Genomic DNA, 69,205 nt, shown 5'->3' with positions numbered 1-69,205 from the left:
GGGAGGCTGAGCCCTGGGCTCAGGGATGTCCGCACAGCCCTGGACTTGGCTCAAAGGGAGGCGTTTGGGTTCTGCTGGACCCCCGGAGTGGGACATTTGGGGCCAGGGAAGGGGGTGCTTTGCACTCTTCCCTGAGTGTGACTTGGTCTAATGACTTGCTTCTAGCCCATAGAATAAGACAGAGGTGATGGCTGTCACTTTCGCGATGGGCTACAAAGGATGGTGACTTCCGGTTTGCTAGTGGACTCTCTTTATTGCCTCTGGCTTGCACACTTTGAAGGAGTCAGCTGCCGGGTGGGGGCGGCCCACACGGCAAGGAACAGCCTGCCAGGAGCAGAGCGCTGCCCTCAGCCACGGTGCGCCCAGCAGCCAGCTCCTCCTGAGGCGAGCCTCCAGATGAGACTGTGGACCCTGGGCAGCCAGCCGTGGACCACCACTTCCTGAGACCGCAGCAGAGAACCTGGCCAGGCAGGTCCCGGCCTCCTGCCCCTCGACTCCGCAGTTAGGTAGTGTGTGTTGCTTTAAGCTGCTAAGTGTTGGGGTAACTTCTTATACACCAATGGGTAACCAGTACACAGAGACTATTAAATTACATGTGCTCTGCCCTTTGACCTTGACAAAGTATATTTTAAAAAACTACTTGGAATGTCATGTCAGGCTCAAATCTAGCATCTTTGGACTCCGTGGAGTTCCACAACAGAGCATGGTGGGAGGGGGTGAGCAGGGACTTGCGTGAGACCACTGCCCCCGCTTTTCTCTTCTGACTCGGACTCCATGCCATGCACCCAGGTCTTGTGCATGCCCACGGGTGAGATGCCATACGTATCCTCCCCCTTGCGAGCAGCCACCCCGGGGCCCAGCCACACACACACCGTCAGCGTGGTCTGCCCTTGTGGGGTTGGGGCTGCGGAAAGGTCCGTGCAGGCCCTGGAATTGGGCTTGGAGCATCATTCGGTCCAGGAAGACCAGGGGCCCAAGTGGGGTTTAGGAGGTACGGGTGGGCCCCTGTTGGGAACACCCTCCTGGCCCTGTGGACTCCAACACTGTGAGGGACAGCTATAGGACCAGGGCAGGACTTTCCAAGGCCGGGAGCCACAGCGGGGGCCCCTGGCCTGGGTCTGAGGGTGGTCCTGGGAGAGGTCCTTGTTCCAACCTTCTCAGGGGGGTAAGACCCACCTCCCAGGGTTATGCATGAGCAAAAGCCACCCGGCAGAGACAAAAAGGCTTATAGGAGATTAAATAATACCAGTCCGGGGTTCGCTGGGCCCACGCTGGGCCAAGCGCTGGCCAGGCCCTGGCAACCAAGAGTTTGGAAGACACAGCCCCTACCCCCCCCCCCCAGTCAGTGAGGGAAGACGCATCTCCAGGCAGGCACAGTCCTTCTCTCCCAGCAGATGGGTTCCTGAAACCCTGCACACAGCGGAGTTTCTGGTTCGACAGGCCCTCAATTCAGTTAGAATTCACTGAGTACCTATTACGACGTGCCAGGAGCTTGGTATTAAGCAGGAAGGGATATATTAGCTCAGAGGTTATTAGAGAGAAAGCTAACAGATTCGTGGCAGCACTGTGTGGTCAGCACCTGTGGCTGCATCCGCCCACCAGGCCGGTGCACAGCTGCCTGAGACAACCCAGTGCTTCTTAAATCAAAGGTGAGCCCTGGCCAGATGGTTCGGTGGTTAGAGCACTGTTGACGGGGCAGTTCTCCTCCCACGTCTGCCCCTGGGGCGGGGCGAGGAGGCTAGGGAACGGGGATGTCTGCCCTTCCCCTGGGGCAGGAGGGATGCAAACAGAGGAAGCCTGAAGAAGAGAGAGCGCAATCGGGGAGCCGTGACTGACAGCTGTCCGCCATGCCACTAAGCCCGGGACAGCGAGGTTAGCAGGCCCGACGCCCGCAGTCGGCTCAGCCGTGTGCAGGAGCCAAGTCCGTTTCTTCTAACGACATGTCGCTTTTGTTGTCGGAGACCACTGGTTTGAGGAAGAAGGATGGATCCGAGCTTGCCAAAGGAAGGCTCTTCAGTCCCTTCCACGTTTGTTTTGTTTTTTTTTTTGCAAGTCACAGTCTATTTAAATTTGGGGAAAATATTTAAACAGCCCCACAAATGCCCGTGCTCTGGGAGCCGTTTCAGTGATGACTCCCAGCTCCAGACTTCCTCCGCTTCCCGTCCCTCCCCCCCCCCCCCCCCGCCCGCCCGTCTAGGTTTTGCCTGCATTTTACAACAACAACAACAAAGTTGATTCCAGGATATAAAAATAAGACTTCAAAATCAACACCAATCACTGTGTGTATTTAATCGTATTCTGCAAGTGGTGACATGACGCCGCTGGAAGCCCGGCTCCCATGGCGCGCCACACTAATACAGTCACGGGAGGCGGCATCTGAGACGTGCATCGGCTGGGGCGCCGTGGGGTGCGTCCTCCCAGGCTGGGGGGTCTGTACAGGAAGGGCAATTTTTTAAAAAAAAACATGGAAACCTTAACTATCTTTTCTTTTTCTTTTTCTTTTTGTGACATGTAAGAGAGTTACTGACTTTTTTGTTGTTGTTGTTTTTTTCTGAAGCTGGAAACGGGGAGAGACAGTCAGACAGACTCCCGCATGCGCCCGACCGGGATCCACCCGGCACACCCACCAGGGGCGACGTTCTGCCCACCAGGAGGCGATGCTCTGCCCCTCCGGGGCGTCGCTCTGCCGCGACCAGAGCCACTCTAGCGCCTGGGGCAGAGGCCAAGGAGCCATCCCCAGCGCCCGGGCCATCTTTGCTCCAATGGAGCCTTGGCTGCGGGAGGGGAAGAGAGAGACAGAGAGGAAGGGGGGGAGGGGTGGAGAAGCAAATGGGCGCTTCTCCTATGTGCCCTGGCCGGGTATCGAACCCGGGTCCTCTGCACGCCAGGCCGATGCTCTACCGCTGGAGAGTTACTGACTTTAAGTGGGCCTTAAGGCAAGAATTGACCAGGTGCCGGACACTTCGTTTGCAAGTATCTCATTTTGTCCTGACTTGGTTGGTCCTGACCCGAATGGCCAGGCCCATTTTACAGACGGGGAAACCAAGGTACAGATGAACAAGCAACAGGCCCCACGTTTCCTATAGAACTTGAAGTAGAGCCGGAATTCCAATCTGAGGGTTTTGAGTCTGAGAGAGGAATGAGGGTCTTTCTTGGTAAAAACCTTGAGACTTACAGTGTATGTATTTTCTTTCTTCTCTTATCTCGGGGTCGGAATAGAACCTGGCTTTGTGTGCGGCGACATGGTGGGCCTGACCACAGTTTCCGAGAAGGGAGGTCAGGAGCCCTGATCCCCACCCCGTGCCGGGAAGGGGGATTTTGGTCTGGTTCACAGTTTCTGGTGCTTGAAACAGGTGGTGCTCTCATGCTTCACTTGCCGTCTATGCTGGACCACAGCTGGGATTTCTAGATTATTTGGATCTTTTTAAAAATGATTTGTCGCCAGCTTGAAGCCCAAGCTCTCTGGCTTGAGCCCAAGGTCGCTGGCTTGAGCAAAGGGTCACTGGCTCTGCTGGAGCCCCCCCCCACCCCCCCCATCAAGGCACATATGAGAAAGCAATCACTGAACAACTAAGGAGCTGCAGCGAAGAATTGATGCTTCTCATCTCTCTCCCTTTCTGTCTGTCCCTGTCTTTTTTTTTCTCCTATGTGAAATAAACAAATAAATAATTTGTAACCTTGTCAACAACATGGAGATGTGAAATCTCCAGTGAACCTCTTCTTTGCCCTGAGGGGTTGCCATGGATACCAGCCAGTGAATGATTACCTGGAAGATGCTCAAAACCAGGGTATTCTTAGTATTTCTTAGTGCCGGGTCCTTACAGCCTGCAGTAAGGATTCGATGAAGCCAAACCGGTTGGATGACTGTTGTCACCGAGGGGTAGAAGGAGACTCTTACTGGTACATTTCCCATGAAGTATGATGGAGTGGACAAAAGGTGAGAGGTGGTCTCTGGTTGCTCAGGTGGGCAGCTCACTTGACCCGGAAGCGTGGCCAGGGACCACAGAGAGGTGGAGCCGTGTGGTGGTGAGGTGGGAAGTCGGGGCAGGAGGCCGTGGGCTGTGCCTGTCCCCTCCCGCCACAGCCTAGGGGCACAGCCAGGCGCACTTGGCAGGTGGACCTGAGTCTCTGAACCTACAACCAGTCTCCTCTCAGAAACTGGGTAGGTGGGACCACTGCCCCTCCAAGAGCATGTCCCCAGCAACTGTTTCCATCTCCCTCTGACATTCAGTGAAACCGACACACAGAGTGGTCCTTCTTCTGTCCTGAGGAATTCCCACCATCAGTTGTGACCTGAGACTATCCCATATTAAAAAGGACTTTAAAGTAATCATGAGCTGAGTTGTGGTTGACAGGTTATACTTTATAGACACTTAAAACATATTATATTATGTAGATGTTTACCTAAACAGTTACTTATTTTTTTTTCTTCTCATTTTTCCAAAGCTGGAAACGGGGAGGCAGTCAGACAGACTCCCACATGCGCCCGACCGGGATCCACCTGGCATGCCCACCAGGGGGCGATGCTCTGCCCCTCTGGGGCGTCGCTCTGTTGCATCCAGAGCCACTCTAGCACCTGAGGCAGACGCCACAGAGCCATCCCCAGCGCCCGGGCCATCTTTGCTCCAATGGAGCCTCACTGCGGGAGGGGAAGAGAGAGACAGAGAGGAAGGAGAGGGGGAGGGGTGGAGCAGCAGATGGATGCTTCTCCTGTGTGCCCTGGCCGGGAATCGAACCCGGGACTCCTGCACACCAGGCCGACGCTCTACCGCTGAGCCAACCGGCCAGGGCCTTACTTATTTTTTTAATTTATATTTTTCATTCTATATTTTGGAGGCTCAGAATTTTTTTTTTAAGATTTCAAATAGCTTTGCAGGTGTTGGAAAAAGCTTGTGTTTATAGTGTCCAATGGATAGAGTGACCCTGCCAGCAGGGGGCATTATTGCTCACGAGCTGTGGTTAGAAACTCAAGATTTTGTCAAAGCATACTTTTCAAGAGATTAAAAACATGATTCATACCCATGTATGTATGGTCAAGATGTGAACGACATTCACATCACCCATTCACGAGAGGACAAGCAGGATGGTGGCAGGTCTGAGAGACAGCCACAGAGCTGGAGAAAGGAATCTTGAATACAGTAAGGTTGCTAAGTGTCCTGCAGAGCACTACACCGCCACCTTTGGTGTTAAATTTCCTACTGAACAGAAATCATTTGCATTTCTGCTTGGCCAAGAGACAGTCCTGTGCAGCTAATCGGTCTTCTACAACTGGAGGTGTAACTTTGCGGAGTCCGGTTCCTAATCAATTGTAAATATGTAGTGCATCGGAGAAGGGGATGTTCCCCTAGAGATCAGACGGTCCTGACCAGGACACACCCCCAGATGACACCCAGATGACATGCTGTCACCCTTCAGCCTTATTCCCAAGTTTAGGGTCCATCAGCCATAGAAAAGGGCTGTTCTGAGCAGGCCCCTGCTGGGGTCAGGGCTGGACCTTGGTGCGTGGGCGCCCAGGCAGGTGAATAGTTTAGCCCCTTTCAGATTTATGTCTTTTGGCCTCTGTTCAACATGTACCCAGTAGGGTGAGGGGGAAATGGACTTTTCTATTAATAAAAACTACACACAGGAAGAAATTCACTTACTCCTGCCTGTCCCTGGTCCCAATAAATCAGTGTTCTGAAAACACCCAGCCAAACATTTCCCCTTCGGTGCCCATTATTGTTTCTCGCTCAGGTTGCCTTTGGGGCATCTCCAAATCAAACGGCTCAGTGGGAGGTGTCGTTGGCAGCTTTAATTTTAGGTAATTCATATTTTATGGGTAAGCAGCAGGAACGACTGGGTTTCTGGATTTCAGGAAATGTCCCTGTGGACTCCAAGCTTGCTCTGACAGCATGTATATGCAGCCAAATGTCCAGAACAGGCGAAGGCAGGGGACAGAAAGAGGGTCAGTGGTTGTCAGGGGTTGGGGGGAGTGACTGCCAGTGGGTGTGAGAGCTTTCTCTTTGGGATGATAAAAATGTCCTGGAATTAGACAGTGGTGATGCTTGCACAGTTCTTGTGAGTATAATAAAAAGTACGTAAGTGTATATACTTTAAAAGAGCAGGTTTTATGGTGTATGAATTATATCTCAAACAAAAAACTGTAGGGTCGGCACAAGAGGGTGCTATCTACTTTGTTGCAAGCGTGGTATTCAGTGCACGTAGTGGCAGAAGACTGGTTCTGGGGACCTAAGTTAGCATATCTGTGGTTTATCTCTGTCATGTTTCAGGGGTCAGCCTGGGCTGGGTGGGCCTTTATTTAGTGACATGTTTCAGTGGAGATATTTTTTGAGGAGGTAACCATCAAAAAATTCCTCCTTAAATAATTATGTCTCTATGTATCAATCAGATGCTTTTTTAAAAAAAATACTTATTCAGAAATTGAATGGGGTGACATTGACCAGTAAGAGTCCATAGGTCTCAGGTGATCATCTCTATGGCATTTGAACTGAGTGCATTGTGTGCCCATCACCCAAAGTCAAGTCATTTCCCGTCACCATATATTTGTCCCTCTTTACTCCCCTCCCCCTAACCCCTTTTCCTTGGTGACCACTTCACTCTTGTCTATGTCCACGAGTCTCAGTTTTTTATCTCACCTATGTGTGAAATCATACAGTTCTTAGCTTTTTCCGATTTACTTATTTCATAGTATAGGTTCTCAAGGTCCATCCCTGTTGTCGTAAATGGCACTGTGTCATCATTTCTCATGGCCGAGCAGAGTTCCGTTGTATGGATGTATCACATCTTCTTTATCCAGTGCTCTATCAAGGGACACTTGGGTTGTTTCCATGTCTTGGCCACTGTGAGTAATGCCTCCTCTAGGGCACTTTGCATTGTGTTCCATGTGGATCCAGATGTGAAACTCCACCCTGTTCCCAGATTCTCCCCAAAAGCTACTCGTACAAAATAGCCCTGAGTGCAGGGGCTCCCTGCCCGGGAGGTGTTCACAGGGGAGCCGTGGAGAGGGCTTGCACCACATCGGGGCACCCTGCTAGGAAACGAACCCCAGGTGTCCCCCTTTCCTCAGAGGGTCATCCGGAGCGTGTGTGGTCCCCGTCTCGGTGGCTCTTGTCTCTTTCCTCCTTTCCTACCCCTCCTTCTCACCATCTGCCACCTGAGACTGTGCCTCAGGAACTCAGCTTGCTCTGCCACTCTGCAGATGGGCGCCCTTCCGGATTCCTCCAGATGCTGCACACAGAGGGGACCGGCTCACAATCCAGGGCCTCTTCTGGGAAAGGCCGTGTGGGCTGTAAGCGGCATGAAGAAGAACGTGCCCAGCGCCACTGGGTCTGTCCCTCACGTGGTCCTGTCCAGCACAGCCCCGGGGGCAGACACACCGTGGGTCCTGGGAGAGGAGAATGGAGTCAACTCGGGATGAGTGCCCGTCCCTAAAGCTCGACGGGTCGCCCAGGGTCCAGAGCAGCCCTGGTTTGGTCTCGCTTCCTGGACCAAGCTGGGGATGGGAGAGCGTTCCCCAGCCTCGGGATAGGGCTAGCCCACCAGAGCCTGGCGTTTGGGAGGCTCAGAGCTGACAGAACACGGATGTGTCACCATTCGCAGTGGGGGGTGTATCTCCACCTGGGAGCAAGGGGCGATAACACGGCTGAGATCAGGGGGGCTGGGATGTGAAGCCAGGGAGCCTGGGCTGTCTGTGCAGGTGGGGGAGCCACGCAGGTGTTTCAGCCAGAGAGTAGTTAGACCTGCATTTCAGCAGTAACTGCCGGGCGTTTATTGAGCGTGACTATTGTCCCAGCTCTTCACTGCGTGGCTCTAAGCACCTGGCAGGCATGATCTCACTGAGTCCCCCCGCCACCCTGTGAGACATTGTCACTACCCATCTTATGGAGGAGGGAGCCGCGTGCGAGGAGGGGGAGGAGGGGGAGGAGGGGGAGGAGGGAGAGGAGGGGGAGGAGGGAGAGGAGGGAGAGGAGGGGGAGGAGGGGGAGGAGGGGGAGGAGGGAGCCGCGTGCGAGGAGGGGGAGGAGGGGGAGGAGGGGAGGAGGGAGCCGAGTGCGAGGAGGGGGAGGAGGGGGAGGAGGGAGAGGAGGGAGAGGAGGGAGAGGAGGGAGCCGCGTGCGAGGAGGGGGAGGAGGGGGAGGAGGGGAGGAGGGAGCCGAGTGCGAGGAGGGGGAGGAGGGGGAGGAGGGGAGGAGGGAGCCGAGTGCGAGGAGGGGGAGGAGGGGGAGGAGGGGGAGGAGGGAGCCGAGTGCGAGGAGGGGGAGGAGGGGGAGGAGGGGAGGAGGGAGCCGAGTGCGAGGAGGGGGAGGAGGGGGAGGAGGGGGAGGAGGGAGCCGAGTGCGAGGAGGGGGAGGAGGGGGAGGAGGGGAGGAGGGAGCCGAGTCGAGGAGGGGGAGGAGGGGGAGGAGGGAGCGCGTGCGAGGAGGGGGAGGAGGGGGAGGAGGGGAGGAGGGAGCCGAGTGCGAGGAGGGGGAGGAGGGGGAGGAGGGGGAGGAGGGAGCCGAGTGCGAGGAGGGGGAGGAGGGGAGGAGGGGAGGAGGGGAGGAGGGAGCCGAGTGCGAGGAGGGAGAGGAGGGGGAGGAGGGGGAGGAGGGGAGGAGGGAGCCGAGTGCGAGGAGGGGGAGGAGGGGAGGAGGGAGCCGAGTGCGAGGAGGGGGAGGAGGGGGAGGAGGGAGCCGCGTGCGAGGAGGGGGAGGAGGGGGAGGAGGGGAGGAGGGAGCCGAGTGCGAGGAGGGGGAGGAGGGGGAGGAGGGGGAGGAGGGAGAGGAGGGAGCCGAGTGCGAGGAGGGGGAGGAGGGGGAGGAGGGAGCCGCGTGCGAGGAGGGGGAGGAGGGGGAGGAGGGGAGGAGGGAGCCGAGTGCGAGGAGGGGGAGGAGGGGAGGAGGGAGCCGAGTGCGAGGAGGGGGAGGAGGGGGAGGAGGGGAGGAGGGAGCCGAGTGCGAGGAGGGGGAGGAGGGGGAGGAGGGGGAGGAGGGGAGGAGGGAGCCGAGTGCGAGGAGGGGGAGGAGGGGAGGAGGGAGCCGAGTGCGAGGAGGGGGAGGAGGGGGAGGAGGGAGCCGCGTGCGAGGAGGGGGAGGAGGGGGAGGAGGGGAGGAGGGAGCCGAGTGCGAGGAGGGGGAGGAGGGGGAGGAGGGGAGGAGGGAGAGGAGGGAGCCGAGTGCGAGGAGGGGGAGGAGGGGGAGGAGGGGGAGGAGGGAGCCGCGTGCGAGGAGGGGGAGGAGGGGGGAGGAGGGGAGGAGGGAGCCGCGTGCGAGGAGGGGGAGGAGGGGGAGGAGGGGAGGAGGGAGCCGAGTGCGAGGAGGGGGAGGAGGGGGAGGAGGGGAGGAGGGGGAGGAGGGAGCCGAGTGCGAGGAGGGGGAGGAGGGGGAGGAGGGGGAGGAGGGAGCCGCGTGCGAGGAGGGGGAGGAGGGGGAGGAGGGGAGGAGGGAGCCGAGTGCGAGGAGGGGGAGGAGGGGAGGAGGGAGCCGAGTGCGAGGAGGGGGAGGAGGGGGAGGAGGGGAGGAGGGAGCCGAGTGCGAGGAGGGGGAGGAGGGGGAGGAGGGGGAGGAGGGGAGGAGGGAGCCGAGTGCGAGGAGGGGGAGGAGGGGAGGAGGGAGCCGAGTGCGAGGAGGGGGAGGAGGGGGAGGAGGGAGCCGCGTGCGAGGAGGGGGAGGAGGGGGAGGAGGGGAGGAGGGAGCCGAGTGCGAGGAGGGGGAGGAGGGGGAGGAGGGGAGGAGGGAGAGGAGGGAGCCGAGTGCGAGGAGGGGGAGGAGGGGGAGGAGGGGGAGGAGGGAGCCGCGTGCGAGGAGGGGGAGGAGGGGGAGGAGGGGAGGAGGGAGCCGCGTGCGAGGAGGGGGAGGAGGGGGAGGAGGGGAGGAGGGAGCCGAGTGCGAGGAGGGGGAGGAGGGGGAGGAGGGGAGGAGGGGGAGGAGGGAGCCGCGTGCGAGGAGGGGGAGGAGGGGGAGGAGGGGGAGGAGGGAGCCGCGTGCGAGGAGGGGGAGGAGGGGGAGGAGGGGAGGAGGGAGCCGAGTGCGAGGAGGGGGAGGAGGGGGAGGAGGGAGCCGAGTGCGAGGAGGGGGAGGAGGGGGAGGAGGGGGAGGAGGGGGAGGAGGGAGCCGAGTGCCATGAGGGGGAGGAGGGAACTGGCGTGCCAGAAGGGAAGGTCACTTGTTGACGCCACTGGGTTTCAACGTCCGGCAGGTGCCATGATCCACTTACACCAGCACCTTTGGGGGCTCAGGGAGGTGGCCAGACATATTTGGGGAGGAGAAATGGGGATTAGAGAGCTAGTTAGGGGCTCAAGAAAGCCATAGCCATGCCTGACCCAGGGTGCTGCCAGAAGGTGGGGGAGGGGCACACTGAGACCCTCCCTGCACCAGGGAGACTCCTTGACTCTCTTGGTACCGCCAGGCAGCCTGGTGAGGGCACATTCTCCTGTGCCTCTTCCCCTAGGCCCTCTGCCTACCCGGAGGGCCCGGGGTATGGGGGTGTGGGAGTGTGAGGGCATCCTCAGGGGCGTCTGCTCTGGGCCAGGGGCCACATATGCATCCCCACTCTCCCGTCCAAGGGCTCTCCTAGGTAACAGGGCACTTCTCCAGGATCTGAGGCCAAGAACCAGGAGCTTTCTGGTCACATGTGGCCTGTGGGAAAGCTTGGTTTTTGTCTGTACTGTGATTTTTAAGTAAAAGTGCCAACTTTTCAAAGATTGATCTATCTACCTACCTACCTACCTACCTACTGACCTACCTACTGACCTACATATCCAACCACCCATCTCTTCACTCGTATATTCTAACCCTTCTGCAGCATCAACAAAGCGCCAGCACCTTTCTGAGAGCTTCACAAACACCGGTTCCTCCAGTATGGCCGATGGAAATCCAGACTTACGGCTTCTCCCAAGAAAGGGTGGTCTGCCCTCCGCCCCATGAAGCAAAACCCCAGCGCCTCGGGGTTGCTGCAGCCCTTTCTGTGGGGGTGCCGCTCGCAGGGTCGGTCACTGCGTGGCAGGGGCGTAGACCAGCAGCGGGGATAAACCGCTGTGTGCCCTGTTCTGTTGTATCAGGGCACAGAGAACCTTCTGTGGTCCCTGAAGGTGTCTGAGCCTGGGCTTGGTGAGACATGTCCTGGGACAGAGGACACACCCAGGGGGGAGGCGAGGAGCTGCTCTAGGAAGCAGGGAAGGGCTAGATGTTGACTGTCATACGCTGAGAGTTTGTAGACATTTGTCACACTGCAACACACCATGGTTCGTTGACATAGCCTCTCCCTAGCCGTGTGACGTGGGCAGGGCCGGCTTCCTGCACAGAGACCCCCCCCCCCACCGACCCCAGGAGGACGGCAGGACTTGGTGGAGCTCATGGAATGCCTGGGGTGAGCCCAAGGAAGGCTCAGAGAACGTCTCCTACCTCAGCGTCCTGTCCTGCACTCACTGCAGGTAGGGCATCTCTAGGAGGAATATTCTACCCTCTAGGGGCTGAGAGAAACCACAGGCATGGGAGAAAAGACACAGGTGGGGTCGGGGGTGGGGGTGAGGAACCAGCCTCCAAGCCCCGGGGCTGTCGGTGGGAGCTTGAACCAGCCAGGCCTCTCAGGAGGGCCGCTCAGTAGCACACGTCCAGAATTGCACTTGTAGGCACACTATGCCCGCCTGCCCGCATACCCGCATACCCCCCCCCCCCACACACACAACAAGAAAGCCCAGTGGCATGTGTACACAAGGAAACCTTGTCATATGATCAGCCCATTAGTGTTTAAATAGCTACAAATTAGAAATGACTCATATGTTCGTGGTACGCAGATAAGTGAACTGAGGGAGGGGTGCTGGGACCATGGAACCCCGTCTGGGGCTTTACCGCTAACGCAGGAGGCCTGTCTGTGCTAATGTGCTGGGCCTTGAAGAGAAATTACTGAGCTTCTGAAATGAAGCCTAACTTTCACGTTGACGACCAGAGAAAATGGAACCGAGTACATCTAGCATCGGGGGCAGCGCGGTTGGCTCTAGGGAAATGGCTGGGGGAAGGGTTGGGGACGATGGCCAAGGAACTCTGGGTTTCTCTATCCTGTTGCAGTTTTGAAGAGGCTGTATCTCTATGTCACTTAATCCTTGAAAATTAATTCACCTTAGCAATGGTAAACAAGAGACAGGACACCAGAGGCAAGAGGCGCTGCGTTGGAACCCTGGCTGTGTGCGTCACTTGGGTTTTTATTATTTTTTTAATGATTTTTTTTTTTTCTTTTTACAGACAGAGAGAGTCAGAGAGAGGGACAGATAGAGATAGACAGACAGGAACGGGTAGAGATGAGATGCATCAATCATTAGTGTTTTTGCTGCGACACCTTAGTTGTTCATTGATTGCTTTCTCATATGTGCCTTGACTGCGGGCCTTCAGCAGACCGAGTAACCCCTTGCTCGAGCCAGGGACCTTGGGTCCAAGCTGGTGAGTTTTGCTCAAACCAGAGGAGCCCGCGCTCAAGCTGGCGACCTCAGGGTCTCGAACCTGGGTCCTCTGCATCCCAGTCCGATGCTCCAATCACTGTGCCACTGCCTGGTCAGGTGTCACTTGGGTTTTTAACTGTGGGCACTTTGTGCCCCTGTTCAGGCTCCTGCTGCTGTGGGCAGGGGTGCCCAGAGGAGGAGACTGCACTCACTCTGCCCCTGCACCCTGAGGAGGGGCGGCCATAACGTCCGGGTGCAGGAAGGGGCCCCTAAACGTCACTCTCAGTGGAAAGTGAGGGATGGGTTTGTCTCAGAGTCACACAGCCCAGACTCACATCCCTCTGGGGCCCTGTTTCCTTGGGACTCCTGCCAGGCCCACCGGGCACACGAGAGCCTGGGCAGTGCCCCAGGGAGTGAGGGACATGGTTCAGCCAGGCCCGCGCTCTGGCTCACACGGTGGCATCTCGGGACGTGAGAGCATGCTGTGCTGCACTGGGTGACCCTGAGCGGGTCGACCGGGGCTGTGACGCCAACATCTGCAACGACCTCGAAAACAGGGAATGATGAGCCCCACGGGGCTGCTGGTGGCGGCAGGGGGCTCCCCGCCCCCCCCCCCCCCCCAGCCACTCTGCCGCTCCTCGTGACTGCTGGGAGTTCCTGAATCTTCTGAAATGATCGGAATCCTGGTGGGATTTGGGAATTCTGGTGGGAGGTGTGTATGCTCGCTGTCATTTCCTGCTTGAACGACTTGGGTAGAGCTCCCTCAGAAAGACAACAAAGATGACAAACCTTCCCCCAAAGCTAGCCCCTGGGACCAGATGGTGTTGGCTAAGCAAACACGAGCTGCGGCCACTTAGCTGAGATGGGACTCCAGACGGACCCCCTGGGTCCGGGCTCCCGAGCACCCTGCCCGCCACCACTCTTCTGCCCCGAGTTTAAACACGGCCCGGCCCCGTGCGCACTGGGAGTGTCTCCCTTCGGGAGCTCATGGCTGCTGCGGCCACACCCTCCCCCACTCCACACCTTGCTCCCCACCTCGGTGACTCAGTCCCGGCCCCCCCGTGGCCCAGTTCTCCCGATTCCTTGGTAATGTTTAGGCCAGGGGTCCCCAAACTACGGCCCGCAGGCCACATGCGGCCCCCTGAGGCCATTTATCCGGCTCCCGCTGCACTTCCGGAAGGGGCACCTCTTTCATTGGTGGTCAATGAAAGAAGCACATTGACCATCTCATTAGCCAAAAGCAGGCCCATAGTTCCCATTGAAATACTGGTCAGTTTCTTGATTTAAATTTACTTGTTTTTTATTTTAAATATTGTATTTGTTCCCGTTTTGTTTTTTTACTTTAAAATAAGATATGTGCAGTGGGCATAGGGATTTGTTCATAGTTTTTTTTATAGTCTGGCTCTCCAACGGTCTGAGGGACAGTGAACTGGCCCCCTGTGTAAAAAGTTTGGGGACCCCTGGTTTAGGCAGAAGCCCGGCTCCCTGGAGGGCAGCGAGGGTCAGCTTCCTTGGGTTCCTGGCACCGAGACGGAGTCTGCAGCAGAGTCTGGAGTTGGTCCTCAGGAGATGCTGCCTCGACCCTGCGGTGGGGCCGCTCACACTCACCCTGCCCCTGCCGCTGCCGCTGCCCCGTGCTCCCCGGATCCACTTTCCAGACCGGCGTCTGAACGGTCTTCACCCCCCGGAACCCGTGGTGGAGCTGGAGGCCTCCCTGAGCTTGCCGGTCGTGCCTCACGGGCTGGGCCTGCTTGCCTGACGCAGCTCCCGGCGGCCCCGCCACTGCCCTGTCCCCATTGGTCTGCTCAGCGATCACGCTTCTGCTTTTCTCTCATTGCCCGCTGGGACTCCCGCCAGGCCCACTGGGCACGCGAGAGCCTGGTGCAAGCCAAACCTGTCGGAACGGGATTCTGAGAATTGTGGTTCTGTTTGCCGAAAAGGTGATCCAGATTCACTGCACCCGGGGTTCGAGTCCGGGGCCAGACAGAGCGGCTTCCCGTCGCCTGTAGACTCGGTGGGTCTGCCGCCCCCTCTCCCCCAGTCTCCCCACCTGCCTCGCTCTCTTCTCCCTGAAATGCAGGAGCACTGGGGCGCTCAGTCCCTGTAGACTCGGTGGTTCTGCCCCCCCTCTCTCCCAGTCTCCCCACCTGCCTCGCTCTCTTCTCCCTGAAATGCAGGAGCACTGGGGCGCTCAGTCCCTGTAGACTCGGTGGTTCTGCCCCCCCTCTCTCCCAGTCTCCCCACCTGCCTCGCTCTCTTCTCCCCTGAAATGCACGAGCACTGGGGCGCTCAGTCCCTGTAGACTCGGTGGGTCTGCCGCCCCCTCTCTCCCAGTCTCCCCACGGCCTCGCTCTCTTCTCCCCTGAAATGCACGAGCACTGGGGCGGCTCAGTCCCTGTTCACTCGGTGGGTCTGCCGCCCTCTCTCCCAGTCTCCCCACCTGCCTCGCTCTCTTCTCCCCTGAAATGCAGGAGCACTGGGGTGCTCAGTCCCTGTAGACTCGGTGGGTCTGCCGCCCCCTCTCTCCCAGTCTCCCCCACCTGCCTCGCACTGGGGTGCTCAGTCCCTGCAGACTCTGCCGGCGGGGCACCGTCTCCTCTCCACCTCCTGCTGGCGTTCATCGCTGGGGTCTTTATGCGTCTAGCTCAAGACCACCTTCAGCTGCCCCTCCCCCCGTCCCGGGGGACCCTGCTTGCTGCCGACACTGTGGATTTCGGACGTGACCTCGACCTGGTTCGCCCCCTCCTGCGTTGTCCAGCCTCCCACTGCCACCCTCAGGGTTAGTCCCTGCACAGCATCCGTGAATTTCCTTCCCTGGACCCGATTTCTCCCCTGCACTTCACCCACCTGCTCTTTTTTTTTTTGTTTTTGTGGGGTTTTTTTGTATTTTTCCAAAGCCAGAAACGGGGAGGCAGACAGACAGACTCCCGCATGCGCCCGACTGGGATCCACCTGGCATGCCCACCAGGGGCCGATGCTGTGCCCACCAGGTGGCGTCACTCTGTTGCAACCAGAGCCACTCTAGTGCCTGAGGCAGAGGCCACAGAGCCATCCTCAGAGCCCGGGCCATCTTTGCTCCAATGGAGCCTCGGCTGCGGGAGGGGAAGAGAGAGACAGAGAGGAAGGAGAGGGGGAGGGGTGGAGAAGCAGATGGGCGCTTCTCCTGTGTGCCCTGGCTGGGAATCGAACCCGGGGACTCCTGCATGCCAGGCCGATGCTCTACCACTGAGCCAACCCGCCAGGGCCCACCCACCTGCTCTTGACCGCGGACTTCTCCGATGGACAGGTTTTCCATTGGAGGGATGTCTTTCTCCCCCACTTAACAGAGGCATCTGAAGCTGACAACATAAGAGATACTCCCTTTCCCAGACCCGTACTGAGCGCCTGCCGTGTACCGGGCCACCAGGTGAAGCAACACAGAGGCCTCAGACTTCTGACCGGCCCGGCACGGCCCTCACTTCCGATGTGGTGTTTTTAGATGAAACCTAGTTCCCCGAGAACACCTGTGCTTTTTAGGGCAGTTTCCGAGATGGCCGTTACCCCAGCACTTTATCACCCTTCTTTTTCTGAATCGCAGCGCACCGTGTGATGAAGCCTGGAAGTGTCTCCACACCAGGGAGTGAAACAATACGACGGCAACAGCATCAGTTTTAGCAGCTTTATTGGAACATGATAGTGATGTAGGTGTGGGTCTCGGGGCCACCACGGGCGTTCCCCCTGCAGGCAGCCTGCGCCCCACTCCTGCAGCCAGCGGAGGCACCAGGGGCTCCGGAAGGGTGGGGGCAGCGCAGAGACAGGCCTGCAGGAGGCTCCCGGGGGCTGCAGGTGGCGCCTGGGCTCCTTGGCCTCAGCCCAGACCTGCTGAGTCTACAATCAGCCAGACCGGCCTTAGGCCTCTAACTACTTGGCCGGGACTTAGAGACCCACCTGCTGTGGATTCTCGGGAAAACGTCCAAGGAGGGGATTCTGGGGCTTCCAGAAGGAATCCTCCTTCTCTGTGCCAAACGGTCTGCTCGGGGCTAGACAGACAGTGGTCAACAGACACAGGCCGGACCCACGCCCTCCTGCGTGGACGGGGCCGGGAAATCACGGACAGCGATACATTACAGCCATGCCTGCGGCTTCCGAGGGCATCTGTGGGGCAGGGCACTGGGCCCGGCCCCGTCGGGAGGGTCCGGGAAGACTTCCCCAGGAAGTGCTCTTTCAGCGGAGGTCCGGCGGCCGCCAGGGCGGGAAGAGTACGTCCGGCGGTGGAAACGGCTCCACACGTGGCCCGGCAGGTGGAGGAGGCAATGGGCCGTGCGGTAGACGGTTTCCCCGCGTGTGGCAGACGGTTCCCCCGCGTGCGGTATGCGGTTCCCCCGTGTGTGGCATGGCCAGGCTCGCAGTTGCACTGTGGCCGGGGGTGGGTGGGGTGGGGGGGTGGAGGGAGGCGCGTGGGGAATGCCGAGGGCTGTCCGGAAGCCGGTTCAGTGGTCCTGACGCAGGGGTGGACGTGGGAGGGAGCAATGGCAGGACAGTGGAGGGAATGCCCACTGGCCCCCCGGCCTCTGAAGCCGCGAAGGGGAAGCCTGGGACCGGATCAGGTGCCGGGAGAAGGTCAGGGGCAGCCGTGGAAGTGCTGGCGGGGAGGCGTCCTCAGAGCCAGGCGGGGTCTCGTGCAGGCACAGAGGGGGCGAGCTCAGTGGGTCTGGGTTCTGGGTACGGATCTGTGAATGCCCTGCTCAGAGATGAGACCCCGGGTAACTCCATCCAGTTTTGAGGGTGTCTATGAGGCCGCAGAGGAGAGAGGAGGCTCAGGGAGCAGCCACATTGAGGGCCGAGAGGACAGGGAGCTGCTGGGGGTCTGAAAGGCATGGGTGGGCAGGGAGGGGACCCCAGGAGGGGACCTTGAAATGACGGGGAGAGTGGGCTCAGGGAGGGGCAGTGGTCAGGGAAGGGAGTCCATGGATACCTGTGTGGGGCTGTCACCCACCCCCTGGGGTCTCTGTAACACCCTGTAAACAGGACAGAGGAGATAAGATGCTCAGAGGGGTCCCCTGACTCGCTCAGGGTCATGCCTCCCAGCGGAGGTGCTGTGGGGTCAGCTCCCCGACTCCTGCCTGTCGCCCCAGCTCCACCCGACGCCCCGCACACTTCCTCCGCAACCCCGCTCTGCCACAGCGTGAGGGACCCCCGGCTCTGTCCGGGCCCCTCTGGCTGGGCTCAGTCAAGGAAGCCTCTTGTCCTCTCTCCCGAGAGGCGGCGTACTGCGTCAGGCGCACGGGCTCGACCTGGCTTTCTGTCCGTCCTCCTGTTTGTTTGCTCATTCGTTCATTCCTTCAAAAACTATTTCCCGAGCGCCTCCTGTGAGGTAGCCACTCGTTCTGGCCGAGTGGCCTTGGGCAGGCCCCATGCTTCTCTGGGCCTCAGTTTCCACCTCTGTAGAGCGGGGACGGTGGTCCTTGTAGGTGATAAGGGTTACAAGAGCTCATGCAAGCGAAGCGCCTCGCACACAGTAGGTGTTCATTAAAGGCTCATGTCCGCCTTTCCCTTTCCCGCTCTTGATCCTGCGGAACCACAGAGAGCGGGTGGCGAATGCTTGACGGCAGCACCCGCTGCTGTGTGTGCCCCGAGGGCACGGGCACCTGCAGGCACACACCCCGAATGTCCCTCCGTTCTGCTCAGGACTCTGGGCCAGCACCAACATGAGCTTGGGGCCCAGAGGGGTCCTGAACTCCTCCCGGAGAAGGCTGAGCAGAGACAGGCTGCTCAGCCCGGGCCCAAGCTCTCCGGCACCCCACCGTGTGCTCCCAGAGTCCCCAGGCTCAGGCGAGGGGCCCCCTTGGTGGCTTTGGGGGGCTGTCAGGCCTCTAGCGGCTCCAAGAATCCCATCTTGGCGACTGGGAGCGGCATCTTCAGTGTCCGGGGCCGGGTCTAGACAGCCTGGGAGGGCAGCGTCCTCGCCGCTTCCTCGGGCGGCGTGCTCAGTGGCCGCCTCTCCGAGGGGCCTCCCGGGCGTCTCTGGAGGAACCGAAGTCCCCACAGCCTCTTGCAGCAGCTCAGAAGGTTGCTGGAGCACAGGGTGCAGAAGAGCTGGGGCTTCCTGGGGAGACACAAGCACAGGTTAGGGCGGAGAAGACCCCCGGGGCGAGGCCAGCGGGGCGGAGAAGACCCCCGGGGCGGGGCCAGCAGGGCGGAGAAGACCCCCGGGGCGGGGCCAGCGGGGTGGAGAAGACCCCCGGGGCGGGGCCAGCGGGGTGGAGAAGACCCCCGGGGCGGAGAAGACCCCCGGGGCGGGGCCAGCGGGGCGGGGCCGAGCCGATGGCTCTGCTTCTTCTAAGCCAGGCCCCAGGGCGAGGCCGGCGGAGCGGAGAAGACCCCCCCGGGGCGGGGCCAGCGGGGCGGAGAAGACCCCCGGGGCGGGGCCAGCGGGGTGGAGAAGACCCCCGGGGCGGAGAAGACCCCCGGGGCGGGGCCAGCGGGGCGGGGCCGAGCCGATGGCTCTGCTTCTTCTAAGCCAGGCCCCAGGGCGAGGCCGGCGGAGCGGAGAAGACCCCCCGGGGCGGGGCCAGCGGGGCGGAGAAGACCCCCGGGGCGGGGCCAGCGGGGTGGAGAAGACCCCCGGGGCGGGGCCAGCGGGGCGGGGCCGAGCCTGTGGCTCTGCTTCTTCTAAGCCAGGCCCCAGGAAGGGGGGGGGGGGCTGGCCTCCCCCGCACCACGGAAGCTCCTTCCCTCAGACCGCAGGGGGAGCGTTCTGGAGACCTGTTTTCAAGTCCCAAGGCTGCTTCTCACAGGCTGGCTGTGCCTTGGGTCATGTGACCTTCCCCTCTCTGAACCTCCTATGGTGGCATACAAGGTGAACTACTTTTCTATATAACTGCAATATCTATACCTTTATATATATATATATCCTTTATGTAACTACCTTTCCAGTTCTTGAGAAGACCAAGTGTTCTTCAGTCTGACTCATAGTAGGAGCCCGATTAACGTTTGCTATTTCTGAACCGTAATGGAACGATTCCCGAGCACAGACAGCACGCCTCGCTCGCACGAGCTGGGGGAAGGTTGGGAGAGGGTGCAGAGCTTTATTCAGCCTTGCAGCCAAATCAGTCGTGCACGACCCTGTCTCCCCATTAGAACGTGGGCTCCCCAAAGGCGAGGCACGTGCCTTTCAGCCCCCTGCCACGTGGCTGCCACTTAGTAGGTCTTCAGTTAACGTCAATCCGATCGAAGGAAGAGGCCACGGAAGGCGCGTAAGCCAGACGCTAGGTAGGTCGCCCCAAGGGTTTGGCATGGATTTTTAGAAAGCAGGGGGTTCCCCTCACTCCTGGGCATACTAAACCCCTTCGCCCTGTCACCTGCTGAGATGTGGGTGGCAGACGAGCTTTCCTTTCAGCCGCGTTCACTGAGACGCCTTCCCCGTTTGTCCTCACGGGGTCGGAGGGCAAGGCCCAGTGAGAGTGCCTGCCTTTCTGCGCCGACACCTGCGTCTCCCTTTATAGCAGAGAGCCAGGCGCAGGCGGAGGGCTTCGCTGTGGCTGTCGGGTCTGGCCGGGCAGAGGACATTGTTTTCTGTTACTGTATTGCAATATCTTGTGTTGACGAGCACTTCTGTTTTCCAGAAAGTGACATTGCATTTCCGTTTACGGTGACAATATAAAGTTTCCTCATATATATACCTTTCAGTGACGACAGAGAGTTGGTGTAGACATTTAAGTGCCTCTAGTGCAAGTGAGGGATGATCTGGGTGGGGAGAGGATCTGCAGGCAACCGGGGTTCAGGGAGTGCCGTCCAGAGCCCCCCTGCCCATCCCAGCTCACCCTGGGCCCAAACACAGGAGAAGCCAAGCAGGGCGTGTGTCCCTAGAGACCCTGTCGGGCGGATCTGCAGCTCCAGGGCAGGACAGGAGCTGGCTTCGGCTCTGAGGCATTGAACGCCACCTCATTTCTCACTTCCCTGCCCGGGCTAGAGTGGTCGCTTTCCTTGTTCAAGTTCAACCCGGGAGCCATCCGTCCCTCGGTCCCGAGACCCACTGTGTCTCCTCTGCATGTCCCCTGAAGCTGGTTCTGGCCCCAGCTCCAGCCATTATCTGTTAAGCTACCAGGGGGCTCAAGCTCACACGGTTCCCTCTCCCTTCCAGGCGGAGAGAGGGAGGACATCCCCTCAGGGTCCCTCAGATGCCTGGCTTTGCAGGGTTTTGAGAACAAGAACACAGTCAACAGCCACAGCCAGCGCCAGTGCTTGCTTTAGTGCAGGAGGCCCCAGCGCTCGCTGTGGGCGTGGCAGGCCCTCTCCCCAGAACAGCCAGCCTCCCCGGACCTCAAGGTCATGCCTCTGGCACTCCAGAGCTTGGGTCCCTCTCTGTGCTGGCCAAGCAGGCAGCTCTCTGTCCTTGGGCTCACACTCCAGACGGAGCCTGTGGCTCGGATAAAGTGACTTTCACTGAACCGAACGGAATTATCAAAGAAGAGCTGGTTTTAAGCTAGGAAACACCAATCTACCTCCTCCCAAAGGACCGAGAAATGAAGCCAGCACAGTGAGAAACTTGAGTTGGAAGCTGGAGAAAGACGCATTTCTAACGGCATTTAAGCACTCTGGTCCAGTCATGCTTGAAGCCGCTCTCGGCCTCCTCAGCTCTCTGAGCCATTTCCTCCCCTCCCCCAATCCCAGCTTCTTTTAACTGGCTTTCTGCAACGGGCAGTTAACAGTGTCTCGACTACTGATAACGTTCCTAAAGAAATGTTCTCTGGAGCCAAACCTCATCGTTTCCCGTTGAGGGTGTCATGACACGCTTCGCCACCAGGGGGCAGGGCGCAGGTTCAGGGCTACTCTGCGCCAGAGGCCTCTCCGAACCTGGGCCTTTCTTATTGTACTTGGGAATTAGGTGAGTGACAGCAGCCAGGCAGGGACTGCTGTGAGGAGGACAGATAGTGGACGCCCGCGCCCGCTTCCACCACCCTGTCGTGCTGGCGGTACAAACGGTCGCCCGCGCAGACGCCCCGCAGGCACACGCCACTCCGCTCTTTCTCGTGTTGGTGCGGGACACGTGTTCTTCCCAGCGCTCCAGAGCCCTTTATTTACTTTTTTAAAATTTTTTTCTGGGAAGTTCAACGTCTACTTTGGTTTGAAGATTCTGTCCGGGCACCGGCTCCTCTGGGAAGCCGTCTGGAGGTCCCCCCGGGTCGCTGGGTGCCTCCCAGTTCCTCAGCCCCTTTACCTCCCTGGGTTAACCGTCGCTTTGTTGGCCTGTTCCCCACGTGAACGGCAGGGCTCGGGTCTTTCATCTTCCACCCACAGTCCAGGTGTGTGGTCCGTGTTCAATCACGTGTGTGAACCAGTCGTGGGAAACCCGATCAACGCCCGTCCAGAGAGCGCTGTTTCTGTCTCCCGACTTCCCCAAGGCACAGACCGTCAGAGGCACTTCCCCTGGCCGTCCTGGGCAGCCTTTACCCCTCTGCGCTGTCTCTCCTGCTGGCTTTATAGCTATAGCCACCTTCCCAGCGCTGGGGGCCTGCAGAGCCTCGTGGACAGAAACCCCGGGACGGCGCCATTCCAGCCCCAGCCCCAGCCCCATCCTGGAATGGCTGGGAGACTCTGTGAGCTTTCCCGCCGTGGGTCTCAGCTAGCTCCATCTCCCTCCCCAACCCCCTCTCCTCCTCTGTACAGTGGGGCTCATTCCAGCCAAAGGGCTGCTGGAGCCAGGAGGTGAGATGGGAGGATGAAATGCTTGGACATTCTAAGACCGTCTCCTCTACCGCCCTTCCCTTGTTTCCTGCAGGGGACACGGGCGTTCGCTGCTTTGTCCCTGAGAGTCACCAGGAACTGGCAGTGGAGAGACTGTGTTGAGGGTCTGGGGCGATCCCTGCACCCCGACTGCCCTGTACCCAGCGACACAGGAGAGCCGCACAGCCGCGGTCAGTTCCCGCGGTCACTGGGAACAAGGGGCTGGACTACCCCGTCCACGATGAGACAGTAGAGACACTAAGTTAATAAGTTCTGATAACCCACTACCATCGGACCAGCCCGATGAGACAGTAGAGACACTGAGTTAATAAGTTCTGATAACCCACTACCATCGGACCAGCCCGATGAGACAGTAGAAATGGAGGGCGTGAGAAGGGGAAGTGACTCTCTCCTGGGAGCCAGCTCGGACGCACTGGGGTCTCCCTCTCGCCTTCAGCTTTTGCCAAAACCTGGGGCAGCTTCGCCCAAATCTGCCCCGGGGCCAGTCTGCTCTCTGGTGGCTTTACAATCAGCTGCGAGGCAAACATTTCAGGACACCACGTTACATATCCAGAGCCCAGTCAGAGCGTTCTCCTCATAAACCTTTGTTTCCTACCACAAACCAGTACGGCCTAACATGCAGAAATGATCAAACTTCAGCCCTCTGCTCCTGGAAGAAATTATTGTTTCATGGCCTTCTCATGATTTTCTGGAAGTAAACACAGGGAGGGTTTGCCTGGGCCAGTGTCTGCTTTGGAGGGGTGGGCCTTGGGCACCTGATGAGCAGGGACATCAGCCAATCATACGTCTATAAGGTGGAGCTCTCTTTCTCCTCTTCAGCAGCAAGGGCCAGAGCGAGCCCCGCACACTTGCTGCAGGGAGGGGCTCGTGAACATTATGTTCATGACAAATAAGGTGAATTTTTTATTTACTGAATTTAGAAGGGGGGGGGGGGAGAGAAACTATCAGTTTGTTGTTTCACTTATTTATGCATTCTTTGGTGGATTCTTGTATGTGCCCTGACCAGGGATGGAGCCCACCACCTTGGGTTTGTATTGGGACAGTGCTCTATCCAACTGAGCTACATGGCCAGGACCACAAAGTGAAATTTTTTTTTTTTTTTTTTTTGCATTCTTCTGAAGCTGGAAACGGGGAGAGACAGTCAGACAGACTCCTGCATGCGCCCGACCAGGGGCGAGGCTCTGCCCACTAGGGGGCGATGCTCTGCCCCTCCAGGGCATCGCTCTGCCACGACCAGAGCCACTCTAGCACCTGGGGCAGAGGCCAAGGAGCCATCCCCAGCGCCCGGGCCATCTTTGCTCCAGTGGAGCCTTGGCTGCGGGAGGGGAAGAGAGAGACAGAGAGGAAGGAGGGGGTGGGGCATGGAGAAGCAAATGGGCGCTTCTCCTATGTGCCCTGGCCTGGAATCGAACCCAGGTCCCCCGCACGCCAGGCCAACGCTCCACCGCTGAGCCAACCGGCCAGGGCCACAAAGTGAAATTTATCTAGAAAAGGCCCCCCAGAACTCCCCAGGACTTAGCTGAGGTTACAATCACACACCATTACTTCCTTTTCATTCTCCCCCCATGACGAGGGAAGTAGAGGTATAGAGGTCAGGGTGCTCTGGGCTCCTAAAAGCAATCCTGACCGGGACCTCCCAGGGCACACATCCCTGAGCAGGGGTGGGTCACAGTCTGGGACCAGCCTGGGAGCTGGTGCAGGGAGGGTTGGCTGTGACTCTGACAGGCCCCGAGGGCCCTCCATGGGGCCTGTGCCTGTGAATCGTGCTGGTGAAGGAAAGGATGACCTGCAGGAACTAGCCTGTCCTCAGCACTATCGCGCGAGGCCCTGAGTGGGGCCTGTCCTTTCTCCAGATGACACTCCCGATGGCGCGCTGAGGTGGGCACAGGTATCCCCACTGCACAGACCAGGAAACCGAGGCCACGGCAGGGGAGTGACGCCCTCACGCCACTTGGTAGCAGAGCTCACGGGTGGACCCTCAGCTGTTGACCCCCCCAGTGCGCTCCCTTCCACCCGTGGCGTGTTCCATCCCACAGCCAGACTGGATGGTGAATCCAGCAGAACAGGCCCGAGCTCAGCTGAGAGCCCTGGCGATGGTCAGGGCGTGGCCGCCGGGCCCAGGCCGCCCACAGGTGTGAATGGGTGCGGGGGTGAGTGCGTGCAAGCGAGTGTGCGAGGGTGTGCGTGGGCAGGGCTGCGTGGCACAGCAGCCGTTTCTGCCCCGGGGGTCGGGGGCAGCTCCGCAGCATTGGAGTTGGGCCTGGGGCCACGGGCGGAAATGAAACGGGTGGGGGGCAGTTTCCGCTGGCTGAGGGGCAGCATGGCTGCGGCCCAGACAGGAGAAGGCTGGGGTGCAGCAGGGGAGGAGAGCGGCGGGAGTCAGGAGCCAGGAGCCAGAGCGGGGCAGGCCCCACGGGGCAGCCTGCACGTGATCTGCAGACGGGGAGCTGCCGGGGGGCTCCGGATCTGGGCAGGGTCGGGAAATGGCCCAGGAACGGTCTCAGCCTGTGGCCTGACTGGTCCTTGGCCAACATCTTACGACCACACGGGTCAGTGAGATTGTACCTGCCCGTGGCCGTGAGTGCCTGGGTGGATGGGGGAAGGGAGTGTACCCCTCTGGCCAGGAGCGCGCCCCCACCGCGGGAGAGCTGAGGCTGCAGGGCGTGGGGCCAGCCATTTCCGGGAGTCCTCTCCGAGGCCCTCCGCCAGCAGTCAGGGAGCCCTGACAGCTGAGCTCTTACCACATGCCTGGCCCAGTTCTAAGTGTTTCGTAAGTATTAGCTCAGTTAACGCACACATCTAGTTATTCTCCTTGTTTGAAACAAAGGCACCGAGAGGTTAGGAAACTTGCCTGAGGTCACACAGCCTACATACGTCCTCTGTCACGGCTTATTGGGCTTGTTGCTTGAAGGAGAAGTGAGGGTGTGGGGAGCCCTCCTTCCACTCAGTTCCCCCCCCCCGCCTCCCCGTCACCCGCTTCCTGCTGCTGAGCTGGGTTTGCAGAATATTAAAAGGATGAGCGTGCTCATGAGTTGGGCACTTAATATTAAACTTACACAACACCCACGTGAAACATGTCACATGGTTATTATATGCTTATCTCTTACAGATGAGAGAGTCTGAACCCAAAGGACCCAGTGATTCACAGCAAATAAGTGCAGGGTCTTGAGAGAGCCCAGCTTGGCGGACCCACAAAGCCGGAAACCCCCGCCTGCCCCGCCCCTCTCAACCCACCCGGGATCGAGGCCACGCCCAGATCTCCCCAGCCCTGGTGTGAACCCTCCAGCAACATGCTTTTGAGCCTGGCCGGCTTGCCCACCCCCTTCTCTGAAACCGTGGAATGTCTTCTAGAAGGAAGTGCGGAGGTCCACACTTACTCCTACCGTGGGCGCTCCAGGGGAAGACTCCACAGGGCCCAAGGCAACCCCCAGAATCTTTCCTAGTCACTCCACCCCACTCCTGGGAGGCAGGCGGAGTGTCAAGCCCATTTCCTAGAAGGGGAAACTGAGGCCCAGGGAGGCCTGCCATCTGCCCAGGGTCATCCGCCTGCCAGGCTCCTCATCGGTGGGCCCGACTCTTTGATCTGAGACTTATTTGCTCGCTTGTCCCTAACTGGACGCGGGTCTGGCCTCTGATGGCTCCTCCTTAGCCCCATCAGAGACTTCCTCTCTGCCCTGTCCGCTCTGCCCACCCTTAAATGTCGGTGGCCCCTGCTCCTCGCTATGTCCTCCGTTAGCACCCGTAACACTTCCAGGAAGTGATCCTTCCTGCTGGCTGGTGGTTGGGAAGCCAGTAGCCTGTCTAGAAAACAATTAATCAAAGTATAACAAAAGGCCTAAAATATCCCTCCCCTTTGACCATTCTGCTTCTAGGAACTTCGTTACCAGGGAAATAATCTGAAAGAAGCAAAATGTTCTCTGCATGGAGATGTTCATCACAGGGTTGCTTCTAATAGCAAAAATGTGGAGACAGCTGCAAAGCACAACAACAAACCATTTCAGACGATTCTGGGACGTGTCCCGTACCCGTCCCCCCCCCAGTCCCCAAGCGAACGGCCGCGGGCTGGTGTCCGACCCTGTCCTCTCCTTTAATCCTTACTATTCATCCTCTCCTTTCGTCCCCACAGCCACCTTTAGAAGCAGGTATGAGTAACGCCCTCATCTTACAGCAGGAGAAACCGAGGCACGGAGAGGCTGAGTCATGTGCCCACGCTCAGCCAGCTCCTGGGTGGTCCGACCCCCCCCACCCCCACAGCCACTCGCAGAGCCGAGGCGGTCACTAGTTACCATTCCCAGGTGGTCAGTCCCTGGGCGGGGGTCCGCGTGCCAGGCGTGGGCTTTGTCTCAGGTGGGGTGGGATGGGGTGCCATTTGGAGATGTCAGGGGGTGCTGTGGCTTCTCACCCGTGCTTGTCCCCACGGCTGTCCCCCGCCACCATCTAGGCAGCGGCTGCAGGTGAGGGCAGCGGACAGAGTCCCTGGCGGGAGGGCCCAAGGGCATTTAGTTTTCCAGAGCCTGTGAGGGCAGCCCCCAGCCCTGAGAGGAGGCCAGCCAGCTGTGGGCCTGGCGGGGGGCTGGGCCAGGCGGCCCCTCTCTCCGGACTGGAGGTGAGGTGGGGGCCACGCGAGTGGGGGGGTCTGAAGGCACAGGGGCTGTGCCCTCCTTCCCAGCTGGAAACCAGGGCGAGGGAGGGGCCCCTGCAGACCAGCAGCGAGGAGGCTCCGTGGAGCATCTGTACCCTAATTCCTCTGCTCCCACAGAGGGTGCCAGAGGCCCCTGAGATCCCCCAGACCTGCAGTGTGCCCCAGACTGTGGCTGGGCCTTGGGGCGTGCGTGCTGGGGGAGTCACGGGGCGTGGGGGCCTGCAGCGGATGCTGAGGCCTGAGGGAGGATGTGGCTGGTGCTCAGCAGGGCCAAAGAGAGCCCAGGAGCAGACCCACGTGTCCCCTGTGGGAGGAGAGGCCGGCAGGACCGCCCAGAGGGCCACACAGCCTGGGGACTTTGCTTGCCCTGGAGGGACAGAAACGGTGGGGGTGGAGACAATCTTGTATTGATTGAGTTCGGCTTCCAAAGTCACCCGTGTTTACAGCCGACATGGACTGAGCTCCCCTGACCTGGAAAATGTGGCGGGTGTTTTGGTCTGTGGGCGCTCAAGCAGAATAAAACCCAGAATCTTACACGTGGGTGGACCCAGGGCTGTGCTCTAAGCTTCTGTCCAGGCACAGGCATTCATGTCCTTGGCCCTTCCCCCAGCCCTGGGAGGGAGGTGCTGTGCTCACCAGCCTGACTTTCCAGATGGGGACGGTTTTAGAGAAGGAAGTGCTTGGCCAAGGTCACCGGCCAGCCACACCTCAGAGCTCTCCCGACAGAGCAGGCACTGCGTGGCCCCCACTGCCTGTGGGGGCCCCCCCTCCCAGCTTTCACACACTGTTCCTTTGCCTGGAATGGCGCCTCCAACCTTCGCCCCTCAGTTTAGAAAATTCCTAGTGTCCTTTGTAGTCAACTGAGACATCGCTCCTTCCAGGAGGGGGGCCCGGGGCCTGCTTTGCCCCACACCTGCCAGGTCCGAGCTCGCGCACGTGTTTGTACCCCTCCCTGCTCACCCGGACCCCCAGGAGCGCCCCCGCCCCTCCGAGCCTGTGAAAATGGGCGCAAAGGATGAGCGGCTACGGCTCAGTAAGACTCAGCAGCCCTTAAAACAGGAGCCGGGCCCACTTAGGAATTCAGCGTGGGGCTCTTGCTGCCAGATTGAGGCCCCTCCCTTCTGCTCGGGAGACGTGGCACACGGAGCTGTACCAGGGGTCGTGGGCACTGGCCACAGGAACGGGGCCTCCCTCTGGCTTTCCACTTTAATGTTGCATTTCAACAGTCACTCCTATTTGTGAGCATTCTGTGTCTCTCAAGTCAGTGTGGAGAGAGGGGCAGTGCCCTGAATCCTCTGGGTCCTAGAGCCCGCCCCGCTGCCTGCCCTGAACTCCTGTGCATAATGGGCCACGAGGACAGATGGCACGCGTGCTCAGCTCTGGAATGAGGGAGGCCTGAGACTCTTCCGTGGGCCTGGGATGCCCAGAGCCTGAGCCCTCCCCTGGGCATGGCCGCCTTCTGCACAGTCAGGGCCGGACAGGGAGACCACCAATGCTGGGCAGAGCCATCTGACACTTCTTGTCAGTAGGGGCAAACGCCCCCAGTCCCACCCCTCTCTGTCTCTGAGCAGGGAGGGAGCGGTCCTCACACCCCCAGGGGAGCTCTGGGGGCTGGGGTCACTCTGCAGTGCCCAGTGAGTCCCAGCACGCCCCGTCCCTGTTCCCTACACTGCCACACACAGCGCTGGCGGGTCTCAGGGACACCGAGCTCCTGCAGGAGCAGCGACCACCACCCCGTGGGAGCTCTTCGACAGACGGGGACACTGGGCTCAGAGAGGGCTCGGACCCCTCCGAGGCCACACACACGGCCAGTCAGTCGCCGTCAGAGGCCGTGAGAAACCCAGGTCCTGTCTAGCGGGCGGGGCTGTCTCGGCATCGGCGTCTGCGCCCTGCCCCTGGTCCCGGCACTCACAGCTCAGGTCGTGACAAGGACACACTTTACTGAATTTGCCTCCACACTCAGAACGATTCATTAGTATGAAAAACATGTTCTTCGCTGCCCGTGCCAGGAGATTCTTGACACAACACAGTTGGGGGTTTGGCATGATCTCTCTCCCTTGTCCAGTCTGTGTATCTAATTAGTGTTGGAATGGTCTCTTGGTTTTAATCTAAGCGCCCCACCCCCAACACCCATTTCAGATGAGGGATAACAGGTTCAGATGAGGGCCTCACACTTTGCATAAATTGGTGCTGACCCCTATTGCCGTCCTCACAGAAAGGCCTTTTTATTCCCATTTTACAGATAAGCAAGCTGAGTCTCAGAGAAGGCAAGCCACCTGCCCAAAGCCACAGAGCAGCAAGGGCTGGGGCTGGAATGGGCTCCCATGTCTTTCTTTTATACCGGGGGTGGGGGGGGCAGACTACCGCCTCAGGCCCCAATCCAGCCTCCCACTGATGTTTCTGAAGTGGTGGAGGGGAAATGAACCATAGAAATAGCACTTTGTGACCGGTGAAAATGACCCGGGATTTAAATCTCGGTGTCCACGCACCGAGTGTCCGCGGAGCACCGCCACCCCCCTCCGCTCACGCGGTCTGCGGCTGCTCTGGTGGTCCGAGGGCGGGGCGGAGCAGCGGCGACAGAGAGCGCAGGGACTGCAAGTCTGGAGTGTTCACTGTCTGCAGAGAAGTTCTGCTGTCACCTGCCCGTCATCGGGCCATGTCCCAGGGGTCTGGAGGGTCTACAGCCTGTTCCCTGCACAGGGGTGTTGGGGCCGAAACCCAGGGCTCCTCCCGCTGGCCAGGCAGTGGGCCCCGGGCGCCGGTTCCCGGGGCAGAGGGCCTTCGCCCCATGTGTTCCCCTGGCGTGCGCCTTTTTCCTCTGGGTACAGATCCTCCACCGCTCCACCTTCCCTCCCGGTCACCGCGGGGAAGGCAGCCGCGCAGCAGGTCCTATCAGATCTGAGTCATGCAGACCCACCGGGAGGTTTAGGTGGGAAAGGGCAGGGCTTCAAAGGCACAGTCGGAGGGTGGGGACAGGGGTCGGAAGGAGGCAAATGAGTTCTCTACCTTTCAAGTGACTCCTGGGGGGTCATGATTTATTCTCCTTGACTTTTGAGGCTGCAAAAGGCACTCCACCTTCTCTCCCTCTGCTCTCCTTCCCCTGACTTCCTCTTCAGGGCCGAGGGTCTCACTCCCCAAACTCGCTGAAGAGACAGAAGATGAACAGGATTAGCTCCATGCTGTGGTCGCGGGCTGCCCTGCCCGGCCACCTGCGGGCCTGGGAGCGGGGACTGGGGACGTGGGCACCTGCTGGTCCAGGACACCAGCCTCACGCCCGGAGCGGCCTACCACGGGCCCGCAGAGGGCCACGGGCTGCCATCAAGGCCAAGCACATGGTGAAGGAGAGGCTCACGCAGGGGTCTTCAAACTTTTTATAAAAACCCGCCCACTTTTGCAGTGCTGGTCAACATGGTCCCTACCGGGCAACCAAACAGCACTGCGATTGGCCCACCATGAAAGCTGGACCGCCCACTAGTGGGCGGTAGGGACCAGGTTGACCAGCACTGCAAAAGTGGGCGGTTTTTATAAAAAGTTTGACGACCCCTGCGAGGGAAGGGGAGAGGGGTGAGATTGAGGGAGAGGAGAGAAAACACGAAAAGCAGAGGCAGGGAGGGTGGAGAAGGAAGAGCCTCTGAAGCCGGCTGGCCCGGGAGGGCAGGTGCGGAGGGCGCGCGTCACCGCCAGTGCCGGACGGGCAGGTCTAGAGACGCAGAAGGCAGGCCAGCGGCTGGGGTGGGGGTGGGGGTCTGGGGGGGGGGGGGACAGCTAAAGGCTATGGGTTTTTTTGGGGGGTGTGTGAAAATGTTCTCAAATCAATTATGGTGATGGCCACATGACTGAATACACTAAAACCCAGGGAATGGTATGCCTGAAATGGGTGAACTGTGGAGTCTATCACAATGAAACCGTTGATAAAAGAAAGATAGAAAATGAACAAAAAGAGACAAAACGCCAGGAAAGATATAGTGAAGAACAACATTCGCGTCCGTTAAAGAGCCTGCCACGTGCCAGGAGCTGTGCTCCGTGCCCGTGTCCCTGACGCGGTTCATTCTTACAGCCCTGCCCAGTCAGTTCTCAGGGTTGCAGGCAGGGCGACTGGTCTGACACCACCGGCCAGTTCACAGTAGGGCCAGCACTCAGACTGGGCTCCCTACTGCACGCACTGAGGCCGGACGATACTCCTCAGCCATGTGGAGCGATGGCCAGGCACCGAGGGCACGGGTGACCAGCAGCCCGCAGCCCGGGGGGGGGGGGGGGAAGGAGGGGCAGCAGGCCCCTCTCCCGGGGAAAGGAGCAGGCTGTTCTGGGCGCCTCTGCCGAGAGCAGTCCCGCAGGCCGGCGGAAATGCCGGAATCAACGTGCCAACAGTCAAACAGACTGTGCTAGGACCCAGACGGCCCCCGCAAACAAGTTTGGGCTCTTGAGTTACAGGAAACTTCCTCTCTGAGCAACAGCTGCTGCCTTCCTTCCCACGGTGTGGTGTGGCGGCCTCATTGGCCGGCCTGCCCCAACTGAACTCAGGCAGGTGTCAGCCCCACCCTCTCCTGGCCCACAGCCGTGGTCCCAGCTAGACCTGGGCTGCGCGGGCATGGTAGCCGGTAGCCGGTAGCCGGTGTCTGGCTTGTCAGGGACCCCGCCCCCCACTCGGAACACAAGTCTGCTCACCTTCCTAAGCTGTCTGTGACTTAGAGAGGGGAGGGGCCTTTTCTACTCTAAGACTCGGACACTGACTGACAGCCAGCAGTGGATGGTGAGGCCCCGCCCCTGATGGACACTGACTGACAGCCAGCAGTAGATGGTGAGGCCCCGCCCCTGATGGACACTGACTGACAGCCAGCAGTGGATGGTGAGGCCCCGCCCCTGATGGACACTGACTGACAGCCAGCAGTGGATGGTGAGGCCCCGCCCCTGATGGACACTGACTGACAGCCAGCAGTGGATGGTGAGGCCCCGCCCCTGATGGACACTGACTGACAGCCAGCAGTGAATGGTGAGGCCCCGCCCCTGATGCCGGTAATTTGCAGGGAGGACCATGACTTCCGATTTAGGAAAGGGGAACTAGCAATTGATGAGCATCCACTTAGCTCCCTCTCTGAGGCTTGGTTTCCTGCTTTCTGAAGTGGGGGGGGGGGTGGTACTATTCACTTCTCAGGGTTCTGGGGGACCTAGAACAAGGCGTTCATTCATTCATTCAGTAGTTGTTGCTGGGCCTGTCTTACGCCAGGCATGGTGCTAGGTGTTAGGGACGCAGCGGTGAACATCACAGGCCTGGGCCTGCCCTCCAGGAGCTCATGGTCGGGGTGGGTGGGGGAAGCAGACCTCAAACAGGGAGGATGCTCCCAGATGGTCTGGGCGGAAGGCAGGGCACACGGGTACAGGGCCTTGGTAGCCAGAATAAGACTGTGGCAACTTATTCAAAGCGCCCAGGAGGGCGTGCACAGTCCCACTCACGTTGAGCAATACTCTTCTGGCTCCGGAGAGAAGGGGGGCAGACAGAGGGAGAGCTGATGGGAGGGGTGCGGGGCGCCTTGCCTCCCTCTGTACCTCCTTTCCCGAGGTCTCCCCTGAGCCCCGCCTCCAGGCTCCAGGCTCCAGGGCTGTCACCGCTGTAGGTGCAGGGGCTCTGGGGGAATGAGGAAGTGCCACACCCCGGGGAGACTGCTGATATTCCAGGAGTCTGTGAATGTTATCTCCCCGCCTTGGGAGATTACCCAGAGCCAAGAGCCCTGGGCAGGGGTCCAGAGACACGGGGCCTATCCCAGCCTGCCCGGAGCTTGCCGTGAGCCGCCGCTCTCCTGCCTCCCTGTGCCCTCGTCCCCCCATCTGGTGCCCGTGTGCCTGGGCAGCCTGTCGTCAGGGAAGGAGCCCAGGCTCTGGGGTCAGACAGCTTGGGCTCTGCTCCAGGCTCTGCCACGGATGAGGCCGTGTGGCCTGGTGCTGTCTTCGCTGGCCGGGGGCCACACGTGAGAGCCTCTGCTCTAGAATCACGTCCTTCAGAGACGAGGGCCACACCCGAGAGCCTGTGCTCCAGAATCACGTCCTTCAGAGACGGGGGCCACACCCGAGAGCCTGTGCTCCAGAATCACGTCCTTCAGAGACGAGGGCCACACCTGAGAGCCTGTGCTCCAGAATCACGTCCTTCAGAGACGGGGGCCACACCTGAGAGCCTCTGCTCCAGAATCACGTCCTTCAGAGACGGGGGCCACACCCGAGAGCCTCTGCTCCAGAATCACGTCCTTCAGAGACGGGGGCCACACCCGAGAGCCTCTGCTCCAGAATCACGTCCTTCAGAGACGAGGGCCACACCCGAGAGCCTCTGCTCCAGAATCACGTCCTTCAGAGACGGGGGCCACACCTGAGAGCCTCTGCTCCAGAATCACGTCCTTCAGAGACGGGGGCCACACCTGAGAGCCTCTGCTCCAGAATCACGTCCTTCAGAGATGAGGGCCACACCCGAGAGCCTCTGCTCCAGAATCACGTCCTTCAGAGACGGGGGCCACACCTGAGAGCCTCTGCTCCAGAATCACGTCCTTCAGAGACGGGGGCCACACCTGAGAGCCTCTGCTCCAGAATCACGTCCTTCAGAGACGGGGGCCACACCTGAGAGCCTCTGCTCCAGAATCACGTCCTTCAGAGACGGGGGCCACACCCGAGAGCCTCTGCTCCAGAATCACGTCCTTCAGAGACGGGGGCCACACCTGAGAGCCTCTGCTCCAGAATCACGTCCTCCAGAGACGAGGGCCACACCCGAGAGCCTCTGCTCCAGAATCACGTCCTTCAGAGACGAGGGCCACACCCGAGAGCCTCTGCTCTAGAATCACGTCCTTCAGAGACGGGGGCCACACCTGAGAGCCTCTGCTCCAGAATCACGTCCTTCAGAGATGAGGGCCACACCCGAGAGCCTCTGCTCCAGAATCACGTCCTTCAGAGACGGGGTCCACACCCGAGAGCCTCTGCTCCAGAATCACGTCCTTCAGAGACGGGGTCCACACCCGAGAGCCTCTGCTCTAGAATCACGTCCTCCAGAGACGGGGGCCACACCCGAGAGCCTCTGCTCTAGAATCACGTCCTCCAGAGACGGGGGCCACACCCGAGAGCCTCTCCTCTAGAATCACGTCCTCCAGAGACGGGGGCCACACCTGAGAGCCTCTGCTCCAGAATCACGTCCTTCAGAGACGAGGGCCACACCTGAGAGCCTGTGCTCCAGAATCACGTCCTTCAGAGACGAGGGCCACACCTGAGAGCCTCTGCTCCAGAATCACGTCCTTCAGAGACGGGGGCCACACCTGAGAGCCTCTGCTCCAGAATCACGTCCTTCAGAGACGGGGGCCACACCTGAGAGCCTCTGCTCCAGAATCACGTCCTTCAGAGACGGGGGCCACACCCGAGAGCCTCTGCTCTAGAATCACGTCCTTCAGAGACGGGGGCCACACCTGAGAGCCTCTGCTCCAGAATCACGTCCTTCAGAGACGGGGGCCACACCTGAGAGCCTCTGCTCCAGAATCACGTCCTCCAGAGACGGGGGCCACACCCGAGAGCCTCTGCTCCAGAATCACGTCCTTCAGAGACGGGGGCCACACCCGAGAGCCTCTGCTCCAGAATCACGTCCTTCAGAGACGGGGGCCACACCTGAGAGCCTCTGCTCCAGAATCACGTCCTTCAGAGACGGGGGCCACACCTGAGAGCCTCTGCTCCAGAATCACGTCCTTCAGAGACGAGGGCCACACCTGAGAGCCTCTGCTCCAGAATCACGTCCTTCAGAGACGGGGGCCACACCCGAGAGCCTCTGCTCTAGAATCACGTCCTTCAGAGACGGGGGCCTCCCCTTTGCTCACGGCTGGGCCCCAAACAGTGCGGGCGTAGAGCAAGTCCTTGCTGAGCGCTTGTGGATGAGTGGGCTCTGAGTGGTTTGTTTGGCCAGGGCAGAGGGGTGGCAGGTGGCTGGGGGCCGGGGGGGGGCAGGATGTGGTCAGGGACCCAATCCTGAAGGGCCTCTCATGACAGGCTAAGGAGCTGGGACGTGTGGCAGCTGAACGCAGCCCTCCCGAGAGGTCCTCACCCTCATCGCTGGAACCTGGAACGTCACCTTCCGTGGGAAAAGGGACTTGGCAGATGTGATGACACTGAGGCATGTAGGATGGGGAGGTGGCCCTGGATTAGCCTACGGGCCTCAAATGTCATTATAGGCGCCCTACCGTAAGAGGGAGGCAGGGGGAGACCTGTGTACAGAGAAGCTGTGAGGATGGAGGCAAGGGGTCGGGGGTGTGCGAGGAAGGAAGGGGATGTGAGCCACGGAGCACAGGTGGCCCCCAGAAACCAGAAAAGACAGGGACACAGATTCTGCCCCGGTGCCCCCAGAGGGAGCCAGACCTCCCAACGCCTTGATCTCAGACTCTCGGCCTCCTGAGCCGTGAGGGAATGAGCGTGTGTGTTTTCAGCCACCAGGTTCACGGTCGTCAGTTACGGCAGCCCTGGCAATGAGCACCGAGCAGCCGCGGAAGCCTAGCTTACTGGCAGGGGAGCGGCGGGGGCTGGGTGTCCGAGGGGCGGGAGGGGAGGCTGCCAGGGCAGCGGGGGTCAGGGGTGAAGGAGGCCAGGGCAGCAGGGGTGAAGGAGGCAGCGGGGGTCAGGGGTGAAGGAGGCAGCGGGGGTCAGGGGTGAAGGAGGCAGCGGGGGTCAGGGGTGAAGGAGGCCAGCGGGGGTCAGGGGTGAAGGAGGCAGCGGGGGTCAGGGGTGAAGGAGGCAGCAGGGGTCAGGGGTGAAGGAGGCCAGCGGGGGTCAGGGGTGAAGGAGGCAGCAGGGGTCAGGGGTGAAGGAGGCAGCGGGGGTCAGGGGTGAAGGAGGCCAGCGGGGGTCAGGGGTGAAGGAGGCCAGGGCAGCAGGGGTCAGGGGTGAAGGAGGCCAGGGCAGCGGGGGTCAGGGGTGAAGGAGGCCAGGGCAGCGGGGGTCAGGGGTGAAGGAGGCCAGCGGGGGTCGGGGTGAAGGAGGCCAGCGGGGGTCAGGGGTGAAGGAGGCCAGCGGGGGTCAGGGGTGAAGGAGGCCAGGGAAGCAGGGGTCAGGGGTGAAGGAGGCCAGGGCAGCGGGGGTCAGGGGTGAAGGAGGCCAGCGGGGTCAGGGGTGAAGGAGGCCAGGGCAGCAGGGGTCAGGGGTGAAGGAGGCCAGGGCAGCGGGGGTCAGGGGTGAAGGAGGCCAGCGGGGGTCAGGGGTGAAGGAGACCAGCGGGGTCAGGGGTGAAGGAGGCCAGCAGGGGTCAGGGGTGAAGGAGGCCAGCGGGGGTCAGGGGTGAAGGAGGCAGCGGGGGTCAGGGGTGAAGGAGGCCAGGCCAGCGGGGGTCAGGGGTGAAGGAGGCCAGCGGGGGTCAGGGGTGAAGGAGGCCAGGGCAGCAGGGGTCAGGGGTGAAGGAGGCCAGGGCAGCGGGGGTCAAGGGTGAAGGAGGCCAGCAGGGTCAGGGGTGAAGGAGGCCAGGGCAGCGGGGGTCAGGGGTGAAGGAGGCCAGTGGGGGTCAGGGGTGAAGGAGGCCAGCGGGGTCAGGGGTGAAGGAGGCCAGCGGGGGTCAGGGGTGAAGGAGGCCAGCGGGGGTCAGGGGTGAAGGAGGCCAGCGGGGGTCAAGGGGCAGACCCAGATCGGTCCCTTGGAACCCTCTGTTCAAGCAGACACCCCCGTCCCCTCAGGAGGGATGAGGGATCTCAGCCAGGTTGACGACACTGGCTTTTGTCCCCAGACGAACAGCAGGAAGACCATGCTGTGGGCCTCAGGGAAGCCAGGAGCTGGCCCTATGGTCCCACTGGCCCTGGCAGCTTCGGTGGGGAAATCCACCTCTGTTTATTCTTGGCCTCCTGTACCCCCACCCCAGGCCCCTCCTTGTGCGAGGCCCTCCGGCTGGGTCCCCACCCGCTCTGACAAAGCCCTCCACCACCGCTTCCCCGGGGTGCTCCACCGCCGCTGTAGTGACTCAGGCGGGCACGGCGTCCTCCGAGCCCCTCAGCCACGGTGGCCGCGAGGACCAGGAGGGCAGGGGACACTCGCACCCCGCAGTGTGCCGGGCACCCACAGGACAGTCAGGACTGAGGGCTGCTATTTCTGCTGATGCTCAGAGCTCGGCCTTGGCTGACTCACTAGCTGTGTCACTTGGGCAAGTGAATTAACCTCTCCGGGCCTCAGTTTTCCCATCTCTAAAGTGGAGACAACTTGATGGGGTTGTGCGCAGAATGGAACAAGGCCACCCGTCTAAAGGGTCCGCCGCCACCCTGGACAGCTGGGTCTTTTCCACCCGCATTCGAGGCTCAGCTCTCGGGTCTGCTCCCTGGGACAGGCTGCCTGGGCCGGGTGTCGCCTCACCTGGTGCTCAGCACGCTGCGGTACCGTCCTGGGCATGCGTGGCACTGAACCACGGCCAGGCTGCTCCTTAGCTGTAGGCCGAGCAGCTACAGGTGGCGTGACTGGCGGCGTGGGGCGGGGGCCTGGCTGTAACTTCCTTGGCACCCTGAGAATCTGGCCCAGGGGTGGGGAGCGGATGCCCTCCCAGAATGAGGAATACACAAAAACAAGGGCAACGCTGTAAAACTGGCAGCTCACAGCGCCCGGTGGGAGCTAGCTCTTGTTAAGCGCTTACTGAGTGTTTCCCTGAGGATGGGGGTAGAGCAGCCTGCCCGCCCGGAGGCCAGGCTGGTAAGAGCAGGAGGAAGTGGCGGGCAGGACTAGACTGGGTGGCGCTGGCACCTCGAGGGGCCACACCCCACTTTGTGCACTAGACCAGCTTTGTACCCAGGGCTCCTTCCTGAGCGCGGGAGTGTGGCCGGGCACGGTGGGCACCTTACCCACCAGGGCCATGTATGAACCTCCAGACCTGCCCCCTGGAGAGAGACCTCGGCGGCTTGGGGGACGGACTGAGAGGGAGAATCCCGAGGTTGGGAGGCCAGACGGGGGCTGGGTGCAGGAGGCTAGCAGTGCAGGGGTGGAGGGCCCAGACCCGCGTCGATGGGGGGCACACTGCACACCTGGCCGCTGCAAGGACTAGAGGGGACATGAGGCTCAGGGTCTAGTCAGACAGTGTTTCCACATCGCGATTCGCAGAGCCCAGAGCCCAGCTGGTGTGTGGGTCTGTGGTGTCCAGCCAAGCTTTTCTTGAGACCGGAACTCAGTGCTTGCAAACAAACGTGTGCATTGGGGTCGCAGAGCCAGGTGGCACCCCTAAACTCAGGGACACTTCAGGCAACTCTGGGAGGGAGGCGGGGCAGGCTGTGTGAGGACAGACCCCGCACTCTATGAGATGAGGAACCTGAGGCCCGAGGGAGGCAGGGATTTGCTCAAATAAATTTCTACGTCCCTGATGGTCAGCACCATCCTCAGCATGTGGTGGGAAGCTGATGAATGTTTGTGAATGAATGAATGAACGAGTCACACAGACCAGCACTCTGGGGGCACAGGCATGGCCCGCGGAGGAGAAAGGGAAGGGTCACTTACGAGCACACCTGTGTGCCAGGTGTCCTGCCAGCACCCTGTCGCCCACTCCTCTGACGGCTCCCCCAGACCTTCCTCTCCGTGGAGTGCCGCCTACGCTCCTAGTGCTCCTGGCGCAGTTTCCACTTTAACGCCCTGCGTTGGCTTGGTCACTGGTGGATCTCAGTCTCAACCTGATCCTGTTTCTCTCTGCAGCCTGAGTACCCCTTGGCGATGGACCCCAGGGCACCCTTTCTCTTAAGTCTCCGGCACCCCAACCATCCAGGGTTCCCAAGCTTATTTTGTTCACAGCCTCCTAGATTCTGCTCTCTTCTCGTCTCCTCGTTAACAGACCAGTGACACAGCCCCCTACACTGATGGCCCTTTGTCCTTCTTGTTCACATCTTAGGGGGCAACCAGAGCCCTCTTTCCAAAGCACAGAGCTGCCTGGGTCACCCCTCCTTGCTTCTAACCCCTCTACCTCCCCCTGAGACCTAGCATACGATGCCAAGCCCCTGCCTTCCCAGCTCGGCCACTTCTCTCTCCTCTGACCTGCATGCCCCTGTGTGAGAGCCGGTACATCGCAAGTAGCTGTTCAGTGGGCAGGCGGGGTTCCTCATTTCACCCTCATGCATCCGCACCCGTGCATGACCCTCTGAGGGCCGCCCTGCAGGGTTTCAGTGGGCACTTACGACTGCCAGCTAAGGGGCCGACTTGGGCCTCTCACTTAGGACTTAGGATTGTCAGGATCCGACCGCAAGAACAAAGGGCCTACACGTTCTGGGGTTGGGGACCTCCGTGCAGGTCCCAGCTATGTGGCCCTGGCCAAGCTGCTGTCCTTTTAGAGTGGAGGTAGAACGTTTCACCTCGGGGGTGCTATGGGGAAGACGGCACAACAGGAGGTTTGCAAAGTGCTTGTGGGAGTGCCAGCACCTCCCACTCAGTGGCTCCCTCAATGGTCAGCATTGGTGGGACCTCCCCCGGGTGCCCCGTCCCAGGCACGGAGAGGCAGGGCCCTTACCTGTCTGCGGCTCCCCGGGGCGCCGTGCTCTCTCCCCCACTCCCCTCCCGGAGCAGCCTGGGTTCTCGGTCTTGAATCCGGCAGAGCTGAGAGCCTTCAGACCTCAGAGAAGCGTCGTGGGCGTTGGGGCCGGCAGACTTGCAGGGCAAGAGCTGCTGGTACGCCCTGCGGAAGTCTCTGTTCAGCGCGGCGTACAGGATGGGGTTCAGGGCCGAGTTGGCGTAGCCCAGCCACAGGACGACGGCTTCCAAGACGCCGTTAATGGCACCGTCCCCGCTCACCCCACGGTAGACAAACACGGTGAAGTAGGGGAACCAGCAGACGATGAAGACCCCCATCACGGTGGCCAGCGTCACCGTGGCTTTGTGCTCCCTGACGGTGGCTGCCCTCCAGCCGCCGACCTGATTGATTCTCGCGGCCTGATCCCGGGCGATCTTGAAGATGCGGTAATAGGTGACGCACATGACCAGCAGAGGCACGTAGAAGGTGACCAGCCCGTCCACCAAGCCGTACACCAAGTTGACCTGGACTTTGCAGACGCTTCCGTCGGCCCCGCTGGTCTCGTTCCGGCCGTTCCACCCCAGGTGGATAGGCAGGAAGGACAGGGTGATGGAGATGACCCAAATTAAGACCAGGGAGATGCCCACCCGGACCGGGGTGACCAGCACGGGGTAGCGCAGGGGGTGGGTGATGGCGCAGTAGCGGTCCAGGCTGATGGTGAAGAGGTTGAGGATGGAGGCCGTGCAGAGCATCACGTCCAGGCTGGTGTAGACGTTGCAGAAGGCAGAGCTGAACACCCACTCGCAGGACAGCTGGGCGTAGGCGGAGAAGGGCAGCACCAGGAGGCCGAGGAGCAGGTCGGTGATGGCCAAGGACACGATGAAGCAGTTGGTCAGGCTGCGGAGCCGGCGGCTCAGACCCACGGCCAGGCAGACGACCACGTTGCCAGCCACCGTGATGACAATGAGGACAGCGAGGACCGTGCCGAGGATGACCTTTAACGCCGTGGAGTCCAGACAGGCGTTCCTGTGCTCCATCCTGGGACCCCGAGGCCCCTTCCTCTGCCCGCGGCCCCAGGCGGCTTCCCTTCCGGCTCTCCAGTGTGTCCAGCGTGCCCACCACCGAGCTCCCGGCCGCCCAGCAGAGCCGAGAGGAAACGTCCAGACACGGCGAGGCTACAGTGACCGACTCGGTGCTGTTTTTCTAGAAATAAATACAGCGGTCTCCTGGAGGCGTCAGGTGTGAGCGTGGATGGAGGAGAGGCAACGTTGGTGCTTTGCACCCCAGTCCTCAGATCAGCCCCTGCCAGGCCGGCTCCCTCCGGGGGCGGGGGCGAGTCTCCTCTCCCCGGGTTCTGCGTAGGGACTGATGCACTGGGCGTGCGTCTGGAGGTGGGGCTTTGGGTTTCTGCGGAAGGGATCACGGGGAGACATGTTCACATCCTTCTCCATAGCTGACGGCCGTTCCCATCCACGGGACAGGGGTCAGGGACCGCGGCGTCTCCATCCGGGGACCACTGGAGAGCGGGAGCTGAAAAATGTCAAGGTTGGGCGTTGAGCACTTTGAAACCAGATCACCAGTGTGAACCGATTTGAGATCGTGACCTGATTCAAGATGAATCGTCCTAGACCTCAACCTCTTTGCGAGCTCCCAGGAGGCTCCCTGGGGCCAGTCTGGGTGCCTGTTCGCAGGAGACACTGAGGCAGTCAGGACAGGCAGTGGGCGGAGGAAGGGAGGCGGGGTGCAAGGGGCGGGGCCACCTGTCACCCTGTGGGGTATGATCGGAGGGACTGTTAACAGTGGAGAAGGAAAGAGCTAGACACAAGCCCCAAGCTCCCCGAGACGGGCTGTGTCTGCTGGTTCAGTGCTGGTTCCCCAAGCCTGGCCCCCCAGGTAGGCACTGAAAGTCTGATGGATAGATCATAAGATGAACAATTAAATAAGCAACTGTATCGAATTTTCTTTGATACAGTGCCGAGAACAGAGTCCAACAACTGACTGGTGTTTTCCAAACGTCATCGTGCTCTGAACCAGGGCTGGTGAACCTTTTCAGGAAGACGTGTTCTGCTCTGCATCCGGCAGGATCTTACGGCAGCGCCTCGATTCTGACGCTGCGGAGGGCACGGCGCCTCCCCGGATGACGGGCACACGAGCGGGCACAGCTGTGCTCCCAGAAGACTTTACTATGGACACAGACATTTGAGTTTCTCACAGTTTTCACGTGCCACAAAAATAGTTTTCTATATATATGCTCCAACTCTGTACAACTATTTCCAAACTATTGAGAAATGTGGAAACCATTCTTAGCTCACAGGCAGCCCAAAAGCAGGCAGAGGGCCAGATTTCCTGTGGTCATCGTTGCCTAACTGCACCCCAACCAACACCTACTCTGAACTTCTATCTAAATCTTTTCTTGTTTTGCATCACATGGGATCCCACACCCAGGTCTGCTGGTCCAGAACTCACACAGTCTTTCTTTCTTTTTTTTTTTTTTTTTTGTATTTTTCTGAAGCTGGAAACGGGGAGAGACAGTCAGACAGACTCCCGCATGCGCCCGACCGGGATCCACCCGGCACGCCCACCAGGGGGTGTCGCTCTGCCCACCAGGGGGCGATGCTCTGCCCCTCCGGGGCGTCGCTCTGTTGCGACCAGAGCCACTCTAGCGCCTGGGGCAGAGGCCAAGGAGCCATCCCCAGCGCCCGGGCCATCTTTGCTCCAATGGAGCCTCCCCTGCGGGAGGGGAAGAGAGAGACAGAGAGGAAGGAGAGGGGGAGAGGTGGAGAGCAGATGGGCACCTCTCCTGTGTGCCCTGGCCGGGAATCGAACCTGGGACTTCTGCACGCCAGGCCGACGCTCTATCACTGAGCCAACCGGCCAGGGCCACACAGTCTTTCTAATGGCGGTGTGATAGTCCACAGGGCCAGGGGACGGGGCTGGGGGGGGGGGGCTGGCCACAGTTTGCCTGTTGTCCCCCTATCGTGGGTATTTGGCTGGGCCCAGTCCTTTCCTCCCCCTCTGCCTTTCTTTCTCCTGTCCCACCACAAACGTCACTTCAGTAGAACAGCTGCACACGCAACGCCCCTTGCTTCAATCTCACAGATGCCCTCCCAGTGGTGGTGATACTCTACGACCCCAACGAATGCAAACCAATCCGAGGCCCTGCTGTGTGCCCGGGAGCTGCTCCTGAGGCCCCCAGCACCCCCAGTCTCCCGGGATCTGGGGGCGTGCTGAAGTCTGGCCGACAGCGGCACCTCTCGAAAGCTCTCCCGTCTCCGTGAGGTGTAACTGGAGCCTCTCCCAGGCTCTTGCCTGCAGTGGTTCTGCGCCCTGAATGTGAGAAGCATCATTTACCCTTAACCACTGTGTTGGTGCAGGGGTCACGGCTCCTGGTCACCTTCGGCTGCTCTGGCTGGCTCAGCCACCCGGCAAGCTGTGCCTCTGGGTACTATTTTTAGAAGATCTTTTCATTACATAAATAGCCCAAGCAGCATGGCTCTCACCACCACACTCAATTAACTTTGGGGATGGTAGCAGTGAGGGTTTGGTTTTTTTGTTTTTGTTTTTTTTTGAGAATCCTTATTTCTGATCAAAATATTCTCTGAGTTTCCTTAACTGCTCCAGTGTTACAGGTATTTTGGCACTGGGCCAGCAGTTTAGTTCATGTTTGGGGGTTTTCCAAACTGAATGAGCCAGCGTCTCGTATAATTAGAAATTAATTCCTCCTTCTTACTTCTCTCTCTCTCTCCCTCCCTCTCTCCTTCCTTCCTTCCTTCTTTCTTTCTCTCCCTCCCCTTCCTCTGTTCTATTGGGCAAATATTTTTTTCAGAACCTCCAATGTGCTAAATGCCGTTGCAGATGCTGGGGTCACAGTGATGACCGGAACAGTGGTGGTTCCTTTTTCAAATGAGAACCACATATGTTGTGTTTCTGAGCCACAGCCCCAGTGCCACGGGTGTCTGGTGCCCTTTGGCACGGAACAGCATCACCCACCCCATGCCCCCTAGACAGAAGGATTGCCCTAGAGGGCCACGGCACCCCCAAGATCGTCTTTGTCACCGTCACAGCTAACAGAAGCACACTTCCTTGACCTTGCCTTTCAAACGTGCAAAGCAATGACAGGCTTGCTGCAGTCAACCGTGTGTCCTGAGGTGTCCTGGAAGGGCCAGCTATTGGGCGTCAGGCACCTAAGCCCTCATGCCCGGGAGGTGCCTCTTGCTGACCATGGGGGGCGATAGAGACCTCCCTCCTCTCTCTGCACCTCTACGTTGACACAGGACTGTTTCATACACACTGTACATGTTACTTAGCAACTTCTTTTCCTGAGTCCATTTATAAATTCTCATTATGTAATGGACACCCTCCCAGGTCGGTCAGATCTACCTCGCCCTCCTGGGGACCTGGGGGGGCTGTGGCAGTCTGACTACTGTTGTGCAAAGAAGTGAAAAGAAGGACACCCCCCGAGCATCTGTCAGCGGGGCGACGGTTCAGCGAATCACGGCACAGCCGTCTGCTAGCACAGTCCTGGGCAAGGCGGCGTCACGCACGTCGTTAGGGAACCCTCGCAGCAGCCCATGAGTCACAGCTCCGTTTATCAGTTGAGAAGAGCGAGGGAGGCTCAGAGAGGCCAGGTGACATCAGGCCCTCGTGAGAGGCTGGAGCGCCTGGCCTCAGACTCAGCTCCCACTGCCGACATGCCAGTCCTCGGGTCAGACCTCGGCCTGTCCTCCAGCTGGCTTTGTGCCAGGGCACTTTGCCGTTCAGGGAGCCGGGCCTTGCCCCAGATGCAGCGGGGCTCACGGCTGCCTTTGCCGTCTCCTGCACCTGGAGCCCCATGTCCACTCCCCTCCTCCCCTTCCGGGGCCCAGCTCAAATACCGCCACCTGCCTGCCCGCACGCCAGGGGCAGGGGCACCGCCCACTGCGCTGTGTACCTGCTTATACTGTTGGCACCTGCTGCACCTGCTGTTAACATGGCTCCAGGTCTGCCCCCCAGCAGGGGCTGAATCTAGCCCACCTCTCTCCACCTCCCTATCCACTGGTCAGTCCGTCCATCCATCCGTCCATCCATCCATCCGTCTGTCCATCCGTCCATCTGTCCATCCATCCATCCATCTATCCATCCATCATTTCCTGTTGTCTATATACTGGGAGAGGTTCTCCAAGTGTGCGGGTGTATGGGGGCGCGTGGGTACAGCCCCTTTGGAAACCTGAGGGGCTCACCTCAGGACACGGTGGACCTGGTTACTATGTCTGACTGCATATGGGAAAATGAACTTATTTTCCTCAATATTTTGTTAGTGAAAAATTTGAAGCACATAAAAAGTTGAAAAACCAATACAGGGTACATTAGCTCTTACCCAACTGTCCGTGCCGATTCAATAATTATCCCTCCCCCGCCATGTGTGTGAGGGGGCTGAGAGAGAGAGAGAGAATTAGATGGAATTCATGATAACGGGCTTCTAACCGGCTCCGGCCCCGCCCGCCTGTCTGACGCTGGCCACGGAGGCTGCCTGCCGCTGTGCGCACTGCACTCCTTCCTCACATCTCTGCCGTCACGGCCTCGGAAAGGGCACTTTCTGGAGGATCGATGGCCCCCCGGGGAGGCTCCTGACATTTACCTACAGCCCTCACCTAGCACAGGCGGCCAGAGCACAGGACCGCGGCCGGCCCAGCGTCTCCCCCGTCCCGTGTCTCGTGGAGGCCGCGCTGACCACGTGGCCCTCAAGGGCAGCCGCAGCCGAGTGTGTCACATGCGCCTGAGGCTCACGCAGGTGCGTGAAGCCCACTGTGCGAGCTCTGTGAGGGGAGTCTGTTCTGCCCATGAGCCAGGACTAGCCTTGGTGTCTCTAAGTAGAGGTCTGGGGCGTGGCATTCGGGGTTCTCCGTGCCCTGGTTCTGTCTCAGTCTGAGCCTCAGCCTCTGCCTGCCGAGCGCCCTGTAGTGTGCCAGGACGAGGCTGTGAGAAACACAGTTCTGGTGGCACTGAATTCCTCCTGGTTTTTCCTTTTTTTTTTTTGTATTTTTCTGAAGCTGGAAACGGGGAGGGACAGTCAGACAGACTCCCACATGCGCCCAACCGGGATCCACCCGGCACGCACACTCACCAGGGGGCGACGCTCTGCCCACCAGGGGGCGATGCTCTGCCAAGACCAGAGCCACTCTAGCGCCTGGGGCAGAGGCCAAGGAGCCATCCCCAGCGCCCGGGCCATCTTTGCTCCAATGGAGCCTTGGCTGCGGGAGGGGAAGAGAGAGACAGAGGAAGGGGGGGGTGGAGAAGCAAATGGCCGCTTCTCCTATGTGCCCTGGCCGGGAATCGAACCCGGGTCCCCCGCACGCCAGGCCGACGCTCTACCACTGAGCCAACCGGCCAGGGCTTCCTCCTGGTTTTGAAAGTACCAGGCCCATATGACTCTTGCCTTTGCACATCCTATTCCGTGAGCCCTCATTCTTCCTAAGGACCTGACCTCTTAGGTCTCCTCTTCCAGGAAGTCCCCCAGAGGCACTTGCTCCATCCTCATTCACTTCTACCTCCCACTTGCACCACCTCTGGCTGCTGAGGCTTGTGCTTTCTGGGGTGACCTCCTTAACCCCACTGGGTAGAATTCTGAGTTCTCAGGGCCCCAGGAAAACTCTCCTCCTGGAGGGGTCCCTGGTGATTCACCATCCGAGTGTGTCTCCCCGGGAACTGGCTTGCGGTGGGTGGGGGATCTGGAATGCCATTTCCTTCCTGGGTCCTGCTACCCAGCAGCAAAGCAAACAAGGACATGCTGGGGCCAGGGTCACCCCCCCAGCAGGAGCGTCACTTGGAGTCAAATCCAGGTCTACCCGAGGCCCCAACTCCCCCTCTCACTGCTGCTCACCCACGAAATCCCAGAAAAAATGCCACTGTTGGAACGTTCTCTTTGCCAGCTGGAGGGCGAGGCCACGCAGAAGAGAACCGGTCTGGGGCTGGCGTCACGTCCCCATCCGGTTTCATCAAACTACGTCCAGCCTTTCTTTCCTCTTCTCACTGGGGAGGGAGATGAAGTGCCCTTTCAGGTTTAAGTACCCGAACCCAGACATGGTCCTCAGCGAGCCGGCAATTGCACAAGCGGCCAGCAATTCAGGGGAATCGCTTAAGTCTCCTTTGATGGGGTTTCTCACTCAGCCTGGAGGGTGAATCTGATTTTCCAGGCAGTTAACTTACAGCAGGAAAAGACAGCGCTATTCCTCAGACAACACTGTGTACCAGGCACCTATGGGAGGGCTGGTGGGTGGTCCTGAGAAGTAGGGGGCTGGATCCGTGTTCTGCAAAAACTGTCACCCAGAGGGGAGCCCCAGGGGCTGGAAGCGGGGACTCGGGCATTGGCTGGATCTGGGTTCTGATTCCGGCGCTGTCACGCCATAGCACGTGACCTTGAGCACGCCACTGTGAGCTCTCCGAGCCTCGGTTTCCTCGTCTGTAAAACGGGAGTAATAAGTCCTCCTTCACTTGGCAGGTGTGAAAACGCATGGTGAATGCACAAGCAGCAGCGCCTGGTGTGTGTGGGGTTGTGTCATTTATGATGATATTATAAAATTGTTACAGAAGGTCCCCTGCTCCCGAACTTCAAGATGGTTCAAAAGCGACACGCATTCAGTAGAAATCATTCTTCAATTTGGGACTTTGATCTGTTTGTTCTTGGGTTAGCCATGCAGGTCAGCACACTCTCCACATGCTGGACAGCGGCTGCGAGCGCAGCCCAGGGTCAGCCCCACAACTGCGACCACGACACGACCGCGGGGGCAAACAGCCGACACTCTGCAGTGTGGCGTTAAATGCATGTTTGAGTTGCAGTGTTTTCAACTTAAAGGTGGTTTATTGGGATGTGACCTTATTGTAAGTCTGCAACGTCCATATTTGTTGCATGCCCTCTGCGTGCAGACACCACGCAGGGTTCTGGGGCTGCAGCAGCGGTGAGCACGGCACACACACCTTGGAGCTTCTCTTATGGTGGGGGAACCGGATGGACGGTGGGGGAGCCGGACGGACGGTGGGGGAGCCGGACGGACGGTGGGGGAGCCCGGTGGACGGTGGGGGAGCCGGACAGGTGGTGGGGAAGCCGGATGGTGAGGGAGCCGGACAGGTGGTGGGGGAGCCGGACGGACGGTGGGGGAGCCGGACGGACGGTGGGGGGGCCGGGCGGACGGTAGGGGGGCCGGACGGACGGTGGGGGAGCCGGACGGACGGTGGGGGAGCCGGGTGGACGGTGGGGGGGCCGGGTGGACGGTGGGGGGGCCGGACGGACGGTGGGGGAGCCGGGTGGACGGTGGGGGGGCCGGGGAGCCGGGTGGACGGTGGGGGAGCCGGGTGGACGGTGGGGGAGCCAGTGGGGGAGCCGGGAGGGAGCCAGTGGAGAGGGAGCTCCCTGCAGAGCTGCTCATTTCATGGCACTTGAATTAAGAGTTATGTGACGGGGACGCACACAGTGTACAACAGGGGACTGGACCTGGTCTGGGGCATGCTGAGGCTTCCCGAGGAGGGGCTATTTGAGAGGAGGGAGCTAACTCAGTGAAGATGGGGACAAGCAGGTTCCAGACAGGGAGAACGGCCCCTTGGAAGCGGAGATGGTGCGTTTTCACCCCCCCGTCCCTGCCCAGGTGGAGGGGAGGCAGGGTGAAGGCCGGTGTGAGCACAGGGAGGGCGATATGATTAGAAGGTGCAGAGGGGTAGCTAGGTCCTGCTCACCTGCTGTGCCTCAGGGGCTGGGCGTGGCATCCAGGGGGGAGGCGAGAGCCAGCCCTGCTGACCGCCCCGGTCATCACCATGTCACTGGGTCCCAGGGGCGCAGCTTCTCATCTTCATGAGCCATAACCTCTCCGCACTTTCCCTCCAATGGGCCGTTCTGCATGGCCCAGGGACCTGGGGCTGCAGGGGCCCAGCAGCAGCCCCTCGGGAGCTCTGCTCCTGCCGGGAATCCCAGGTGGATCCCAGCAGCCGGGATGCGAGTGGGCAGGGCAGCTTGTGCACTCAGCTTTCCCTGTAGAGAAAGCAAGCCGCCCTCGGGCTTCTCGGAGAAGCGGCAGGACTCTCCGTGCTCTGGCACCCAGAACACCTCCTCCTTCGCAATATCAGCACGCCTTTCATCTTCGTGGTTACAGATTTGTAACTCCTTCCCCGCGGCGGGCTAGATACGTGACAAAGGCCTTGCGTGGTGGGCCAGACACTCGGTAAAGGCCTTGCAAGACAGTGAGGGACTTCTGGTTTGGCGCTGTTCACGAGAAAAGCCTGGCTTCCCAGTGGTCCGAGCTTTGGACCCAGCATTTCTTCTGAGCCACCGGGGGGCCCAAAGCCAGGGACAGGTTTTTGCTTATGTCCCCAAGTTCACCTTGTTCCAAGCCCCTGGCTGCAGCCCCTCTGCACCGGCTCAGAGGCGAGTGTTGTCTGGAGTTTGGGGCAGGTTTCGGTTGCTGCTATTCTGGGTCCAGGTTGGGAAGGGCCCCAGCCGCCCCTCAGATGTGAACCCACCAGCCCTGAGCAGGCCCTTTTCTGTGATGATGTCATCACCGTGGCACCCCAGTCAGGCAGAAGGAGACCGGGACACCGACTGCTTCTGCTTGCCGAGCGCACACAGATAATTGCTTATCTCCGCGAGGCAGAGATCGTCATTATTTCCATTTGACAGAAAGTGAAACTCAGGTTCCGAGAGGTTAAGTCACTGGTCCAAGGCCACACAGCTGGTAAAGAGGCAGGCGGGCTCTGAAACCAGACCTGGTTCCACCATCTCTGAGTGTCTATAGCCACACCTGCACCCCGCCCCACCCTCCGGAAGTCCCTGCACACGGGCACCTGGTCCAGTTCATTCCCGGACGGTGGTGATGACAGATCCCTTGGTTACTGTTTGTCTGAGAACATCTCTACCTCCCTTTCATTTTTAAAAACTGCGGTAAAAGTCACATAACTAACCGTTTTAAAAGATACCGTTCGGCAGCAGTCAGTCCATCTCCAATGTTGGGCAACCACACCGTCTCTATCTGGTACCAAAACATTTTCATCCCCCCAAAAGGAAATTCCACCCCCAGTAAGTTCCCAGCCCCTCTTTCCGCACTTCCTAGCCATCACCAGCCTGCTTTCTGGTTCTGTGGGTTTGCCTATTCCAGATGTGGGGGTCCCCTGACTCTCCCCCTCCCCCCGCCCCGCCTCCCTGTCATGCAGCTGGGTGCTCAGGCTCAGCACTCAGGCATCGGCCTCGCCTCCTGTAGGGTCCTCATCCCTGCACCCCACCCCTTGGCAAGGCCGGCGGCGTCTCTTGCCTGGACTCCTGTAGGGTCCTCATCCCTGCACCCCACCCCTCGGCAAGGCCGGCGGCGTCTCCTGCCTGGACTCCTGTAGGGTCCTCATCCCTACACCCCACCCCTCGGCAAGGCCGGCGGCGTCTCCTGCCTGGACTCCTGTAGTGTCCTCATCCCTACACCCCACCCCTCGGCAAGGCTGGCGGCGTCTCCTGCCTGCACCTCTGTGACTGCTCTCCACTGGCCTCCCCTGCTCTCTGGAATCGCTCACCCCCAGCCCGTGTCCGTCTGTCTGCCCGTGCTGCCCTGTTCCACTTTCCTCTTGGCTCACAGGTTGCTCTGCATCTGGGCTCCACCTCCCTGACCTCCGGCCGTACCACCAGGCTCCCGTGGGTACCTGGCCACCCGACCTTGCTCCTGCGCCCCGGGCCTGCTGGCGCCCCAGGTTGGGGCTCCGCCCGAGGTCTGCTGCTGACCTGGACGCTCACGTCGTGGTGTGGACATCAGTTCTGCCGAGGGGCCCTTGTCCGCCCCCGAATGAGACCACCCTCCGTCGCGTTCCCCCGCGGGGCCCTCTGCCGGGCAGAGCTCCTCTCTCCCCGTGGGAATGTGAGCGTTGAGAGGGCCGGGCTCCACCCGGACACACCCTGCAGGGGGCTCGGTGAGCACTCACCGGACTGACTAAATGCACATCGGAAACAACCATCCTAACAATGCGACGTTCCATTTGCCAGGCACCTCGCAAGCGTCAGGCGGCGTGCTAAGTGCCCCGAATGCTTTCTCCCGTTTAATCTCGGCAGCAGCCTGTTGCGCAGACACCACGAGTCACCTCGATTTTATAGATGAGCAAATTGAGATTTATGGTATTTTGCGTCTTGGCCAAAGTCCACCGCCAGCCGTGGGCTGCTGGCCGCAGAGGGAAAGGCGTGGGGACGGGGTTTTCAGGGCCGGGTTTGGACTGGGCCCAGCGAAAATTCTGCTTGGTGGTTCTGGGGGGAAATGAGACCCTAGTTGCCAATGTCGGCTGCGGGGCCCAACCCTCTGCCACTGGGGGCGGGGGCAGAGCTGCCCAGGGGGCACGGGCTGGGCAGAAAGGGCACTGGGCTGGGAATCTGGGCCGGGGTTTGAGTCCCCCGTGTGGCTGTGAGTTGCTGGATTACCTCTAACAAGTTTTATGCCCCCCAATTTCCTCAGCAGAAAAGCGAGGAGATGGGTTTAGAATCTCAGAGGTTTCCGCCAGCAGCTGTGTGTGTGTGTGTGTGTGTGTGTGTGTGTGTGTGTGTGTGGAGGCGGTAGGAGGGAAGGGGTCATGACCCCTGAAGTAGTGAAGTGGGAGAGATGTGGGTAGGAACAGAAGTCAGTGGCCACCTGGTGTTCAGGAACCTCTCTCTGCAGCCCCCCCCAGAGAGTCAGCCCTGATCTCTGCGCACCCCTCCAGTGTGTGGGGGGGCTAACTGTAGTACAGAGAACCCGCCAGTAGGTATAGAGCCCTGCACACTCCTTCTTTTGGAGTCCTCACCCTACTGCATAACAAATATGTGGCAATACAGGCAGTTCCACAGAAAACAGAATTTGTACGTGGCTACTTAGTATAACAGGCTGTCACGGTGGTATATTTGGATATTCAGTTAAACATGTTTTACTTGCAACTCTGTGGTTTCCTTTCTGCGCTTTAGATCTGGTAGATGCCTGTGTGAGTTCACAGAGATTTCTGTGGGTTTCCAAAGAGCTCGAGGCCCCAAAGAACAAGTCCCCTTTCCGGGCAGCCCTACAGTGCTCCTGGTCGCCGGGTCTCTGCGTAGCTACGGTGACAGCCCCCAGGCCGTGCGCGGGGACTCATCGCTGTCATTGCCATTGTCATGGCCTTCCTCACTACTCCCACAGCCCGCACGGTGACTGCTGTCATTATCATTGCCACCACCCCACCTCATCACCGCCACCGCACCTCGTCAGCAGCAGCAGCAGTCCCACGAGCTGCCCGCCAACCCTGTAACTTCTTTCCTCCGTTTCTCACCCCTCCTATCCCGCCCCACCTCACTCTGGGAAGGTTTTGCCCTTCCAGCAAAGTATAGCTTGCTCTTCCAGGCACAAGCCCTGCAGCCGCCGGGTCACCTTGTCACCTTAACGATAGCAGCAGCAGCAAACAGCTAGCCCTTGCCGGGAACGTCACCCCACGCGGGCTACTTCATGCCGCCCCTCCCTGCCCGCCCCGCACCCGCATCCGTGGCCCCGCCACACACGCAGCAGCTCCTTGTGAGTCCGCAGGAGAACCCCCTGGGGCAGGCAGAGCACTACCCAGGCAGCTGATCCCACAGACTTCCTGGTCTCAAGGGGAACTGGGATCAAAGCAGCTGTGGCCAGGGAGGTCGCATGCCCGGGCCGGGGCCGCACAGCTGCTCCGAGTCGGGAAGGGCTCTGTTTCCAACTCCGGAGGACGTGCCTGCCCCACACTTCCTGTTTCCCAAACCTCACTCCATGTCCCCGGCTCCGTGATTTTTGCCAAACCCATGAGAGTCGTTCTTTTTTTTTTTTTTCTTATTATTTTTCTTTAAAGTGATGGAATTTATTGCAAAAGGAATTGTTTTATCATGACAAAACCCGCCAGGATCAGTTTCCCTCCGTAGGTCACCCTGAAGACACATGGCATGAGAACACAGCCAGTGTGACTGAAGCCCTGGTAGGCGCTGCTGCCCCCTGAGAAGCCCAGCCCACCCTCTCCTTGTCGGAGAGGCGGACTGGCTTGTGCCCACGGCTGTTTGAGACCACCCGGGCGGCCTCAGGCCCCCAGGGCTGCCTGCCCCGCCCCCCTCCCAGGCAGCCGGAAGCTCTCCGCCGCTCAGTTTTCCCGTCTGTAGAACGGGGGGATGCAGGGTGGAGGTCAGAGGGTGGTGTGAAGCCACTGGTTCCTCAGTCAACACCCCTCCCTTCCCCACGGCTATCCTCTGATCTTTCCTCAGAGAGGCTGGAACTCAGGCCCCCCTTCCTGTGAGAGAAGGCGCCCAAGGCCACCAGATGGGGGTGCAAGGCGCGGGGGGGGGGGGGGGGACGGACGACACGAGCCCTGCGAGCAAACGCGGGTCTGCATCCGGCACAGCGCGTGCGTGCCCGCTGGTGCGCAGCCCTGCGGGGACCAGACGGGGACCAGACGGGGCTGTGTTTGGTCAGGAGGCCTGTCCGCCCCCCCCCCACCCTCACCTCAGCCTCCAGCCCCCCGTGGGGAGAAGGGCTCCCACCACAGCTGGCTGGCCTTGCGCCTAGCCTAGCTCTGCTTCTCGCCAGGGAGGCACGGTCGCCAGGCGACATCGCTTTCGGCCCGTTTCCCCTTCCTGTGAAAGGGGGCTAGGAATCCCGAGAGGAGTGTGGAGGGGAAGAGCAAGACGCCTCCAGAACCGGCTCCCTGGGTCCCTCTCCGGCCCCGTTGCTGCTCTCTGCAGCGGTGTGGGCGGCAGCGTGGCGTCCCTGCGCCAGAGGCCTCGCGGGTGGGCGGAGGGGGCGGTGGTCTGACTCAGTGCTGCGAGGAACAGCGCCCCGCGTGGACGGAGGGCCCAGTGGGTGTGAACGCCACGTGATGGGTCAGCGCCGGCCGGGACTCGGGACCTGCCTCCGCAGCAGCACCCTGGGTCTCCCGGCCCTGCTCCCAGCTCGCCCCTGTGTCCCAGCCGCCCAGTTTCGTCCTCCCTTGAACGCTCCACGCGCTCAGAGAGGGTTTGAGGTGAGAAGAAGATCATTTTCCCGGGATAACCGGGCAGTTCCGGAGCTGAGAGTGACCGAGGTGCCCCGTCCTTCCTCGAGCCGCCGACAGTTCTTTCTGCTGTTCCCGGAGGCCGGGCGCCAGGTCAGGGCCGCAGTCTGCTCCCAGAGACTGTCCCCCCCGAGGCTGGCGATAAGCAGCCACTCTGCCCGCTCCGATCCGTGACCGACCTGGCCCCGGCCACCTCTCTCGCTGCCGCGGCGCGGGGCCCACACCCTCCCGGCAGCGCTGGCACCCAGAGAAGCCAGAACAAAGGCCGGTTGAGTCAGAGCCGCCCCGGGAGAGCTGCCAGCGCGCCCCCGGCTGGTTCTCGGATGGAGCAGTGGCTTCCCCACGTTCACACCGTGAGGAGAGGTGGAGTCACGTCTGGGGCCCAGTTCTCCCGGCTCTTATCAGATAGATAGTAAGAGAAAAGCGTTCCAAAGGAGGCCTGAAACGTGCTGGAAAGGGCTGGGGGGGCTGACCCTCCAGGCTGAGAGCGCGGGGCGGCCTGTGTAGACCCGCCCGCCCGGGAGAGGCTGTGCGCACGGTGAGGGGCAGAGGCAGCAGCCCCTGCCAAGGCCCCGGGGGGAGGACCAGCCTGCCGCTTCCGGGCCTGGGCGGCCGGAGCAGAGTGAGCAAGGAGAGATGCAGCCCATGCGGGCAGCGCCTGGCGACACGCCGCCTTGTAGGTGGGATGGCATTTTGGTCTAAGCGAGGGGATTAACACAACAACGTTTTAAAAGATGACTCTGATCTGAGTAGCTTGTTCTGAGTACAAGCAGCCGGAAGGATGTTCAAATTCATTAGCCATTAGGGGGATGCGGATTGATACCACACCTACACCACCTCACACCCACCAGGACGGCTCGACTCCTAAAGCTGGGTGACTGGCGGCCGAGGGGGAGGGGGGTGTATGGAAAAGCTGGGACCCTCACCTGCCGCTGGGAAATGTAAAGCCGTGCGGCCACTGTGGGAAACCATCTGGCTGTCCCTGGGAAGGTTCAGCGGAGTGACCACGGGACCCAGCAGTCCCACTCTCGGGCGGGAAACGAAGGTAGGCATCCCTGCAAAAGCCCACGTAGCAACGTCCACGGCGGCCAGAAGAGCGGAACATCCCAGTGCCCATCAGCTGATGAGTGGGTGAATAAAATGGGGGGAAACGTATACAGAGGAATGTCACTTTGGCCATAAAAGTAATGAGGTACAGACACCTGCTACAACGTGGATGGACCATGGGATACATTATGCTTCATGAGAAGCCAGACACAGAAGGCCACGTGTGGTGTGATTCCATTGCTGCGAACTGTCCTGAATAGGTCCATCTCTAGGGGCAGAAAGTGGATTAGTGGTTGCCTGGCCTTGGGCGGGAGGAGGGGGCGGGCAGGGAGTCACAGCCAGTGTATACAAAGTCTCCTTTTGGGGTGAGGAAGGTGTTCTGGAATTGGATAGTGGTGATGATGGTCGCACAACTCTAAAAGCAGATCTACCCGTACACTTGAAGCGGGTGAGTTTTTTGGGATGTGAATTATTTATATATCTCTAAGGTTTTTTATGGTGTTTAAAAAAGAGACCAGGCCGGTTGCTGGTGGGGGCAGAGCGGCAGTGCGGAGGGCAGCCACCAGGTGTGGGGTCACCGGCTCTGGGCGCCCAGCGCCTGTCACTGCCTTGCCTGGCTGATCCCTGGTCAGGAACCCCCTTCTCTTTGGACCTGGGCTTTCTCAGCCTCAGCGCTGTTGACATTTGGGGACAGGATACTTCTTTGTTGTTTGGGCGTGGGGGGACGCTGTCTGGGCACTGGCGGGATGTGTAGCCACATCCCTGGACTGGACCCACTAGATGTCGTCCCCCCCTGCATCCCAGCTGTGACAATAAAAAAGTACCCCCAAACATTGACACATGTGTCCTGGGAGAAAAACGGTCCACAATTGAGAGAACCACTGTTCTAACATCTCTTGCTCACCTGGTGAATTCCTGCTAATCCTTCTTGAGCCATTTCTGGTATCAGCCCTCCTGGGAGCCTTCACCCCTTCCACCTCTAAACTCCTACATTTTCCTAAACCGCCCCCCTCCCTCAAAGCTCTGAGGGCACTGTTTACATGGGACTCTCCCCACCCCTCTGTGGAGAGGGCCCCTGTGACCCTTCCGTCCCCTGCACCCAGCACAGAGCGTGGCACACCGGGCTCACCTGTAGAGTGCAGAGATGGGCCGCTTCCCCCAGGGTTTCTGCGCTAGGCGCGTCCATGCCAGCTAATTGCATCTGTTGACCCTCCTGACTCTGGTCAGAGGTGGAGGCTCTGGATTTAGACGGCTTGGGGTTGACCCGTATGAGACACGGGGCTGAGCGAGCCGCTGAGCGTACCTTTCTCTCGGGTTCTTCTCTGTAATACAGGGGTACTGCTAGTCTCTTCCTCACAGGGTTATCATGAGCACGTGGTAAGAACACAACGGATGTCAGATATTAATAATTTAGAATTCCTCTTCCCCCCAAGGAGCCAGCCGGGCCTCAACACAGGGGGGGGGGAGGGCCCTCTCACTGACAAGTGTCCATGTGCCAGCCCTGCCTTGGGTGCTGGCCAGAAGAAGGTGGGAGTGAGCGGGTTATAGTGTCCTTAGAAGCCAGACAGTTCTATGTCCACTCATTATTAAAGCGTATGCTCACTGCCTAAGCTCTGGAGAGTCTGGAAATTCTAAAGAGTCGAGGAACAAACCTCCCATAATGCCGCCCCCCACTGGCAAAGATTGTTAACACTCTTTGACTCATTTCCTTCCAGTCTTTTTTCAAAAGTGCTTGCCGCCAATTTGTGACCCCACCGTCTCTAAGCACATGCGTCAGCACGTCTGCACTCATTAAACACGCTCCATTTTTAGCGGCGACACAGGTGCCTCGTGACTTGATGGATCCCTCTTGTTGGACACTGAGGCCCTCTCTGATCGTTGATGAATATGTTTGCGTTTGAAAGAGCCCTTGGCCCTGGCCGGTTGGCTCAGCGGTAGAGCATCGGCCTGGCTTGTGGGGGGCCCAGGTTCGATTCCCGGCCAGGGCGCATAGGAGAAGCGCCCATTTGCTTCTCCACCTCCCCCTCCTTCCTCTCTGTCTCTCTCTTCCCCTCCCGCAGCCAAGGCTCCATTGGAGCAAAGATGGCCTGGGCGCTGGGGATGGCTCCTTGGCCTCTGCCCCAGGCGCTAGAGTGGCTCTGGTCGCGACAGAGCGACGCCCCGGAGGGGCAGAGCATCGCCCCCTGGTGGGCAGAGCGTCGCCCCTGGTGGGCGTGCCGGGTGGATCCCGGTCCCGCGCATGCGGGAGTCTGTCTGACTGTCTCTCCTTGTTTCCAGCTTCAGGGGAAAAAAAAAAAAAAAAAAAAGAAAGAGCCCTTTCCATATTCCCATTGTTTGGTTTGGATGTCCTCTCTTCTTCTTTTAAAACATTTTTTTGGCAAAGAAACCTCTCTTGCCTGTCAGGCCACCCATTTTCCACCATCAGGGATTTCCTCCCCAGGACGGAGCTAAATCCTTGGGATTGGGCCTTGATCCTGTTTCCCTTTCTCCGGGGGCACTGGTGGAGGTGGACCACCGCTGGTCTTCTTGTCCCCTCAGAAGCATCATCTGGGCGGGTCGGTTCCGTTAGTCATCAGGGAGGACGGAGGACAGAAAGGGTCCAGGAAGCCGGGAGAAGCAGCCTAGGCCGGGTTTTAACGGAGCTGGGGTTTAACGCGGACAGGTGGCCGAGGAAGGAAGAGGAGCTGGCACACGGGGTGACTGAGCCTGGTCTCTGGTTCCTCTGTGGTGTTGCGTGGCCTGCCTTCCTCCCTGACCCCTTGAGAAACCACTTGGCAAAGGCAGCCCAACCCCACCACCAAGCCTCCAGACTCAGTATCTCCAACGATGAGGTGGCAGCTCTGCCTGTTATATGTGGGGCAAGACATCCGTGCTGATTGGGTTGGCACTGCCAGGGGCCCAGCCCAGTGCTAGACACCTCTCACGGTCATATTGGCAGCTGGCGTGGGACTGCTGGAGCAGCCTGAAGCCAGGCAGACCTGGGGCCACTCCCAGCCCAGGCACCTGGTACCAGTGTGACCCTGTGGAGACCTTGGACCCCCGTGAGCCCCGTTGCCCTCATCTGGAAATTGGGGTTCCTTGGCGTCAGCTTCCCAGGATGGTTGAGATGGCTGTAGGCACCGCTGTATACATAGCACAGCAGGCCTGGCGAAGTGTTATTTTCTCATGCTATCCAGTTCCCGGCATATCTCAGGGCCAGAGAGGACAGTATGGATCCATCTGATTGCCTTCCATAACCCACGGGGAACTCATTAGTGGGTAGGAATTCGTAACTTCCTGTCACAAACTGAGAGACTGGGGCTCCAAGACAAAACCAGGCGTCCACAGGGCACCAAGTGCCACCTCACAGATTTCATGTCTTCGCCAGCAGGATGTAGGTCTGGGTTGGGAGTGGGGGGCTCCTACCCTCCCCCCCCCCATTCCCTAGGTCCTGCTTCATGCCCAGTGGGGCCACTGACCGTCTCTAGCAAAGGCCACCAGAGAGGACCTGGTGATGACAGGTGGGTTTCAGGGAGGCAAAGGGAACCTGGACTCTGGGGCCCCAAGTGACAGGATGACGGCTTCCAGAGTGGGGCCAGCTCCCAGCGCGGAGCGCCCCTGTCCTGACTCCCAGCCGCGGAGCGCCCCTGTCCTGACTCCCAGCCGCGGAGCGCCCCTGTCCTGACTCCCAGCGCGGAGCGCCCCTGTCCTGACTCCCAGCGCAGAGTGCCCTTGTCCTCCTGTCCTGACTCCCAGCGCGGAGCCCGCCTGTCCTGACTCCCAGCCGCGGAGCCCGCCTGTCCTGACTCCCAGCCGCGGAGCGCCCCTGTCCTGACTCCCAGCCGCGGAGCCCGCCTGTCCTGACTCCCAGCGCGGAGCGCCCTTGTCCTCCTGTCCTGACTCCCAGCCGCGGAGCGTCCCTGTCCTGACTCCCAGCGCGGAGCGCCCTTGTCCTCCTGTCCTGACTCCTAGCCGCGGAGCGCCCCTGTCCTGACTCCCAGCCGCGGAGCGCCCCTGTCCTGACTCCCAGGGCACTTGGCATCGGGCCAGCAGCCCAAGAGGGAGAGGGCGCGCCGAGAGCTGGGGACCCCTCCTCGCCTGCCCCTGGCCCGCTGCCGGCTTCCCTTAAACACAGAGTCACTTCATATTCCAACGCCTCCACCAAAGCAGGGGACGAACCAGGGACTGTTTCGAGCAAGTGGACTTTGCAGATCCTCCCCCACGCGGCGGAGGGGACGAACACCTGACCCTGCGCGCACCGTGGACCGAGGCTGAGGCTCGCGCTAGCCCAAGGTCACGCACAACCAGCGAGCCGCAGGGCTGGGGCTCAAACCCGGGTGGCGGGCAGGACAGCCTTGGGGAAACCCGAGCAGGTGCCCGCCTGGGACCCACCCGGAGCCCAGGCCCCGCGGGCAGGCGGCGACCGAGTTACCTGGGGCTGCTGTCGCCGAAGGGGGCTCCGCCGCGGTGCCGGCTCGAATCGGTCCTTTGCCTGCGAGGGCTCCGCGCCCGCTTCCCAGCGGGGATGGAGAGGAGCACAGCGCCCACGCCCACACCTCGCACCCACTTCCTGGTCTCCGCCCCCAGCTCGCTCCTCCTCGTTCTCCACTGCGCCTTCCTTTCCTTCCTCTCCAGGTCCCTCCGCTCCCTCTCTCCTCTCTTCTTCCCCCACACACTCCACACATGGCGCGCCTCCCCTGCTCTCCTCCCTGGCCCACTCTCACCCACTCTCTCCCTTTCTCCTGGACCTCTTCCCTCCCCTCTCTGACTCTGATACTTCCTCCTTTCTCTCTCTATCTGTCGTACTGCCCACTCTCTCCCTTTCCCCAGATGCTGCCCACTCACCCCACAAACAGACTGGAACCACCCAGCGCCCCACTGTGTGGTAGCTGGCCGAGGGGAAGGGGGCTCCCTGCTGTGCCCCCCCCCTGCCTCTGCTGGGAGGTCTGCTGTGGGAGGGTCAGACCCCACCCCCACCCCACCCCCGGATCAGGGGGCACCCCCCTACCTTGGCTGCCCAGCCACCTAAAATCAGGCTAGGAGAGAGAGAAAACTAGTTTCCAGGGAGAAGGTTGGATCGTCCTGGGATAAGTGGAGCTTCAGCCGATTTGTCCTAGTTGAAGGAAAGGGTGGAGAGAGAGAGAGAGAGAGAGAGAGGTAGGGAAGAGTCTCAGGCAAAGGGCTGTGTGGGTTAGGGAAAGTAACTTCCATCTCACAGGTGAGAAAATGGAGGCTCAGATGGGAAAACCAAGCTCTTAAAAAGCAGGGCGTCTAGGTGGCTGCGTGACCCTGGCAGAGCTCAGCGGCGGGAGCCTGGGTGGGCCGGGGGGCGAAGGGTGCTGTGTGGAGCCTGGGGCTGCCAGCCCGGGGCGGGGGGGGGGGGAGGCAGGCAGTCGGATGGGCTGCCCCCTCTTTGCCTGGGGAACCTGATACACGGAGGGGAACCCCTGGAGAAGCTGAGCGAGGGAGAGCGAAAGGGGGCTGGTTCAGCTGAATGTCAGTTTCAGACATGTGCTCATAATGATAGACACGTCATCCCTAAGTCATTCTGTCACTATGGGCCCGGACCTGTGCTCTGTGCTGAGGTGCAGAGACTAAGGTCACAGTTCCCTAGAGCTCAGAGGTCACACAGCTTCTAGGTGAGGCTGTTGTAGTCTGTGCATCCCAGTCACCGGCTCCCTGGGAATGCCAGCAAGAGCCACCAAGCCGGTCTCGCAGATTTCACTCTTGCCCGCCTGTAATTCACAGAGCAGTGTCCCCGGCTGAAAACCCTCCCTTGACTTCCTGTCGTCGTCAGAAAAACACTGACACCCCTTTATCACCATCAGCACGATCTGGTCACAGCCCGTCCCTGATCTCGTGTCCTACCACTCTCGGCCTCCCTCCCTCCCTGTGCCTCAGCTGCGGGGACTTCTCCTTGTGCCCTGAGCACGCCACGCCTGACCCTGGCCATGCCACCGCAGTTTGCCCTGGCTGTTCCCTGCAGGGAGTGCTCTTCCCCACGTCTTCCCCCAGCTGCTGCTCCAAGGTCAGAGAGACCTGATCATCGCACTAAAGGCTTCCCTGGCCGCTGTGTTTTCCATATCATCCCATTTTTATTGTAATGAAAGCACTCATCACTATCCAAAATTACTTCATTTGCGTGGTTATTGACTGCTATACTGCACCAGAATGGAACCACCAAAGGAGAAGGGTCCTTGTCTATGTTATTCCCAAGGTCTCCCTAGAGCAGGGGTCCCCAAACTACGGCCCGCGGGACACATGCGGCCCCCTGAGGCCATTTATCCGGCCCCCTGCTGCACTTCCGGAAGGGGCACCTCTTTCATTGGTGGTCAGTGAGAGGAGCATAGTTCCCATTGAAATATTGGTCAGTTTGTTGATTTAAATTTACTTGTTCTTTATTTTAAATATTGTATTTGTTCCCGTTTTGTTTTTTTACTTTAAAATAAGATATGTGCAGTGTGCATAGGGATTTGTTCATAGTTTTTTTTTGTTTGTTTTTTTTTGTATTTTTCTGAAGCTGGAAACAGGGAGAGACAGTCAGACAGACTCCCGCATGCGCCCAACAGGGATCCACCCGGCACGCCCACCAGGGGTGACACTCTGCTCACCAGGGGGCGATGCTCTGCCCCTCCAGGGCGTTGCTCTGCTGCGGACTAGAGCCACTCTAGCGCCTGGGGCAGAGGCCAAGGAGCCATCCCCAGCACCCGGGCCATCTTTGCTCCAATGGAGCCTTGGCTGCAGGAGGGGAGGAGAGAGACAGGAAGGAGGGGGGGGGTGGAGAAGCAAATGGGCGCTTCTCCTATGTGCCCTGGCCAGGAATCGAACCCAGGTCCCCCGCACGCCAGGCCGACGCTCTACCGCTGAGCCAACCGGCCAGGGCCCATAGTTTTTTTTATAGTCTGGCCCTCCAATGGTCTGAGGGACAGTAAACTGGCCCCCTGTCTAAAAAGTTTGGGGACCCCTGCCCTAGAGCCTGCAAAAGAGGCCAGCTCATAGTAATAAACACCCAATAAGTTGTTGGTTCAGTGAGTGAAAGAACGATGCTATAATGAAGAGGTTTAGAAAAGGGACAAGTTAGCCCTGGCCGGTTGGCTTAGCGGTAGAGCATCGGCCTAGCGTGCGGAGGACCCGGGTTCGATTCCCGGCCAGGGCACACAGGAGAAGCGCCCATTTGCTTCTCCACCCCTCCGCTGCACCTTCCTCTCTGTCTCTCTCTTCCCCTCCCGCAGCCAAGGCTCCATTGGAGCAAAGATGGCCCGGGCGCTGGGGATGGCTCTGTGGCCTCTGCCTCAGGCGCTAGAGTGGCTCTGGTCGCAACATGGCGACGCCCAGGATGGGCAGAGCATCGCCCACGAGCGTCGCCCCTGGTGGGCGGAGCGTCGCCCCCTGGTGGGCGGAGCATCGCCCCTGGTGGGCGGAGCGTGGCCCCTGGTGGGCGTGCCGGGTGGATCCCGGTCGGGCGCATGCGGGAGTCTGTCTGACTGTCTCTCCCTGTTTCCAGCTTCAGAAAAATGAAAAAAAAAAAAAAAAAAAAAAAAGAAAAGGGACAAGTTGATTGACCGCGCGGAAGGAAAACCAGGCTGTGTTCAGAGAGGACTGGGTTTAGAGCCAGGTCTCTCAAGGAGAAGCCACAGCCCGCAAGGTGGAGAAGGGGTGGGTGCAGAGGCGGAGGAGACAGCGCGGAGACAGGCACACAGAAAGAAGCAGCCGGGGCCGCTCAGGGACGCCGACGGGACAGTCAGTGTTTGCTGTGTCCCTTTCCTTTCTGTCGTGAGCCTGGCTCTGTCCAGGTGACATTCTGGGATGGCCGCTCCGTCACCTCGGGCCCCAGGACTCCCGCCAGCCCCCAGGGGACATGCAATGCGAGTGGAAATTTGCTGTGGGCCATTTGGGCTTCTGGACTCATTTGATATTGTCGGATCATCACGGTCCCTCGGTTTTCCTTACTGAGACAGGGGTTCAGTCAAACTGGCTCCAACACTTCCTTATATTTTCAAAGGTGGCGGCTACACAGTCTGGGCGGAGCTCTTCTGCGGGGCGACAGCGCCTCCCACTCCTGACCCTGACCGTGCCCAGCAGGCGTGGAGCCTGTGGCCCTTCCTCGGGTCTGGCTTGGCCTCGCAGCTTCTTGCTTTAACTGCCGGAACCCGGCAGGGGCCCTGGGCGCCTTAGCGCTCGCTCCCCTGGAGTGATGCTCTGAGACCACGAGGCTGGGTTGAGGGGCCACGTGGAGACAGACAGACGGCCGCATGTTCCTGCTGCCCGGGCCACGTGGGTGAGCGCAGGCAAGACCAGCAGAAGCAGCACCCAGGCAACCCACAGGACTGAGAAAGACGACACATCCTTGTGGTTTCAGCCAGCGCATTTGGGACTGGTTGTTACAAAGCAGTAGATAACCAGATGAGAGACCTTAGCAGGGCTCGTCAAACTTTTTATAAAAACCGCCCACTTTTGCAGTGCTGGTCGACCTGGTCCCTACCGCCCACTAGTGGGCGGTCCAGCTTTCATGATGGGCCAATCGCGGCGCTGTTTGGTTGCTCGGTAGGGACCAGGTTGACCAGCACTGCAAAAGTGGGCGGTTTTTATAAAAAGTTTGACGACCCCTGCGGGGAAGCTGGTTCACATCTCTGAGCCCAATTTCCTTGACCAAGAAATAAGCAGAACGGTGACATCTGCCCCAAAGTGTTTGGATGGAACTCAGATGAAAAAAAGAAATGGATACTACATTCACTTGATCCTCTCAACATGTGTGTCTGTTGGACCTACTACTCCATGTCGGGCGCCGGGTTAACTCTGGGATACAGATGACCAAGCAAGACAGGCTCGGACGTGCTAGAGGGACAAGACAGATAGATGATAAGCCAGATACTTTCAGCCGAAGAGCATCGCTGCAGGGAGAGCAGACAGGGTCACGTCACTGAGAGGGATCGTCACTGAGAGGGATCGGGCACTGTACCTTACGATGGTTGGAGAAGTTGTTTTCTGAGCACGTGGCTCTCAGCTGAGTCAGGCGGAGGAAGCCGCAGCCCACGCAGAAGGAGCAGTGAGTGCGGATGCCTCCAGGGAGGGGCACGCGTGGCCTCAACAAGCAGCACGAGAGGTCGCCGTGGCGTAGCGTGTGGTGGAGACAGACAGCCTCCCTCAGGTGCAGGGTCACTGTGAGGCACGTGGGTTTCATCCCAAAGGGAACGGGGCCACTGGTGGGTTTTAACAGGGATGTGCTCTCGTCCATCAACTAAGGTCAGTCATGGGTGGTCACCCAACAGCGGGGAATGCCATTGGCGACCCATCCCCAGCTCTAAAAGCCGCCAGTTCTGGACTAGATCTGAGGACCTTTGAGGACGACGGAGCGCTTTGATTGTAACAGAAGGTGTCCTTAACTAACAGGCTTCCGACGTGGCCAGAGGTTCTTTGGGGTCTGACGGCCTCACATTCCTCCTTGCTCTGAATGTGTGATAACTGTCTTTCAAAGGAAGCTAAAAGAAGCTTCTCATTCTGAGGAAACCCAAACCACTTTTTGACCAGAATAGGCAGAAAAAAAAAAAAAAAGAAGTACTTTCATTAGATGAGTAACCTCAGCCGAGTTTGACAGTTTAAGATTGAATAAAAACAAGATTGCAACAATTAAGGGACTGAATGACATGGGGCAGTGATATAATTTACTGAAGTGGTCTGTGGAAAATTCCAGTGAAACCCTCTGGTTTTTATCACTGGTTATTTCTTATCTGTGCCCTGGGTCCTGGGGTCGCACTGGGCCTGTGGTGGGGCACATGGGACGGTGGCAGTTGGGCGTGGGCTGCAGAACTGCCTGATCACCATGTGCCCTGAGTCTTCAGAGAGACGTTGGAAAAGCCTCTGGGCTGGGGGTCCCCGGATTATGGCAGCAGGTCCATGCCCCCCTCCCCTTGGGCACAAACAACAGACTTGGGGTCCCCAAGATGACGTGATGCCCCAGTTCTGGCTCACAAGATCGGAAGGAACACAGTTATGGAATGCCTGTCGTCTTCCATGCACCGCGCCGGGTTCTTTGTATATACATCATCACGTGTCATTCTCTGCACGACCCTGTGAGCTCAATGCTGTTACTCCCCCCCCCCCAGTGACAGGTGAGGAAACTGAGGCCCAGAAATCAGAGTTTTCTCCGAGGTCCCCCAGCCACCTGGGGGTCTCCCTTGGCCAGCTCCAAAGCCCCTGCGTTTCAGCACTGTGCTCTCTTGACCCCTTTCCACGGGCAAACGAGGCTGTTCTGCGGGAACCCAGAACAGGAAATGCGTTCACCCCGGGTCTCCGGCCACGCGGACCGCTCTGTAGATTTTAGACTTGTCAGCCTACTTTAAGGTCGTGAGCCAGTTCCCTAAAATAAATCTCTTTCCCTCGGTCTGCACATGCTATGGGTTCCGTTTCTCTGGAGAAAGCTGATGCAAAGAAAAGGAGCTATTAGCATCTCCTGAAGCCAGGACGGGAGAGAGGGTTCGGAGCAGCTGGGGGACATGGTGACTGATTGGGCAGCCCAGACGGGACTCAGTGATGAGACTGATAACCTAGAATAAAGGAAACACCAGGCCCAGGAGTCATGCTGCACTGCCCCGCCCCCCTCCCTGGAGCCTGGCTGGGTCATTTATTGGATTCAGGAGGTGAGCCTGGGAACCAGAAAGACTCAGGCAGCTCGGCCCTGGGCCAGCTGGAAGCAGAGAGGACATCTGGCTGCCGCCTGCCACAGTGATTTCCGACCCCGTCTCCCTGCCCTTTACCCACTGGAAAGACTGGGGAGTCAGAGACTCCCCCCCCCCCCGCCCCCCTGACAGAGGGGGTTGTCATGTGACCCAGCGTGGCCAGTGACACCAAGGGAAAGTCGTGAGGGCAGGTGGAAAATTTCCCTTCGGTGATAGGCAGAGGGCCACAGCAAGGTGCTGTCCTTCACCCTGGCCTGCTTGTTCTGCGACTTCCGGCTTTTGACCCTGCAGCTGAGGCAGCCACGTTGTGACCATGAGGGAACACCTCAGGGACACTCAGATTCCAGACGTGGGTGGGAGGGCTGCTGGACACACCCTGGGAACACCTACCATATTCCCCCGTGTATATGACGCACCCTTTTTTTCCAAAAATTTGGGGTCTAAAAACTGGGTGCGTCATATACAGGGGTTGTGGCATTTCAAATGCCATAGATGGAACGGAGGACGCGGCAATATATGAAGACAGTGAGTGATTCGTCCTCAGACACAGATGAGGACGAGCTAATGGGTGGGAGTTCTGACAGCGATGAGGAGTTGTATGAACTCTATGATGAATTAAACTTGAGTTCAATAACTTTATGTAATACTTCTTTTGTCTTTCAAATTTCGGGCCCCCAAATTAAGGTGCATAGTATACATAGGGATCGATACGGTACTTCCCAAGTGTGTCACTTGAGAGATGAGGAAGGACTCACCTGCAGTCAGGGCTTCTGCGATTTATAGCTGAACATATCCTGCTTCAAGGAGGAAATAGATGTGCAGAAAAAACATAACCCTGCCCTCAGTCTGCTGCCCTTTGAGATACTGGTGACCTACGTATCCTCTAGTACAGGGGTCTCAAACTCAACTCAGCATGTGGGCCACAGAGCAAGATCACAGCCGTTCGGCGGGCCGCACTAGGTCTACAAAAGGCAACTGTTACGCAACACGTTTCTCACTGCAGTTGAAAACAAAAAAAAATCAGTACAACAAGCACAATCGTACATGCAGTTTTCTCAGTGTCACAAAACGACCAGAAACTATAGTTCGCATCACAACTGCTGTTAACTAAGCTAATATCTAGCTAGGATGCTAGAGAAATGAAAAATACAAGTAGGCCCCTAGGCTTACTTAATTTTATCCAAAATATTTTGAACTTCGTGGATTAGTCTGCGGGCTGCACAAAATTGTTCGGGGGGCCGCATGCGGCCCTCGGGCCACGAGTTTGAGACCCCTGCTCTAGTGGGACATTCTTCCTCCCTAGTCTCCGCCTGCTCTCCTGCCAGGCTTAGCTATTACTTTTTCTGGAAGCTCAGCTTGAAGTTCCCAGGCTGGTTCACGTGTCCCTCCTCAGAGCCTTCTTAGACTGGTGCACATGTGGCCTGGTCTTGTAATGATCTCTTCCCGTAAGATGGGTGCTTTGTGGGGGCAAATAAAATGAGGGAGGGAGGGAGGGAAGGAGGGAGGGAGGGAGGGAAGGAAGGAAGGAAGGAAGGAGGGAGGGAGGGAGGGAAGGAAGGAAGGAAGGAAGGAGGGAGGGAGGGAAGGAAGGAAGGAAGGAAGGAAGGAAGGAGGGAGGGAGGAAGGGAGGGAGGAAGGGAGGAAGGGAGGAAGGGAGGAAGGGAGGAAGGAAGGAGGGAGGGAGGGAGGGAGGGAGGGAGGGAGGGAGGAAGGGAGGGAAGGAAGGAAGGAAGGAAGGAAAGCGTCAGCAGGTCTCTACTTACTCCTCCTTTGCCCAGACCGACCATGTGGCTGGCCACTGCTAGCTATAAGGGAGGCTTGCAAAGTGGCAGTTTACCCTTCCAGCCTCCGCCAGGGAAGGCAGGCAGAGGAGAAGAGGGCGTGAGACACGAGTGTGAGGCTGGCCGCTATGTAGCATCTACCACAAAGGACAAGGTAGTCTCTAAGGTTCTTTGAAATTTTAACTGCATTATTTTTATTTTTTCTAAATGAAATACTTTATTTTTTTACTGATTCTGAAAGTCATAAAGCTTATTGTGAAAATTCAAACCATATGGGGTAAGTTTCCTAAAATCTTATTCTTCCAGAGATAAGCATATGAATAATTTGATCTGTAGCTCATTCCAGACTTTTATCTATGCATAAAAATATTTTGGCATTTACTTGTAAAAATGGGATTATGCCACACCTACTATTCTGCCATCTACTTTTTAAAAAAATAAAAATAAAAAAGAAATCATAAGAGTGGCATGGACATCACCCTGTGTTTATATAAATAGAGATCTAACTTAACCCTTCTAAACGGCGCCATTGTTTCTGTATTAGTTATCACAGACTTAGTGGCTACAATCAACACACATTTATTATCTGGAAGTTTCTGTGAGTCAGGAGTCTGGGTGGAGCTTGGCTGGGTCCTCTGGCCAAGGTCTCCCACTAGACTGCCGTCAGGCGTGGGCAGGGCTGGGTTCTCTTCCGAGGGCTCAACGAGGAAGGACCACTTCCAAGTTCACTCAGTCCGTGTCAGGATTCAGTTCCTCTTGGGTTGAGAGTTTCTCAGCGTCTGTTGGCTAGAAGTCAACCTCCATGCCTTTCCCGTGCGATCCTCCCCAACGTGGGGACCTGCTTCATGAAAACCAGCAAGGCAGAGAGTGTGCCAGCCAGCCAGAAGTCAGAACCGTTTGTTATCTAATCACATACGCGATAGCCACTCAACACTGAGGTATTCCGTCGGTTAGAAGCAAGCGAGAGGCCCCGCCCACACTCAGGGGGAAGGCATGACACAGTGGGGTGAACACCAGAGCCAGAGAACACGGGGCCACTTGTCTGACGTGGTGTCCCGCTTGTTTAACTCTTCTCCTGCTGATGAGCACCTAGGGTGTTTCTCGTCTTCTCACCAATACAAACAACGTCATCATCCTTGAACTTGTGTCCTTATCAACTAGTCCCAGATTTCCTTTGGAAAATTCTTCAAGGTGGAATTTCTAGATTTAAGGGCAAATAGATTCATGGATAAACGCTCTCCCAAAGCTTGACCAAACGTGTATACGATCGGCAGCGTCAGTTTGTGAACGTTGACCCTTTCCACGCCCCTCACCAACACTGAGCCTGTCACGGTCTGTTAAATATTTTCTTGATAGGCGAAAATTGAATAGCCCTGTGTTCTAGTCGGGCATTCTTTGTTTCTCAGTCGAGTTGAGGATCTTTTCTTATGTTATCAAGTACTTGTTTTGGTCAGGGTTTTTTTGGTTACCAGGAACACAAAGCCATTTGAATAGCTTAAGGATGTGTGTGTGTGTGTGTGAACACAGAGCAGCTCCATATTTGCCTAATTCTATTTCTTGAACATTTTCTTGGCTACTCTTGAGCACTTTTTTTCTTAAAAAAAATTTTTTTTCTTTCTAATTAATTTTAATGAATTTGTTGAGCTTTTCTCCCAAGCATTAATTTTAATGAATTTGTTGGAATATTTTTATTGGCATTACAACAAATTAATGGGTAATTTGAGGAGTATTCACCTTCCACCCCCAGCAACATGCTCTCTGCTCCCTCCACCAAACCCGTGCTCTTTGCTGCGCTTGGCAGAGCTGCGTCCTCCCTCGCTTTGGGCCTGTCTGCTCACCTGGGGGTTCAGTCTCGTTATCCTGCTGTTCCTCTTCTGCTTTTTTTTGTTGTTGTTGTTTGTTTATTTTTTTTTACAGAGACAGAGTCAGAGAGAGGGATAGATAGGGACAGACAGACAGGAACGGAGAGAGATGAGAAGCATCAATCATCAGTTTTTCATTGCGACACCTTAGTTGTTCACTGATTGCTTTCTCATCTGTGCCTTGACCGCGGGCCTTCAGCAGACCGAGTGACCCCTTGCTCGAGCCAGCGACCTTGGGTCCAAGCTGGTGAGCCTTGCTCAAACCAGATGAGCCCGCGCTCAAGCTGGCGACCTCGGGGTCTCGAACCTGGGTCTTCCGCATCCCAGTCCGACGCTCTATCCACTGCGCCACCTCCTGGTCAGGCCCTCTTCTGCTTTTGAAAGTCATCCTTTCCCATCACAGCGACTGAGCATTTAGGACCTCCGGTTGCCCTCCCTCTTGCTGGCATCTGTGGCACAGAGAGCCCTGCAGATCTGGGTGTGAACCCACTGAAGCGTGTGACCTGGCGAAGTCCCTTAACCACCCCGAGTCTCAGTTCCTGTGAGAGAACAGTGGCGTCTGCTCCCTGGGCTGACGGTGAATATGAAGTCGGATATTTTAATTTAAGCTTTTAGGGCGTTGTCGGTG

The 69,205-nt window shown here is 59.1% G+C and overlaps 1 protein-coding gene across 2 annotated transcripts; it reads right to left on the bottom strand.

Moving 5' to 3' along the window:
• Positions 1–17,620: 17,620 nt before the first annotated feature.
• Positions 17,621–58,894, bottom strand: HRH2 (histamine receptor H2). Of its 2 annotated transcripts, XR_010751991.1 has the most exons (4): positions 58,691–58,894; positions 39,241–40,770; positions 29,787–29,923; positions 18,366–18,497 (listed from the first exon to the last, which is right to left on the bottom strand). XR_010751991.1 is itself a non-coding variant. In XM_066387957.1 (3 exons), exons 2-3 carry the CDS (start codon positions 40,275–40,277, stop codon positions 18,329–18,331), a joined length of 1,206 nt encoding a protein of 401 aa, XP_066244054.1. In that variant the 5' UTR covers positions 40,278–40,770; positions 58,691–58,890; the 3' UTR covers positions 17,621–18,328. The 2 variants fall into 2 exon arrangements, 1 of the variants encoding a protein (XP_066244054.1); XM_066387957.1 differs by lacking the exon at positions 29,787–29,923 and having other exon boundaries at positions 17,621–18,497; positions 58,691–58,890.
• Between the last annotated feature and the right edge of the window lie 10,311 nt (positions 58,895–69,205).

This window comes from Saccopteryx leptura, chromosome 6 (genome assembly GCF_036850995.1).
Source record: "Saccopteryx leptura isolate mSacLep1 chromosome 6, mSacLep1_pri_phased_curated, whole genome shotgun sequence".
NCBI classification, from domain to species: domain Eukaryota; kingdom Metazoa; phylum Chordata; class Mammalia; order Chiroptera; family Emballonuridae; genus Saccopteryx; species Saccopteryx leptura.
Note: the sequence above shows the minus strand (reverse complement) of the source record. Positions and strands in the feature narration are given on the sequence as shown.

Bases quoted from the DNA above. Each gene is read 5' to 3' on its own strand.
- HRH2 (XM_066387957.1), bottom strand. From the start codon at position 40,277: ATGGAGCACAGGAACGCCTGTCTGGACTCCACGGCGTTAAAGGTCATC. The intron at 18,498-39,240 runs GTAAGGGCCCTG...GTGTCTCCCCAG, and splicing joins CCCCGGGGAGCCGCAGACAG to GAAGCCCCAGCTCTTCTGCA.